General features: G+C 32.7%; 2 protein-coding genes and 1 long non-coding RNA gene across 4 annotated transcripts; all 3 read left to right on the forward strand.

The window, feature by feature from the left end:
- The first annotated feature begins 4,163 nt into the window (after positions 1-4,163).
- Positions 4,164-5,214, forward strand: LOC127728870 (putative nuclease HARBI1). Its single transcript, XM_052236460.1, has 2 exons — positions 4,164-4,184; positions 4,702-5,214. The coding sequence occupies exons 1-2, from the start codon at positions 4,164-4,166 to the stop codon at positions 5,212-5,214; spliced, it is 534 nt and encodes a 177-aa protein (XP_052092420.1).
- A 10,144-nt stretch (positions 5,215-15,358) lies between these two features.
- LOC127729204 (vacuolar protein sorting-associated protein 16 homolog) lies at positions 15,359-56,039 on the forward strand. 2 transcript variants are annotated; one of them, XM_052236908.1, is made up of 22 exons: positions 15,359-15,472; positions 22,690-22,781; positions 24,079-24,179; positions 25,601-25,729; positions 27,919-28,063; positions 28,837-28,955; positions 30,286-30,405; positions 31,754-31,809; positions 34,859-34,933; positions 35,881-35,975; positions 38,648-38,724; positions 41,797-41,922; positions 43,574-43,701; positions 44,138-44,282; positions 45,389-45,523; positions 46,255-46,363; positions 46,837-46,934; positions 47,936-48,040; positions 48,523-48,770; positions 50,535-50,631; positions 51,422-51,525; positions 55,756-56,039. In XM_052236908.1, the coding sequence occupies exons 1-22, from the start codon at positions 15,429-15,431 to the stop codon at positions 55,898-55,900; spliced, it is 2,493 nt and encodes an 830-aa protein (XP_052092868.1). In that variant the 5' UTR covers positions 15,359-15,428; the 3' UTR covers positions 55,901-56,039. The 2 variants fall into 2 exon arrangements, with proteins under 2 accessions (XP_052092868.1, XP_052092869.1); XM_052236909.1 differs by having other exon boundaries at positions 55,770-56,039.
- Positions 25,756-26,920, forward strand: LOC127729216 (uncharacterized). The gene is made up of 2 exons (XR_007994549.1): positions 25,756-26,526; positions 26,840-26,920. It is a non-coding gene; the product is annotated as an uncharacterized LOC127729216 (long non-coding RNA).
- Positions 56,040-72,089: the final 16,050 nt, after the last annotated feature.

Genomic DNA, 72,089 nt, shown 5'->3' on the forward strand with positions numbered 1-72,089 from the left:
CCACAGTTATCCAGCATATCTTCATATAGCGAATAATAGCCTATACAATTAGTAGTATGAAGACACTATTATAGTTGTCTTCAGCAGGCCTGGCAGCAGCTTTAGCGTTCATACAGGCATCAGCAGCATTGACATTATCTCATTATTCACAGCTTAAAATTTATAATGTATGTCTGATAGCATTTACTTTCATTAGAAATACACGACAGGCGAGTGTGTCCACTCTTGTTGCCAAATATCTTGAAAACTAAAATAAATAGATAGAAACTTTTAAATGGAAAAAAATGATAAGCAAGACAAGATCTACAAATAAATCAACATGGACGAAATCGACAGACAACTCCTTATTGCAGTTATTGCTGTTTAATGACGATTGTTTTACCATTGTTTTGCGTTTTTGTCTTTATATCTTAAAAGCTGAAATAGGTAGACACTTTAAACAGAAAAAATGATCATCGAGAAAGTATCTTTAAATGAGTCAGCATGGCCGAAATCGTCAGTCGACTCCTTAATGGGGTTAATGTTCTTTGATAACGATTTTAATTAGGAATGTCAACGAGTACTCGAGTATTCGAGTATCGCTTGGTAGTACCGAAGATCGAATACCAAAACGATACTCGACTAATCGGTTTCCTGTTAGAGTATTGCTGTCTTCTTTATATAAAATTGATCTTCTTGAGAACCTCTTTCGGAAAATTAAATAAGCATCACTGATTAATCATACTAGTAGATAAAATACATTTTAATTTGAATGCTTGTGCTAAACTGTCATTTAAAATGCCGGCGAAAATACGTGGGTTATACCTAGGCTAACACTTTAAACTAAACATGTCACATTGGTATCGTCAGAACAAATACTTTCGTCTCCAAGACTGTAATTTACAAAGTTTGCAAAACCGATTCTACCCAATAAAAGTTGACTAGAAAATTATTCTAAATAAAATAAATTCGTTGCATCCTATGTGACTCTCAATGAATAGTTAAACTTCTAATTCTTAAGCCTTTGTAAACATTAAATGTGTTTTCTTAACGATTTCCAAATGCAATTGTTTGATATGGTTTTTCTTTGTTATAATTTTCAAATAGGTGTTCATCAAATTATATTGATTAGATTGTTGTTTTTTACTTAATTAGTACTTGTGAGCTACTAATTATGGTGTGTAATTCTTTGTCCCAGATACTTATGTAGATGGTTTTTCGTCCGTTGAACAACAAACTACAGAATGTAAAATACGTATTTCTGTGTTTCTGTGTTGTAGATATATTCCCAAGCGCGAGTACTCGAGTATCGCTCGATAAAACCAACGAGTACTTGATTAGTAATTGTTGCCATTCCTAATTTCAATCAATGTTTGATCTCTATGATGAGTTTAAATTGAGTTTTGCTTTTTGTATACAAGCTGTAAACATTGCGATACTTTAAAAAAAAATCCTTATTTTTATGAGAAAAAACATCTATCTGTGTTCTCGGAATTATATATATCATTTTGGCTGCACATCAGTCCTTGCTCGTTCTGTCGAAATAGAAGCGTGTTTATTTAGCACATTGTTAATCTTTGAATACCATATCTCTAGGGCTAAATTTGGATCTAGAATTTGTAAGATCTCGTCAAAAATTTTCTTTCAGTTGTCTGAAAAGTATTAAAGTTCCAGTACCTTGATTTTTATCTTCTTAACCATCGGTTTACTACTGTTGTCAATAATTAGTAACCATTTGGCGTCTTTCGCCTCTCTGAACTAACTATTTAGGGAGTTTACAAAATCCCAAGCAACATTTTCAGTAAATATGTAAAATTAGTAAATAAAAAAATGTCCAAATATTTCATATTTTTTTATAAATTTACTGTAACCTATATAATACTTGTATGTTCAAAAGTACATATTTAGTATAAAGTATTTTTAAAACATCTACACATAAGCTAAGTTAACCTTCAATCTAATTAAAATGTAGATCTATGCTTCGACGAATACGCGAGTTCCGATAGATGTGAATTTTAATAAGATTAGCTAACCTTTTGATTTCAGCTTAAGTTCTGATTCCTTCGGACTAAAAATATCTAGAAATATTTCTTTGCAAAATGAAACACTTCATAATCTTTGGTGAAAATTTCAAAAATCTGATTTTGCAGTTCTGTATTGTTATAGTACTGTAACAGTGCTTTGTTTGCCTTAGTAGCATGACGTTTTGTTAAATTTCCTAGATTCCTGGAGCGTAACCACATTTTAACGTTTTCATTCCATGCACCAATTTTCTTTAACAATTTTTCCGAAAATTCTGTTATGTTTGACATTTTTCCGATCATCATATAACGATAAAACTGTTCGGGAATCTGTACTTGAGATTCCCAGTGTACATTTTTGCATGTTTTGATTAGCTGTAAAAAATCTGAAAAAGATGAGACATTATGGCTACAAGGTTTGAATGATGAAGATTTCACGTGCAGGTATGCGGACAATATCCGTTCTCTCGGTTCTCTTACGAATACAGCTTTGGTCCATAATTTATCCAAAATCATTTTAACTACGTCAGGATTTGTAAAATGTGTTAAAGTCTTCAGTCTATTTGACTTTGTTCTGTGAGCAGCTGGTCCTGTTGTATTAAATCCTTGAATAAACTGGAACACATTTTTCCAATATGTACCTCCTGACTTAGAATTCCAGAAGAAGATAAGTTTGTATTTTGGTACAACTATCGGTGACAATTTTACACTACTCTTGATTAATGTTAAGTCTTGGTAGAACGACAAGGGAGCTTGTTTCGCATTATATTTGTCAATGTTTCGACAACAGAAAAACGATGAATAAATGACAATTAACAGTATACAGAAAACAGTTATGTTAAAATAGTAATCCTTTACAAAGCTCATGTCTGTTCCCTTCAATACCCTGAGCCCTTAAAGGAATGAAATTATCTTGAAGTGTCTGACGAACTAGTTTATTTCCTCAACATATGTACATTTGTAATATTGTATAATGTCTATGTTCTTCCGTGTACCTTTGTATTTACAGCGGTTTATCAGAATAAAGTATATATATATATAAACCGTCTACCTTAATCATACAAGTATCACGAAGGAAAAAATCGGTATGAAGGTTTCGAAAATCAAAGTTTTAAAGGAAAAAAAATCAATGTTTAAAAAAAAATGTTTGATGTAGAATAAAAATTTTAGTTGCAAATAACCGCAAAATTAATTTTGTATAGCAGATATTATTTAATAAACAGTAACTAGGGTATAACTGCGATGCCGATGATATTAATTTACTTGTAATATCAAGGGTGTCTTTCAATTTAACGAGGACTCAATCCATTGATTTTGCCATGATTCATTTTAACCTTTAGTTGCAAAGTTGTTGCAATTTGTACAATTTATTAAATATTAATATATTTAATGAATGTAAAAGGTCTTTCCACCTCAACATACGCAGCTATATAGAAGTCACAATTATAAGGGTCGATAGGTTCTTACATTTAAATATTTAATTATGTGCATTTTATCTCTACACTAATTCAAATTGTTATAAAAATTTTGTCAAATAAAATTACAAAAAAAAAAATTTAAATTGTCCAAAATCATTTGCATTGAGTTTAGGCTTAATCTTTTTTGATCAAATATCAAATTTTCCAAACAGAAAATTAAAAACAAGGAACGATGTACTCTACAATTGATATATAAATCATAAAAATGAATATGTTAAAACATTAAGCTGAAAATATAAATATTTTATTTTTTTTATTATTATGGTTCTGGTATTTTATTCAGTGTTGTGACAGAACATATATTTTATCATATTTGGAAGAATTAAATTATTTCCCGGAAGCAAAATATGTCGTATATTACTTTAAAACTCTGGAAATAACTTGGTACTCGGGATGATTAGAACAAGTATTGGAAATTTAGTTCGGCATACGTTTCTTGTGTAATACCTGAATAATTGTATAATGCAGCTGGGGCAGTGTCAACGAAGCGGTCTTAGGACTAGGACGTGTCTTAGGATGGTCTTAGGACACGTCTTAGTCCTAAGTCAGGTTAACGAAAGTCTCCTAAGTTAAGATATGTCCTAAATTTGGTCCTAAAGTTAGGATATATGAATAGGTGTCTTAGGATGGTCTTAGGATAGTCCTAAGAGTTATGATGTCCTAAGTTGAAATAAAAACAACAAATATGGCCGCTGTGTATGTTCATGTAAGACGGCGAGCGAATAATATTCGCCGAAACAGAGTGTTTAGGGACAGAGACAATCCATTAGACTATTTGGACGATGCTGATATTGTACGTAAATATAGACTTTCAAGACCAATGATTCTAGAACTTTGTGGAATGTTCCAAAATGAGCTCGCAAGGCCGACTAAAAGGTCCCATGCATTTCCTGTCTCATTACAAATAATGGTAGCCCTAAGATTTTATGCGACTGGGAGCTTTCAACTGGTTAATGCTGATGTCCATCGTATTTCTAGAGCTAGTGTTTCTACTATTACACGTGACGTCACACAATGTTTGAAAAATGTATGCAATCAATACATTTCGATGCCCACAGATCAAGCATCTCTTCAAGCTTTAAAGCAAGGTTTTTATGACATTTCAAATTTTCCAAATGTTATTGGTGCTGTTGATGGTACTCATGTGCGTATCAAAAGCCCAGCTGTTGATGAACACTTGTACGTAAACAGAAAAAATTACCACTCGCTTAATGTAATGGGAGTTTGTGACTCAAACTTGGAAGTTTTTAAACATTGTGGCAAAGTGGCCTGGTAGTACACATGACTCATTTGCATTGCGCAATTCAAGGCTTTGTGAAATGTTTGAAGACGGAGACATAAGCGATGGATGGCTTCTTGGGGACAGTGGATATCCACTTCGACCTTGGCTCCTAACACCAGTCATAAACCCAACAACAAGACAAGACCAACGTTACAACAGTTGCCATATGAGAACAAGATGTGCTGTTGAGAGGAGTTTTGGAGTGTTGAAATCTCGTTTCCGATGTATCGATACCACTGCAGGAACATTGTTGTACAGCCCAGTTAGATGTTGTGACATTATAGTAGCTGTTGTTGTTCTACACAACATGTGTATTGACAATAGAATTCCATTGCCTCCAGGAAACGATAATCCAAGAGATCATGGAAACATTGGTGGACAGCAATATGTTGGTATCCAAAATGATGGTGCAGTTATTCGTACTAGATTGATTAATAACAGATTCAACAATTGATAAAAAAAAATATTCTTATCCTTCTTTTTTAATCACTAATGGGTTGTTCATTGCATGTATTCTTGTATTCTGATACCTGGATGACTATCTCACAGACATATTACCAATAAAATTTCATTTGGTGGTACAAAGGAATTTAACAATTTTTAGGTTTAAAAGAAAGGAAAAGGATTCTTAAGGGACACTCAAACTCACAAGTCGAATATAAAACTGACAAAGACATGGCAAAAAAGAAAAAGAAAATGTCCAAGACAAATAAGAGTATACAAAACAAACCAGTATAGCGATTATCATTGTAAACTTATAGTTTTCAACGGAAATTATCATTGTATACTTATAGCTTATAGTTGTCAAAGGAAATAAGGTAAATTATTTACTAAAATGATAACTATATGATTATTCAAAATTAAACTATGACAAAAAGTATATTTAATCAATATGATAGAAATAGCAATGTATCACTCGTGATCACTTGCTCGATCTGAGTTTTCTGGAATATGCAAACTGATACCAAGTTGGGCCAAACGCAACTGTTCTTTGGCCTGTTCCAGCTGAAGGCGTTGGCGGTCAACAGATAGCTTATCTTTTTCTACGCGAAGTCTTTCCTTTTCAACGGTAAGTCTCTCCTTCAGCAGCCTCATCTTTTCTTCTTTCAATTTCAGTGTATCCTTTTCTACATGCAGTCTTTCCTTTTCAATATTCAACCTTCCTCTCTCAATTTGAATCAGCTGCTGAGAATCACTATCGTCCATGGTCGAGGCAGTGGTGGTAATATTTCTGGATGGCGTAGTTCTATTACTAGCACCGCTGATTGATGGTTCTGAAATAGAATGTTAAACATTAAGCTAATTCATAAAGACAATTTTTTGAATCGACAAAATGCATGAAAAGAATAACGTTGATTGACATATTTTGGCGATTACTCTCTCTCTCTCTCTCTCTCTCTCTCTCTCTCTCTGTGTGTGTGTGTGTGTGTGTGTGTGTGTGTGTGTGTGTGTGTGTGTGTGTGTGTGTGTGGGTGTGGGTGTGGGTGTGGGTGTGTGTGTGTGTGGGTGTGTGGGTGTGTGGGTGGGTGTGTGTGTGGGTGTGTGTGTGTGTGTGTGTGGGTGGGTGTGTGGGGGTGGGTGGGTGGGTGGGTGGGTGGGTGTGTGTGTGGGTGTGTGTGTGTGTGTGTGTGTGTGTGTGTGACGTTGTGGTCTATATACACCCACATCTCTTAATTTTCAGTGTATTATCAAATAGTTGAATCAAAAACAGATGGTTATTAAATATATTTCAAATCTTAAAAAGGACAATCATTCAAAACGGGAAGAATAAATGTATTTCAAGCCAAAATTCGATTAATTGATGATCACATCCAGTGGCAAACATTACAAGCCCATCACGACCGGAGAAAATTCAAAGACAGGCATGTCGAACCAATCATGTCGTCACCTCCTCCCCCTTTTGTCGCTCTGTTTTACACAAGAACTATAAGAAAATAAACAAATTACCTGATTCATCTGCTGAAGAGTAGGAGCTCCTTCTTGAAGATGAACATGACGGCATCGACAAATCCGTCGACGTTTCTTTAAAAGAGGCTGTATCTATTCCTCCGTCTATTCCATCTATAGGCGTGTCTCCAATAATTCCTACTACCTGATCTTCCATGGAGGAAATGTCTTCTGGGGGAGGACCTCCGCCTGTCTTTCTTGCCTCTCGTCTATTGTGTGCCACTTTCTTTTTGGCGTTGCTCATATATGTTGTCCATTTCTTTCGAATTTCTTCAACTGTTCTTTGGTGGTGGGTATTTGAAGAATTCATCTTTGTACAAATACCATCCCATGTCTTCTTCTTAATGTTATTTGTCGCAACATTTGACAGCTTGCTGAATAGTATTCCTTTATGTTTTTCAACTTCGGCCAGCATAATTTGAATTTCGATTTCGGAAAAATTTGGAGATCTTTTCTTGCTCATGTTGATTCAGTATACGAATTGAAATCGAGTGGACCTAAGTACAAAACTAGTTTATATAGTTAAATTGCAGCACGACAATAGCCTCTAAAAAGTTTTGAGACAATTAATTTTAATCGTTTAAAGAATTTTATTCTTTCATTTTAACAGTTTATATTATGTTTCTATTATTATATGTTAAAACCTTTATTTTGTGTTTTTTTTTTTTCATTACAGATGAGACCCCTCCCCCCCTAAAAAAACACCAACAAAAAACCTTTGAATATATACAGAAATGCATAAAAATATTTCATTTCATTCACTTCATATTTTATTAATTAAATAGATATGTTAGGATGGTCTTAGGACCATCGTAGTTAGGACTGTCCTAAGATAGCTTTGTTTTACATCCTAAGACATGTCTCAGACACGTCCTAAGACCATCCTAAACAATGTCCTAAGACATATCTTAGGACATGTCTTAGGATACTTTCATTGACACGGCCCCAGACTTGTATCTATACCTGTATGTAACTTGACGCTTACCCAGTGTTTTAATCTTCTCCGAGGCATACATATATACATTTTTATGTTTAGCATGCACACGTATAAAAATTGCGGTATTTATCCAACGCAATCATAGGTTTGAACGTTGTTTTCAATTTAGACTTATTTACATTTATATATATATATATATATTATATATATATATGTCTGTGCCTTTTTGTATTTTACTGATGCAGATGTTATAATATGTATGGACTGTAACAAAATTATTTTTTTACCTCGAAAAAAGCTACTACAAAAATAATCATGGTCAAAACATGCATTGCCAACCTTAAAAAATTTGCGAAAAAAAAAAATAATGAGATCAGCAAATTTATGGTTACAATAAACCATTTGATTTTATGGGCGCAGCCATTTTATGAAGATTACATGTTATTTGGAATTAAGAGTATGGCTAATCCTGATCGGTCGATATGTGCACCCGTTATTTTTTATTATTAGAGACTTCGTGCACTCTGCATTATACCAAAGGCAAATAATATATTTTCCGCAGCCCTAACGGAACTGAGATGTCTTTTCAACGCTAGGATGAAACACGTGTTTTTATAATAAGTGCACTGAAAATGGATAGGCAAGGGATATAAGTACAAATTAAGGTAAGAAAAGCCACGGGAACCTATATTTTTTGGACCAAAAAATACTGTCCGAATAATTTTTCTTTAATTCTAGCAAGGTTTCGTTAAAAAAATCTACTTTCTAAAGTCTGTATCTCGAAAAAGGCTATCATTGTCGCCTATAGGGAAATTAATTGTTTATTGCAATCTTAAGTATGAACACGATAATGACACATCCGCCATTTTTTAAAAATCCCGACATCTTTCGAAACAATCATGGTTTTAAATCGATAATTTGCCAACAAATTAAACTATTAAAAAAAGCGCTAAATGTATGTTTTAAATATTACAATATAGCAGCAAAGTAATACTTTTGTTTAACATGTTTAAGGAATTTGTGACATTGATGTATAAGAAAACGAAGGTTTGTTAGTTTTACAATACAGTCAACGGGCAGAGGAGGAGAAAAAGAGCAATATTTACAATTATCAGGGACGTAATTTCAACTAGATTCAAACCGTCAGGGTCAACATTTTAAGAAAGATTTATGTTCGAAGACCAAGGAAAGAGCAGCAAAAGTTAGAAAAACGGGTAAAATTAACGGGAAATTAAAAGTTTATCAAAGTTTATGCAATTTCTATGATTTCTTTATTTACTAAAGATGGCGGATTGTTACGTCATAAAAGTCACGTGATGTCTTAATTAGCTGGATATGCTTCGGAATAAAGGATTAGATTTTTAAAAAAAGTGTTAGAAGATGTCACTTCTGGTTCATATGATTTGTCAATTCAAACTATTCTAAAAATATAAGGTTTCTAGGTACTGTTTCATAATGTAAGTGTGAAAATGGCTACTTCCGGTTAGAATAATGTCACTTCCGGATGACCTTTTTAAAGGTCACATGTCTACCAACCTAATAATTTTATAATGAACCAGTATGAATTTTTAGCAATGGTCAAAATCTAGAACGATAAATTGACCTTTCACCTTGACCTCAATTCCAAGGTCATGGATAGGTCATTGATCTCCAATCGAAAGATCCTAGGCCATTCACTTGTATGGTTGAAGAGTTATACTGATTTCAAATATCCCAGGCGGCAGACAAAAAAATATTCAGAACAAAAGCAAAAGGTCTTTCCCTTAAAAGTCTGGTATTTGTAATGTTCTCTTTACGACCTTTCATTTGATATGCATACCTTCTTAAACTTTTCACTTTTCGCCTCTTTATGACCTTATCCACCTAAATTGTCGATATCGGAAGTATGATATTTGTAATGAAGACTGGATGACCTTTCATTCGATATGCGACAACTCCATCTTCTAGGAAGTTTAATTTTTTGTACTGAATAACCCCATCCAACTCTTTTTTTGAGGGACATGCATTTGATATTTAAAGTGTATACATTACGACCTTTCATTTTATATGAAACAAACTAACCTTCTAAAACAATTAAGTTTTTGCACACAATGACACAACTACACCCATTTCTTGAAACAGACATTTATATTTGAAATGTACGCTTTATTGTCTTTCATTTGATATGCGACATCCTTGCCATCTTAGAAGTTTGAATGTTTGCACTTAATGTCCCCATCCTTCTATTTAGGACGAAAAGGGGGTTTAAAATGTTCATTTTTGAATAGGGCTCATTTAGACGTTCAATGTGATATGTCACATGGCCCCATTTGGCAAGGTCCAAAAAATGATGCAATATCATATTTATAAATAGAACTTATGAAACTTTAAAAGCCAATGTAAAACATGAAAATTTCAAACTGATTATTTTTCTTTGTTTTCATTAAATGTTTTTAGTATAAAGTCAAACATATAACCATATTTAACTCTTCAATTTCTTAAATTTTCACATGGCTAGATGTTGCACATTCAGAAAGTTTGTCCCCCTCTCAAATGTCAAACTGCAATATCTCTAAAACAACAACAGATATCTCGATTTCGCTTTCTCGATTTCTCGATTTCCCGATTTCCCGATTTCTCGATTTCCCGATTTTTCGATTTCGCTTTCTCGATTTCCCGATTTCCCAATTTCTCGATTTCTCGATTTCGCATTTGCAAAGTGAAAACAGAAAACGCGAAAAGCCGGGCGAAATGGCCGCATCCGGCCACCATACAAATCTGCTAAGTGTAAGATGATCTGCAGATGAAGTACAACACTATGGGGGCAAGTCCATAGCTCATTAAGGGCACAATGATTAATCAAATATATTATGCAATACCGAACTTGAGAGCCGGAAGTCGTAGAGACATGGTACTACCACCATTCGACTCAGTACCACTTGACCTTTCAAAAGGTCATAGGGTCAAGATAATAGTACCCTCTGAAGGTAAAAGTGCAATTTCCTCATGACCTTGACATTGACCTCAAATTGAAGGTCTTAAAATACTGATCATTTTTGCAGTTTATAGAAGGTTGGTATATGTTAACATTTCAAAGACATACACGAAAAAACTATACTTTAAAGAATTTTTCGTCGTAACTTTTGAACGAATGGTCAGACATTTTTGGGTCTATGTATAAAATGTAGAGCCCTTCGAGAGGCATATTTTTATACGCTGTGTGCAAGTATCTCTTATCGTTTTCTTAATATCTAAAGCTTGAAATTTAAGCGCAAAAACTTTTTGCACTCTATGACCTTTGAACCTTGGTGCAAATGAAAGGTCGCACGAACTGAAGATTATTGGTAAAGGGCCCATGTCTCTACGACTTCCGGTTCTCGAAATGTAATTTTCAAAAATTGTGTATAATATTTCAAATAACTCTTATAAGGGTTGATAACAAATTTATTGATTATCCTAACTAACATTGCCATCTGTTCCTGTACATATTGCCATTTTCAGACCGGTTCTATCTGTAACAATTTTAAAGATATTTAAGGAATGACTGTAATACTTTTTCTGTCTATGAAGAAATAACATAAAAAATGTGGTGCACACTGAATAACCCGCGTAGTGTGTTATCTAAAAGTGTGCACCACATTTTTTATGTTATTTCGAATAGACAGAAAAAAGATTAAAGTCATTTCTTATAATTTAATTCTAAAAAGGAGTAAATCGTGATAAAAACGTTGATGACGTCGCGGTCACATGACAAAATTATGTATATGAGCTGATAGACAAAACACTTTCAGCCAATCAGAAGATGTGTTACATCCAAAATTAAATTATATGCAAATAAAAGAAATTGGTTCAAGGGGATATAACTCTAAAGGGGGATGATGAAATCATTAGCATGGTCATCTGGTAATACTTGATGATGAAATCTACCTATTGTTCAAATAAGGTCATGATATCTTCAAAAACAACGAGGGGGTGGCATGTAAAAAAAATAAAAGGGAGACTTCTTCTAAAGGGGATGATGAAATCCTACACAGGGTCATCTGGTAATATTTCATGATGAGGGTCCAAATTTGGTCATGATAACTTCAAAAGAAACGAGGGGAGGCCATGTCAAAAAAATGTTGGCAAGAAAAAAAAAGAAAAAAACATAGGGGAAAGACCTAATAATGAGAACAAAAGCAAAAGGTCTTTCAAAGAAAAGTGGAAAGACCTAATATAAAAGTAAAATGGTTTTTTTTTATGTCACTTTTATAATACAAAATTTTAGAAACTCATTGAGAAAAAGGGAAACAGATGAAAGCATAATACTCGAGATGTAAGTAATATTAAAGAGAGGCGGAAGATACCAAAGGCATATTCAAACTCATAAATAAAAGACAAACTGACAAAAAACGTAAAACGACGAAAAGACAAACAACATTCTACATAACCCAACATAGAAAACAATAATGAGCAACACGAACCCAGCTAAAAACGGGGGGTGATCTCGTGTGCTTTAAAAGGGAAAGCAGATCGTGTTCCACATGTGGCACCCGTCGTTTTGTTCATGTAAGTTCAAATACGGTAAAAAGTCTCATTCGATGATGTTATTTTCGAGTATAAGAGGGGGAATTGTGGCTACGACAATTGGGGCATATCCGTCGTCATCTGTGAAACATATATTCTATAAAGGTATACCAACTCGCAATAGCGTCCGTAAAATATTCGAAAGAATAACTTCAACTTTACCACTTTTAATCCTTGGTCCTCCTTGTAAGCAGCAACCCTCTATCAAGGAAGTCATTAAAGGAAACGTTAGGTCTGGAATATCGTATCAACTCGAAGATATATACTCCATATGAACGCGCTGCTGGAATGTTGCTACACAGAAATGGAAAGTTCACAATTGGGAAGCTGAAATCATATCCTTTGTAGAAATTTTTTGTTCTCAGCCGACCCGTTGTCAATTTCTAGATGAAAGTCAAGATATGAGACAACCTTAACTGTATCAGTGTTAACCTTTCTTTCATGTTCGATGGGATAGATGTATTAAACTTAATCACCACTTTGAATTATCAAGTGAGAGCATAATAGTGGAATGGGAAGCTTAACAATAAGGCAAGCTTCTTTTTATTTTACTTAAGAAGGTTCTTTATGGAATCTGCCTTATATGACTAAAGGTATAAGCCGACAAGAAGAAAAGCACAGTTAATTCCATAGGACTGTCGATTGTTTTTTGCAAAACACCTCCTCAAAACGTAACAAGTGTGTTGTTAATCAAGAAATCAAACATCTTGATAATGTCAGTTTCAGAGAATATATTGTTAGAATCAGAGTGGTTTATTTGTCAAAGTATGGTTTATCCCTTCCTCAAAAAATAATTGCTGTCCAATCTCTTTTACAAAACAAAATTGGCACAATTCTTTCAAACTGTCTTAAGTTGGAATGTGTTACACTTGTGTAAAGGGTAGAAAATTCAAATGTTGTATACTATTGCAAGAGAACAGAACTTAGATTGTATGTACTCTAACAGATCTTTGGAACTTTTTAATATCACCTCTGATTCCTAAAGCCCCAAGAGTAGGTAATTTCAAACTAACTCTGAAGTCCGGCTTTAATTGCTGATAAAATTGAGGTTAATAGTTTGGAAAAAAGGTCATTCATAACTTGTTGTTTTCCTTTTTTGTGAGGACACTTATGTAATTCAGGTATCCAGTACAGCGAAGCAAGATCGAGTTCTTCATCTTTGGTTGAAATTCCAAAGGAACTTATAGCAGTCTTATTTTTTATTCCGGAGTTCCTCTTTGGTGAGTGTCGATGGGATAGCTGATGAGTTTCCAAGTGAATTGTCAATACATAAATCCTTTACCAAGCAGTTTATGTAATATCTTTACACACAAAAAGGATGTTATTTGGGCTTTATCTGCAGGGTCAACAATATATTTTTCACGAACGAAGGACAAGTGTTCTTTAAAGATTGGTGTATTATGAGTATTCATATACCAATTCAGTTTTTTAATTCTAAATTGTATCAACGACCTCACAGCCTTAACTCATTCGGAAAGAGTATCAACGTATTCTTTCTCGCGTTTAGTCCATTTCCTTGAATAATCCTCTACTGAATCAATCATTTATCAAGTATTTTATAGTTGTAATCTACACAATGTGGGTTGCAGTAAAAATGGCAATTCATACCCTGAGACAACAACACAATCTTGGTGCTCGAATTTACCTTGCGATGAGGATAATTAAGCATGAAGTTTGGAAATAGTGACCTGTACTTTTGGTAAGTTAGTGTCGTACTCTCCCAGATGCACTTACAAATCCATTATCTGAGAACTAAATACACAGACACAACCCTTCCACAAACAGACCGCCGGTCAACAAAACATGACCCGTAGAATCAGTTTAATGATAGAATTTGTGTCATAATCTGAATCAATGAAATAGCTCAATCATACGGATGAAACAACTATGTACACATGGTACAGCTTTCATGTTTTTCTTCAACATGGAATATCAGCCTTCTTAAATTATTTGTTGGTATTTAAGACCACTGTCCTTGGTTCGTCTGTCCTGTATATTGTATCAATTAATGTTGGATACCTTTTAAGAATAGTCGGTCAATTCGACGGTATCAATGGTGCTTGCCATGACTTAAGACTGCATGACCAGACAGCTTCGGTTATAGAATTAGGCGGATGTCTTACCACTACACATGGCTATTGCGCTCTATTTATGTTCATTTAGAAAGAATACGAGAAATATCTCTTTGTGTGAGAAATAGATAACAGACCACAACCACAAGAGAAATGTATTTTACATAAGATCAAGGATTTGTATAGTCTTACTATACAAATTCTTGATAAGATCAAATCTGTAAAAAAGACTGTTTCCAAGTTCCTTATCCAAGTATACGTAGCAAGCTGTGAACGCAATTTCTCAATTCAGTTATATTAAAGATTTTGGAAGCTCTGTATTTAAACTTTTTTGTTAAGAGTATATCATTTGTAAAGGTGTTTAAATTTAAATCTGAAATCAAATGATCTTCCACCATCTGTGGTTTTTTTTTAAATATTTAAATAGAAAGTTTTTTTTTATTTAAAAGTTGAAAAAAATCGTTTGTCCCGAGAAAAAAATCTCTCCCCCACAAAAGATGAATGATTGCTCCTCACTATAGTGATGTGTGAGGACTAGTAGCCGGCCAGGATCTAAAATTTGGCAACTATTAAATACCCATATCCAAGATCATCCAAGTTACTTGTATAGGGCCCACAGAGGGCACTTCAATGATAACAAATCACAAAAAACATAATTAATAATGAAAAACTAATAACTTAACAAATAATTACTTAAAAAGATTAAATGTAACTAAAAATTTGGTAAAAATCAGCAGATGATTTTAAAGGCCGTGTAGAAAAAAAAACCTTAGTCTATACCTGTAGCCAGAGACATATAATACATACGTATTATATGTCTCTGCTGTAGCCCAGTCTCAGAGAAGTTATTCAGTGTATATACTAAGTATAATAGTCCCAGGTCAGTGTCCTCTTTCATTTTTTTAATTTTCAATATTATTGTTGTTGTAAAAAAAATGTGTGACAAAAACAAAGTTGTCCTCTCTTACCCCCATCCCTCCCTCGGCTCATATGCCCCTGTAATGATAAAACAATAAGTATAACCATATTAACAGTTTCCAGATTGTGCGTCTCGCCCGGAATGGTTTTTTATATTATAATACTTATTTGCATTGATGCAAGGGGCGGTTGGAGAAAGCAGAAGAAACAGTTTTTAACAAGTGTAAAAGTGTGGAATACTAGCTTTTAATGGCAACTGCCGACTGGAATCCTCTTGGGGAAGTTTACTTAAGGTTATTCTTATATTGTCTAATTTAAATTCAAACTGTTATAAAGAATGAAGTAAAATTCGAGGAAATAATTTCCGGAGTCGGACAGTAGAGGCCTCAGCATATTTTCAATAGAGATTAGCTACATCTTTTCTAATTGTGTTAGCGAAATTCTTATAAATATCAAGAATGTATATAGTTACTATTTAAATCATTGTAAATACATTAGAATTAAGACAGATTTTTACCTCTCATCCATAGACTGGATGTGCCCAGGTGTAGGACCTTTTTACCGTCCACAGTCGTTTCGGCCATACTGCCAGTTCGGCCATGGTTTTTATTGTTATAAAGGGAGGAAAATATAATTGGATCTCCTTTAGTTGGTGATCGCAATACTGGTATACCAGTATTGTCCACAATACTGGTATAAAAATTTTGTACCAGTATTGTAACTTTAAAAAAAAAACCAGCAATACTGGTACGTTACTGATATACCAGTATTGTAGTTGTATTGTTCACTATACTTTAAGGTGTATAATGAAAAATGAATTTTAAGCAAAATTAGATATTGAAGATCAAAGGGAGATTAAATGAACTCAAAAAGATTATAGAGGATAATTGTGAAATCAATTAACAACCAGTTAGAAATAATTACTATACTTGTACAAATAAACAAAAGATTATTGTAATTAACTCATCTTATTCAAACAATTGTTAATTATATAAATAATTGGTAATAATTTTATCATATTTCTATATTTTATTTAATTCAATTTAGATAAAATAAAATAAAAGCTTTATTATCTGAGTTATTATTTCATAAATTCAAGCAAATTATTACACTATAACACTGTAAATTCAGCATTTACATGTATGCCATCGTATATTTTTTACAGATATTTTAATACTAAGATCATATGCATTTGTTTGTCTTTATTTTCTTATTAATTTTTCACAATAAACATGATAAAAGATATCAATATCCATTAAACATGAAAAGTTGCTTAATAGGGGAACCTGATTATAATCAAATTAACTAGTTTGTCTACATGAATGTTAAGGGTAGTTAAAGCAGTTGATTCAGAACCATGGGCAATACAATTTGTAGCAGATATATCTACTGGTACAAATACTCAAATACTAACACTAGACAAGCACTCCTACAGTAAGAGAGCCGTACAGGTGCTATCTAAACAAGCTTGTAATCTAGTAAGCGTAAGAGAAAGTCCACTGACTTAATACCTAAATATCAATATAGGAAGTGGGGGTTGCAGAAATGCCATCTGAAGAAGAAATAAACAATACCAATGCTGATGATACAGAAGCTATAACAGCATTAATGTCAATATAAAATTCACTAAAATATACTATTGAGTCTTGGAAAGAGAGAGCTGGAAGAAAACATAGAAGAAAGTAAAGAGTTTGTTAAAATGCTGAGACAGTACAGTTCCCATAAGAAAAAAACATCAGAAGATTTAAAACTTTCTTTGATTACAATCACAGTGTACCATCAATGGCATCATCAGTTAATCATACAATCATTCCATATAAAATTGTCATGTCATATGTTAATATCATTATGCATATATATGTGACACCTTTAATAAAAGATTAATTACCTATATGTATTGTTTATTTAAAAAAAAACACAATACTGGTACAATACTGGAAACAATACTGGTACAAATTTTTTATACCAGTATTGTTCACAATACTAGTATACCAGTATTGCGATCACCAACTACAGGAGATCCATATAATTGTTTTAGATTAAATAATTAACACATTTTAATCATTATTGACATTAATTTATATGCATTGATAAAAATGTGTTTTGATTTAAGAATGTTATAAAAATATTTTTATAATGTAATTTATTAACAAAAATAATATTTTTATAAAAAAATATGATTGTTAATGATAAGTAATCTACAATATAACAAGATAGGATAATTATTAAAAAGTAAACATGGTAAAGAAGATTGTTGTTAATGTTGTTCTTATCATACATGTAATAATAACAATAATCCATCTGATCATTTGTTAACTGTTGATTATCATTTGTTTGCCATGATATATCTGAAGTATTCATTATGCTTTTGTCAAGTAATTGTTGTGAAAATACCAAACAAGATAATATAAAATGGCAAGACCCAAGCTGAGATCAAGCTGATACAATCTTACAGTTGGTGAATATATTATAACAATACAAGCTGCTTGAGTAGACCTTTGAAGGACCGACAATTGCCGCATAAATGGAACCCAGAATGTCTGATTCAATAATTTTGATAATTTGCGTTCACATTTTAATTTTTTTATCAATCCCTCAAATTACTTTTTATTTAGTAAAATTCCTTTTCAAAATAAACTTCTATTAAACCAAAAAATGCATAAGAACAATATGAAAAAGTATGGCCAAATCGACTGTGTCAAAATTTGACTGGTACATGTAGTGTGGACAAACTGATAGCAGTGTTCTCCCCAGGCCCTTAAAGGACCGCGGGCCCGCAATGTATAATTTTTCACCGTGGTGGTATCGTTCTTACTGCGATGTATAATTTTTCTCCGTGGTGCTAAAATTTTCTGTTAAAAAATCGTAAATCGGTAAAGTTTTAAACGACTTGTTAAATCTTTTCCGTGCGGTATAAAATTCCAGGTGAAATTTGACCAATTCAAACCAGTTCAACACGGATTGTTTACACCACGTGATTGATTTACCTTTATGAGGTTAACCTTTGTTGATTGGATTTAATCGATGTAATTAACACTTTCTACATGAACTTCTTTTGTGTTTTAATTTAGAGATCATAACTTTATGATCAAAGATAACTATTTTAAGGCTTCACTCACTCACCACCTGACAAGTCGGCAAATACTTTGAACACAAACCGTGTTGACCTGATAGTTGTACACACGACAGTACATATTTTGTACATTATAAAGTAAGCTCAATACTTATATTATAGTTTTATATGTCTCTGATTAAACCATGGTCAAAATTATCTTTAATTATGACATAGTTATTGCATGATATTCCGGTTTCAAACTGTCAACAAGTAATTCAAAGGGGGAGGATCAAATGACCCAGTTAGTTCACGTAGAATATTCAAGATTATTTACAATTAACTGCAATCTATTCTATTTTATAAATAAAATGCATGACTGTACCTTCAAACTGGATATATATATCCATATGATCATTAATGAATAGCAGAAGTGATCTTGCAATTTTAATCCATAAGCACATGTTAAATCTATTTATATCTACTTCCTGTCATTTAGGCGGGAAAATAGGGAGACTTTGTTGTTGACATTGAATATGTTACTTATAGATCTATAGACCTAAGATAAATTTATAGATTTGGGAATTCTTTTTAAATGGATCATGACAAATCAAGATTTAGATTTCAGTGCAGTATATTTTTAAGTCTGTATCTATGTTTGATTATCACCAAAGACAAGAAAGGTTAATATTTACATGTTCATGAAATCTATAGCAAAATGTTTTAAAATTTATGAAAATATTCTTTTTATTAAAATTTAAGATAGAAACTGGTTCAAATTATTACACAATTTTGTACCTTTTGTTCTTGTTAATTTTATATCTCCCTTATGACAGGAATCCTTTCACATACAACTAATTCCTTTCTAGAAACTAGAAAGGTTTTTAAATTGAACATTTTTGTTCTCTTTTGAATCTGGGAACAGTATATCTATCAATATATATGTTCCTGTTTGAATGATATTTTATTTTTATTGATCATGGATTTTATAAAAGATTTAATTACTTTAAATTTAGATGAATATTATGTAATGAATCCTGTTTAATTTATTTTTAAAAAATATTAAAAGTATACAAACTGTTTATTGATCTTTTTAACCAATAATATTCTGACATAACACAGTACCACAGTATCAAAACTAAACAAGAGACATAAAAACTGCAGTAAGTAGAAATATAGCGACACCACGCGACACAACTGATTGTATGAATCATTTTACCAAGCTGTTCACACGCGTTACCCTGGTGCTATCCAAAAATCCTGGGGAGAACACTGTGGTAGTGTAGCTGAAATGTCTCAAAGCGATGTGCCCATTTATTAACCTGTACAGACCAGTGCTTAATTGGCAAGGAATAGATCTTGATAAATGGACCTTCAACTATTTATTTTCTTAAATAAAAGCTTTTAAACCAACATTTGTTTAATCATTGGTTTTTGCCTTGTTACTTTATCTGCATATCCTTTGATGTTCATCAGAAGTCCTTGGAAGCTCCACAGCAGATCATGCCAGATGATGTGTTGTCAGGGAAAAATGAGCCCCAAAGCAAACCTACAAGAATTTTGCCAGATAATTTTTAAATTGTTATCCTTGTATGCTGATAAATTGGTTTTAAGGATGAAAAATATCCATGTATTAACACAATGATTAATTATCTATCAAAATAATTGATTTGATGAAGTTTGATTTTTCCTCAAATATTGGATGCTTTTAATGAGTAATGTTGCAATAGCAATGCATAAAATTTGGATGCATCATTATATGCCCTTGCTACAAAAATATACTGTATGCCCATAAGAGGAGTAGGTTTTCAATTACAAACGAAATATTTCCTCCTAATTTTGGACAATGACACAAGTCCCCTCTCAACGTAAGCCATTTATGCTGCAAAAGATAATGGTTTCGATCTACTGTTCTTTTGGTCAACTTGCACAGATTACAACAACTGGGTGTCATTTATTTTTACTGTCTCTCTATTTGGTCTACTTTGGTGTCAAAACTCTACTGAGGAGGTTATTCCCTAAAATACTTACTGTATGCAAATGTTGAATTGTTACCTGTATCATCTTTTCTCCCTTCTTTTTCGGCCACTGGGATTTTACAAGTAATACACCTGCTGTAACTGAGCTTGAGTATAATAGAACTCAATTAGATTCTAAGTCATTATCTAACAAAATCACTGCTTACTGACAGGTTTAGAGTACTTAATTGTGCTGTGGCATATTTTTGAGGATGGTCTAATTGAAAATTAAAGGTTTCAACATTTATACATGTTAGGTTGCCTGTCCCAATTCAGGAACCTTGGCAGTGGTTGTCTTTGTATTATGCTTTCATTTGTATATCTTAATGCTTTTTGTTATATACATTTTACCACTTTGTTCTATCTTAGTGTATGTTTAGTTGATAGGCTGGAATATTTTCACTGACTTAAATTAGACACAAAAAGGATCATTCATTTCAAAATGAAAAAAAGAGATATTGAGTATAAGTCAATGAGACAGCTCTGAAACACATGTAAAAATCAAATCAAATCAAAAGACGTCTACACATTGTTACCTTTTTTTGGTGTTAAGTCTCAATGTATATTTAATGCAACATTGCTGTGCAGCTTTTCCAGCCGTACATTAAAACTATCTACACTCCATATATATACTATGGAATACATGTGATTGATTTGATCCTACTCTGTACTTCTTTCTTTTGTTTACTTGGTAAAAAATTGGTTGAGACAGTTGCCTCACTACCTCAATTGAAGCTATATGTACGTCACTATATACATTTGCATATTATCAACTTTGCCATTTGTCAAAACTGTCAAGAATCTTTAACAAAAAACGACTTTATAATTTCAGAAACACAGTAATCTGTAATAAGTCATTTCTGACAATACAGGATTTCTCTTACATTTAAGAATTTTTTCACTTTAAACAAATAAAAATTGATTGATTTTGTTATAATAACATTGCATATAAAAATAAGAAGATGACATAGAAGTTTACAACTTTAGGTCACCATACGGCCTTCAATAATGAGCAAAACCCATACCCCGTAGTCCGCTTTAAAAGGCCCTGAATGACAAATGTAAAATAATTCAAACGAGAGAACTAACGGCCTGAATTATGTACAAAACAATGAAAGAAATACAAATATATGATTCATAAGAATCAGTAGTTTTTGATTGGCTGACAACAATTGTGAGCCATTCCAAAACTATATCTTATTTCTTAATAAAATGCTACATACATGACTGCACATGCTTACAATGCGAATGTCACAACAATGCGTAGGAAAACATTAGAAAAGCTTGACATAAATCTTTATTGTTTTAGAATATAAATATAATTATTAGAATTGAATGGTAATTATTAGAATTGAATGCTTCATTTTGTAATTTCATATATAGGGTTGTAAAAGCCTTGATTATGCACACATTTTTAGCTCTAACAACTTTTGTCAATGCTTTTTCACCGTAATAAAATTACAAAAAGAAGCATTCAATTCTTAGGTATTTCCTTTTTGTTTTGGCGGATTTCCTTTCGTTTTTATTTTGTTTCGCACATTTGTTTTCAAGTACCCTACTTATATAACATATTATATAATTTGCAGAAGAAAGAAACAATTGAATTGTAAATGTAGAGTAGAAACCTGAATTTCCAGATAGGTAGATACTTCAATCAGGCAGTGCTATATGGTTTCTTTAATTCCTTTCTATGAGCTGGTGTAAAGATAGATTCTACCACTGCATCAAGTGTGATATGATATTTGTCCACCAAGACAGTTAAATGTCAAGAGAGGATAAATATCCTATTGCACGAGATTTGGTGGTGGAATCTATTTCTCTTATGATTTTTATACGATATACAGACAATTGTAATCTTTCGTTTCGAATGATCTGCAAAAAGATGTGTTCTTTCTATGTGACGTCATCAGGTATGGTCACCTTTTTTCATGACGTCAAAATAGGAAATTCAGAAGAAAGCAAGAAAATTTGACGTCATAATCAAATTTTGACCAAAGAAGAACTGAGATCAAACAAACCACAAGTTGATTATATAAAAATAATCAACAGGTCAGGAAAAGGATAAATCGGGTAAGAATTAGAGAAAATATTTATTCCTACAAAATGTCACCTTCTGACTCCTTCAAATAAGTTTTGTTATTGTTCTTCTATACACATAGGGTGAGGTACTCTTTGAACACGCAACTTTAATCTCGCAATCAAAATCAGATTGAATGTGACTGCATGTTTATGCATGTAGAACAAAAATGTACTTCTCACATGTTGTACCAATCCAAATATGACCCTCCCCCTAATCAATGTTCCAACTGGTAGTTATATACTTTTAATGGCTTCCTGCATAATAAAGACTCTACATGAGACCAGTCGGTGAACATGCCAAAACTATAAAGCAAATTTTTTTTACAACAAATAGTTAAATTATATGAATATTTAATTTCAGAAAGACTGAGCTGTATTCTATGGGATGGGCTGACATAGTAGATCTCAATAAGTTTGTAGCTGTGGCATCATGTCAGTATGGTGGACCAATAGGTCAGTAAATAAATAAATCCTGTAAGAACCATATCCCATTCCTACAGTTCAAAGTCTTTTGACCCGATCATTTTTAATGGTAAAGTTGAAGTCATTTCTTTAAAAGTTTTACACATTCCATTATGATTTGGTTGACCAATATACATAATATGCACAGGGAAGTTTCACTCACATCAATTTCAGGTGAATTTAAATTCAGGTGAATCACATGAAATTCACATGAATTTCACCTCAAACTAGCTTATACATGAAACTCATGTGAAATCAGTTCATGTTAGTTTCATGTGAATCTCATGTGAAAGTCACATGAATTTTTTACATGTGAAATTCAAGTGAATTTTTTAAATAACATAATGCAAATACCATCTAGATTTTCAAATTTTAATTAAAATCATGAAAAATACCATTATTTTTTGTGTAAATTTCAAGTGAAATCCATGTAAAAAAATTACATGTGAGATTGCTGAATTTTTCGTTTCTGTTCTCTAACTTTAGTTTGCCTCAACCAAATGTTATGAAACTTATACACAATGCTTATTACCACAAAACACAGATCAAGTTTGAAATTGGGTGCCGTCACGATAACGGTTCTTGAGTAATACCCCTTTATAAACATAAAAATTGCTGAGTTTTTTGTTTCCGTTCTCTAACTTTAGTTTGCCTCAATCAAACGTTATGAAACTTATACACAATGCTTATTACCACAGAATACAGATCAAGTTTGAAATTGGGTGGCGTCACTTTTACTGTTCTTGAGTTATGCCCCTTTATAAACATAAAAATTGCTGAATTTTTCATTTCCCTTTAACTTATAAACAATGCTTATTACCACAAAACTCAGATCAAGTACAAATTTGGATAGCATCACTTTTACCGTTCTTCAGTTATGTCCCTTTATATCTTTATATGATATGCAAGCGGGGGCATCATCTGTGTCCCATGGACACATTCCACATTTATTTTTGATGGAGTTTGTTTGGTCAATCTTTGGATTTGTATGTAGTTTTGTATTGGAATTACATGTATATCACTGCACTCGCTTTATGCTAACAACCATTTGCAAGCAATGGACTAAAATTTTTGAGCCAGTTGATCAGTTTGAAGAATTGATTTGAAATTGAAACTTTCATCGAAACACATTTCTTCTTGAAAAAGTGCAGTTATTAAATTTATTGGTATAACTTTTTGAAGCGGCAGAATATATATGTAGTGATGGTTGGGGTTGTCTGTCCATTTTCCATCATTTTGGTATCTGTAGTTTTATCTGAAGTTCTAATACTGTTGCTTTTGTTTATAGCATTATTACGAGATGATGCACAAACAGCAAGGGTACAGGTCAGCACTAAGCCAGTTATCACCACCTATACAGCAGCCGGTTATCAGATAGGACAAATGAGGGTGAGTGTCAATTACAAGTAGAAAGTTATGACCAATTTATTTTTTTAAAAGAAACTTGGACCAGATTGTGAAATGAAACGGGTTTTTTCACAAAAAATCATAAGATACTTTCATTTACTAGACTTGGTTTGAAAATGAAAGCGATAGTTACGAGAGTGGAACATGTTTCAGTTTCTTTTCATAGGTGAAAAAGCTCATGGGTAATATTTACAAACATTAAACAGAGTAACCAGTGCATAAACAGGATTCTTACTCAGATTAGTCCATGAGTCATAGCCTGGACTTATGAAAATCTGTCTGGACTCATCAACTTCTGAAATGGTTACTCTAAAAATGCATCAAGATTGTACAATGTTGTATTAGCTGATCTCAGTAATAATCATTTCAAAGAAAAAATTAAAATTTTTATCTAAAATTTAGATTTTATTTTAATAATCTGCTGTTTTTGTTGTGGAGAATAAGATAATAAGTTGCAGATTTTGTTTTTGTTCCCATTGTCTTACTCACCAGGGTAAAAAATGGTGATTCCATGAACCTGCTGTCACAAATTCTTAGTGATAACCACCTTGACTCGGTTGTTCATCTCTTTGTTAAATTTCAACAAAGGCTTGTTCATCCTGTGGTTACATTTAACCCTTTGTTAAATCCTTGGTTAAATAATTTAGATTTAACCTTTGCTTTGGATCTCTGTTAAAATTATAACCAAGGAATAGTTTTGTCTAAAAGTTCGATTCCCTGTTTATTACTGGATTGGAAAGGTCACTGAAGGTTTGATACAACATATTCTTCGTTTTCTACGACCCTTAGTAATCAAAACTGATTATTATGTTTTACACTTTACAGTCCTTCCCCCTTTTTTGCATCAAGGTTTACGTCTCTCAGACATTTTCAAATCAACACTTTTTTCGCCTTATCATCTATGTTAAAAAAAACTAAATTGAATATCTTTTAATAAGATAATGTATTTATCTATAATCAAATAATTAACTGTCAACGCTTCTTTTCAAGCAAAAGGTGCTCTCTGTCACGTCTGCGTTGTTGTTGTTCTATTAATGAACTTAAACGATGAAAAGTGATTTGTTTTATTAAGAAATCATATTTATTGACCAAACAGTTTTTTAGGACAGTACTGAGTAGAAAAGTGTTCATAATTCTTATTTAGATAAAAATTTAAATTCACTGAAAATTTAACCAAGGGTTACGTAACAGAGAGTTAAAAAGAAGTTGAACAACAGAATTTTAACCCTTGGTTACGTAACCCTCAGTTAAAAAATTTAACACTGAGTCATATTTAACCAAGGGTTATATTCAACAGAGAGATGAACAACCGAGTCCTGTATTGATAGTTATCTCATTGGCAAGCATACCACACCTCCTTATATTTATATCTGTATCCTATAAGTATGTCCTTGTTATTACAGTGGAACAGTGGACAGATAGTGAAGATGGGATGGACAGTTACAGAGGATCTGCTCTGTGTACAGGATGATGGTGTTGTCTTAGTCTATGACTTCTTCCTTAATTTCAAAAGAACATTTGGAATGGGACAGGTACATAATATTGCAATACTTTTTTATATGACCGAAAAAAATTTTGTGGTCGTATATTGGTATGACGTTGGCGTCGTCGTCGTCATCGTCGTCCGAAGACACATTGGTTTTTGCACTCTAACTTTAGTTTAAGTGTATGGATCTCTATGAAATTTTACCATAAGGTTCAATACCACAAAAGGAAGGTTGGGATTGATTTTGGGGGTTATGGTACCAACAGTTAAGGAATAAGGGGCCAAAAAGAAGCATTTTTGTAACTTCCAGACATTACTTGTGTGTTAGTGTATGGATCTCTTTGACATTGAACCACAAGGTTCCATATCACAAAGGGAATGCTGGGATTGATTTTGGGGGTAATTGCCTCCAAATTTTAGGAATTAAGGGCCAAAAAAGGGGCAAAAAACAAGTGTTTTTCTAGTTTCATGACAATAACTTGTGTGTAAGTGTATGGATCTTTATGAAATTTTACCATAAGGTTCAATACCACAAAAGGAAGGTTGGGATTGATTTTGGGGGTTATGGTACCAACAGTTAAGGAATTAGGGGTCAAAAAGGGGCCAAAAATAAGCATTTTTGTAACTTCCAGACATTACTTGTGTGTTAGTGTATGGATCTCTTTGACATTGAACCACAAGGTTCCATATCACAAAGGGAATGCTGGGATTGATTTTGGGGGTAATTGCCTCCAAATTTTAGGAATTAGGGGCCAAAAAAAGGGCAAAAAACAAGCGTTTTTCTAGTTTCATGACAATAACTTGTGTGTAAGTGTATGGATCTTTCTGAAATTGTACTACAAGGTTACATATCACAAAGGGAAAGCTGGAATTGAGTTTGGGGGTAATTGCCCAAAACATTTAGGAATAAGGGGCCAAAAATAAGCATTTTTCTAGTTTCCAGACAATAACTTGTATTCAAGTGTATGGATCTCTCTGAAATTGTACTGCAAGGTACCATACCACAAAGGGAATGCTGGGATTGATTTTGGGGGTAATTGCCTCAAAATTTTAGGAATTAGGGGCCATAAAGTGGGCAAAAAAACAAGCATTTTTTTAGTTTCAGGACAATAACTTGTGTGTAAGTGTATGGATCTTTATGAAATTGTACTACAAGGTTTCATATTACAAAGGGAAAGCTGGGTTTGAGTTTGGGGGTAATTGACCTAAACGTTTAGGAATTTGGGGCCAAAAAGGGGCCAAAAAACAAGCATTTTTCTAGTTTCCAGACAATAACTTGTGTTCAAGTGTACTGATCTCTCTGAAATTGTACTGCAAGGTACCATACCACAAAGGGAAGGCTGGGATTGAGTTTGGGGGTGATGAATCATAAGGGGGTTCAAAAAAATTTGAGGGGGGATTTTTTTTCCTTTTTTTCTTTAAAATTTTCCATTTTAAATTGATTATTTCTGATTTATATATAAAAGCAAAGAATAATGATATGGTTTATATAGGTAAATTAAAATTTTTTTTTAAGTTCTTAGACCACATTCATTCTGTGTCAGAAACCTATGCTGTGTCAAATATTTAATCACAATCCAAATTCAGTGCTGTATCAAGCTTGAATGTTGTGTCCATACTTGCCCCAACTCTTCAGGGTTCGACCTCTGCGGTCATATCAAGCTGCACCCAGCGGAGCATTTTATTATATCTGTTTGTTAATCTAAAAATCTTTGAAAACAGCAAAATTTCACTAAATTTGCACAGATTTTTCTATGTGACATGAGTTTGTGCACCTGGATTTTTTAATTTTTAATCTTAGTGATTTTGGGGGGTTTGCATACCATCTCATAGGTTAAAATATTTCTCCTTATGTTATTTGGAGATTTTTCAAAAAGATTGCATCGTAATTTTTTAACAAGATTGCTTCTTATGTTTTTATAAAGCATTACTTCCTAAATGTAAAAGTTTGTTAATTTGTTGTTCATTTTCATCAAGATTGCATTATCAAAGCAGGGGTATAAAATATATCAATCCTTGTACTATTGATATTTCTCCTTTCCTAATGTAGCAGTTTAGATTTATCATCAGCAATGTTTGTGCTCCTCTTTTTTTCCACAAAAATTCATTTTTTTGTCTCATTCAAATTGAATCTACCAGTAAATTTATTGTATTTATAAAAGTAAACATGCATTTGATATATGCAAATGAATCGATATTCTATTTGGTTTTCTACATGTTTGCCATTCATTTAAGGAAGCCAAAGATGTGAAGGTGATAGACTGTCAAATTTTTAATAGTTTCCAAGGAACTGGGATAGCCATTTTAACGAGTACATTTAGAATATTTATAATCAACAGTGTTGACGATCCTAGGATACGACGATTGGCTGAAGTTCCAGGTAAATACTGTCCATTCATTATTATTTGTTGTGTTTTGGCTGAAGTTGCAGGTAAATACTGTCCATTCATTATTATTTGTGGTGTTTTGGCTGAAGTTCCAGGTAAATACTGTCCATTCATTATTATTTGTGGTGTTTTGGCTGAAGTTCCAGGTAAATACTGTCCATTCATTATTATTTGTGGTGTTTTGGCTGAAGTTCCAGGTAAATGCTGTCCATTCATTATTATTTGTGGTGTTTTGGCTGAAGTTCCAGGTAAATGCTGTCCATTTATTATTATATGTGGTGTTTTGGGTAAAGGAGAACCAAAACTTTGAATGTTCAACGAAGTGTAAATTTTGGAAAGGTTTGTATGCCGACTTTGGCAAAACCACTAAAAAAATCAAACATCCACAAAAATACACACAATTTTTTTCCTCTATCAACAAATATTTATTTCTAAAAAATAAACGTGAAATGTTTGTAGCTGCTTATAGTTAATTGTTATTTATAAAATAATGTATATCTGCACAATGTAGAAGTTCCAATAAGGTCTCTTTATTTTTAGGCTCTAATCTCATTTTACACAAACTAGTAACTTGATTGTTTAAAAGTTAGGCATGGTTTATATCAACAAATATGGTCTGTTAAGTTTGTTCTCCATGAATTGATGGTAGCATGTTCCTCAATGATTGGTAGGGTATGAAATTTTTTAACCCAACACATACTGATGTGAGAATTTGTGAATTTGTCAATAAATTATATATAATATATTCCCACTGTGAATATTTTAGGATTGCAGACAGCACCTAGTAGCTGGACCATAATAAACTTAGATCGTCAGTCCCGAGCACTTGTAGCTAAAGGGAAAGAACTTTATTTGATTGATCATGGTGGACAGTTCCAGTATCAGGTAGATGACATATACCATTATTTCTTCTTCTCTTTATTCCCCCCTTTTTTTAACTGAAATTATGGTAAAACATATTGGAAGCATAAAACGGTATGTTTCCTAAGATCAGTGATTACCAATACATTATAAGTGAATAAAGCTTTTACTTTTATTTTTTGATGAAATAAATTAAGTTTAATCTACAAAAGAGATTTAAAAGTAAGGGATACAGCCATTTTTGTAAGAATCGTTAGCCCAGAACAAATAATCCTTGAACTAACACAAATCTAAGACCATGTATGTTTTAAAACTTAACACATTGTACTTTTTACTAGTCCCCTTTAAGGAGACTATATGTTCACTCAATCAATCAGTCTGGTTAGTTTTGTTCAGATTGAGCAATTTTTACAGAAATAGTTTTACTTGGACATAGAAATATTTGCTTGAAAATATCTGTTTATTGCACTTATTTTTGTAATGCCTGAATTAATAAATATTCAGCTTATAGTCATATCATATGAAGTGGAAAAATTTTAAGTTTTATCAGTTGAGCTACTTTTTCAGAAGTTTAGGCCGTTTGGTATAGAAAACTGCTTGTAAATATCAGTTTTTTTTTTAAAGAAAAAACTTTTGGTTCCTCAGTGGTTGAGATATGCTGACAATCATGACAATTGTTGAAAGTATTAGCATTCTATAAATATTGTACTTATATGTAATATAAGTACTGTTTATACAAACAGCCATACCAGCTTACACTTAATAATTAATGTGTTAATAAAGATGCTGACTTTCTGGATACATTTAATTAACATACACAGACCACTTGTTATATCTTGAGGTTAATTTCCCTGGCATTTGACACTTTGAAGTTACAACTGGAATCTCACTAGGAGGCACACTAATCCTTTCTTAATCAGATACATGTCAAAATAATCTCTGTTGGTGAGGAAATGCAGATTATGATACCAGATCTTATAAAAAATTAATTACACAACAATTAGTATATTATCTAAAGGTCAGTGAGGTCAGACTCCTCCCACTGAATGATTGATGTACCCTATCTGTGTGTAAAGTCATATGCATGGTCTTTGTATAATCACTTTCTTGGTTCATAGCAGTCTTGACTAGTTGATATAGTTTTACAGTGCTATTATTTAATTTACCGCCCACCATCCACCTTCCTAACACCTTCAATAATGTTTATTCTATAAACCCTATATTAAATGAAAATGAACCAAACCTCCTCAATCAAATGTTATAAAAGTGTTAACATGTCCAATGTTCCTGCCAGTAGGTGACATTGTATTGCTTATACAGAACTTTCAGAATGCTTGTAACTTTCTATTTTCAGAGTCCACAGATTTCAGCAGAGGTTAATGAATATGTAATGATGTCAGTTTCTTACAGTAATAAATACCTGGCCATGTTTACAGATTCAGGTGTAATCTGGATTGGCTCCTCAGATTTACAGGTAAATACCAGTAAATATATACATCACAATTTTCACAGAAACAACTGAACAGAATGCCTTCATATTTGGTCAGCAGCTTAACAGTAATGAGTGGTAACATGATTTCTCTTTTTCAAATCTGTCAGACACCTACATTATGTTTCCTAAAAATTTGAATTATGCTTAGGGTATGATTAGCACAACAACGCTTGCAATTTTGTTATGCATGTTTTTTTTGTTAATGAAAGGTTTCCAACAGACATTGACAAATGTTTTTATATTAAGCTGTTGCCTGAAATAATGTTAATAAATTAAGTGCAGTATATATGTTCTGGACCATATGAGTATTTGGACCGTATGCGTATGGTCATGACCATATGCGTATACTCACATGGTCCGAGCATGTGTGTGTGGTCGCACCATATGAATTTATACTAGTTTGATTATTTACAGGACTGACCATACAAGTATTTAGACCATATAGGCATTTTTTCCAAAAATCCTAACAAGTTACTAACTGAAATCTGTTATCTTTGACATATCGTCTGATTCTTCGCTAGAGTCAATTTAAAGCTGAAATCACAGGCGTTTTCGGCATGGACCTTTTTTTTGTTTTTCCCCAGTGTTTAGATTAGTTTTTTCAGAAAACAATACTTCTAATTTAACTTGTTTTCAATTAATTGTTTTGTTCTTGCTCCTATTCACATGATCCTACAATAACAGTAGTTTTATGTGCTGACCCTCTGTTCTAATTTTCCACATAAGAAAAACGGGACAGCATGTGTAAACCACTGTTATTGTAAGATCATATGAATAAGAGAAAGAGCACATTAGATAACTAAAACTAATTTGAAATATTTAAGAAATTTTAATTATTAAAAACAAATTTAAAAACCAAAATAAAGGAAAACAATGAAAAAAGAGGGTTCAATGGGGCCAAATGGAGGTGATTAAACAGTTGACTTGTTGATAAACGGTCCATTTAGATATTTCTTCAGGTTATTTTCCAAAGTCGTCATATTGTATTTGGTAATGAAAAATCAATAATGACCATGTAAAAATTCTTTAACTATAATTTTTACTTGTTCGTATAATTCACTTTATTTCATTAAGCATGTAACAATGATTACCATATAATAATAAGTCAAAATTTTATTTTTAGAAACTCTAGATTTATGACACCTTGAAGAGTCAGCATACCTTGTGCAATTTACAGAAAATGTAACTCATATTTAATTATTAGCCGGACCATTAAGTATATATGCATATGCATATGGTCATGATCATATGCATATTGTCCAAATACTCAAATGGTCTTGAACATATACATTTTCAGATATAATTAGTTTGAATGTATTTCTTTTTACAGAAATGTTATTGTGAATTTAATACAAAGTCACCACAGTGCCCACAACAATTAGCATGGTAAATACTGTTAATATTATTGCAATGTTTGTTATCTCAAATACTAATGGTAAATACTGTTTATGTTAATGCAATGTTTGTTATCTCAAATATTAAAGATGATTTAAAGTATCTAGACATTGAGTACGATAGCAGTCAAATAATTAGAATTTTGGATAAAATTAATGTAATAATAATTTATGTACTTCATTTTTCACAGACTTTTGTCTAAATTCTCCAAAGAAATTCACTTGATAAAGTTTTCAGATGTCTTCCAAATCATAAAATTTGCTTTGCAATGAGCAATAAGTATGAGTAGTTGTAATACAAAACATCCTGCTGAAATTCCTCCTTTGAAGGACATTATATGTTACATTTGCATACAATCTAACAAAAAGATTTTCTTTTACTATTTTTTTAGCCTTCAATTTTTTATCATAGAAGCAAGACATGGTCATCCTATATTTCATCATCATTGTCATCCTATATTTCATCATCATTGTCATCCTATATTTCATCATCATTGTCATCATCATTGTCATCCTATATTTCATCATCCTTGTCATCCTATATTTCATCATCCTTGTCATCCTATATTTCATCATCATTGTCATCCTATATTTCATCATCATTGTCATCCTATATTTCATCATCATTGTCATCCTATATTTCACCATCATTGTCATCCTATATTTCATCATCATTGTCATCCTATATTTCACCATCATGGTCATCCTATATTTCATCATCATGGTCATCCTATATTTCATCATCATTGTCATCCTATATTTCATCATCATGGTCACATCCTATATTTCATCATCATTGTCATCCTATATTTCATCATCCTTGTCATCCTATATGTCATCATCATTGTCATCCTATATTTCATCATCATGGTCATCCTATATTTCATCATCATTGTCATCCTATATTTCACCATCATGGTCATCCTATATTTCATCATCATGGTCATCCTATATTTCATCATCATTGTCATCCTATATTTCATCATCATTGTCAACATTTAGGTTCATTCTTTGGTCAAAGTTTTTTAGACATCAATTACTTCGTCAAACCCTTATGGAATTTAATTAAATTTTTGCAGATTTTTTTTTATAGATCAAAATATGTGTACAGTATTGTAATTTTTTTATTTTTTTATGTTTCCGTATTTTTCAAATAGATAGGCTTTGCAACTTGTATATACATTTTTGGGTTCAAATTTTTAGACATCAATAACTTTGTTAAACCTTCATAAAATGTTATGAAGCTTGAACAGAAGCTTCTTCAAGACCAAGAAGTAGCATCTGAAGAAAAAAATATGATTCTTTAAAATATTTTTCTATATTTTATTTAAGAATTGAATGCTTCTTTTTGTAAATTTATTGGGGTGTAAAAGCGTTGACCGAAGTACATTTTGTATGAAGCGTGGAAGCACTTCATTCTAAAAATGTGCGCACGGTCAATGCTTTTACAACCCTATGAAATTACTAAAAGAAGCATTCAGTATTTATAATTACATTTTTTTGCTATGATCATGAAAACACGATTTCTATCAAGTTTTTCTTTTATTTACCTGTGCACTTTATTGTGGAAGCTCGTTTCATCATGAATGTTACGTTCATTTTAAAATGAAGGTTAATTTCAGAATGACGCGAGATTGTTGTTAGCCAATCAAAATAACGTATTATAATGAAACATACATGTAATGTAATTATTTATGAATAAATGGCCCTAGTTTTTGGCAGTCTACATTACCTTTTCACACTGACAGCAACAATCACAGGCGAAACACAGGGTTTTGAGGATCAGTTATAGTTTTTTTTTACTGGAAAGCCATAGTTTCAATATAGTAATAGCTGCTGAAGTTTCCTAGATTTGGGATGGAAGATAGAACAGCTATCTCCAAAGATGCTGATGAAAATGAAGCTTTTTTGTGCACAGCTTTTCTTAACTGCAATAAACTGTTTGTATCCGTTTTTGAACCCAGTCCCCTCCTTGATCAACATGAAAATCCTTTCTCATGCTCTAGACTTTCACCCCTTCACAGTACACAGAATTTTGTCAAAAAATAATACATTTCATCAGCTGATCACAGGAATTTTGGTCAATACAATTCTAGAAATGCACAACTGACATAGAAAGCACATTCAAAGGGAGATAAGTCATGCTTATTTTGTGACCAATTTTGCAGGAAACGTTCTATCAAGTTAAATGCTTGAAAGGAATTGTTGTTTTCTTTTATTTCAAATTGCATCTTTGAGAAATATAACATAGGTTACGCAAAAAAATTTGGATATGACCTTTAGAGAAAAAGAAAATAATACTGTAAATTCAGAAATTAATTTGAGGTTTTTATTAATGCGAATAATGCAACTACTTGAATATCGCAGTGATAAGAACTCGCATTCTTATATCAAATACATATATTTGTATGTAGCTTTTCATAAAATCGCAATAATTATACTCACATTTTTGTTCATCTTTAAAAATCGCAATAATAAATGCATGCAATAATTTCTGAATTTATAGTACTAAATAAATTTGGAAGCACATTTCTGAATTTATGTTCACCAGGAACGCTCAAACCCAAATTTGTTTGAGCCAAGGATGTATAAATACTTGAATAGGTGAAGAGCTATATGATACAAAGCATCCAAAAAAGCATAGCCAAATTCACCTTAGGTTAATTAACTTTGCCCGAGGGAGTTAGAACCTTAATTTCTTAATAATTTCATTTCTAAATTTATCAATTAATGAATTATTAATTAAAGAAAAACTTGTTAAAATGAAAAGTAAATGATCTTTAAATGGAATGATCTATTTTCCTGCTGATTTAATGCTTTTTAATAAATTCATGTGTTTCTTCTAAGGGTGTTTCATAAAAAAACATGCGTGATAAAAAGGGAAGGCACTTAAAAATCTAAACTATAAGTGGTGGTCCAATCCTTTTTGTACACTGAATGCATAAGTGAATTCCACAATTGCCTGTTTTAGTTGGTGACCCTATTTTTAAAGTGCCTTCTTGTTGTATATATATAAGTAATACTTGTTGTTTTACTTGAAGGTGTGGCAGTGGAGCTGTTGTTGCCATGTGGGATAAAATCATGTTGGTAGTGGGACCAGATAAAGATTGGATCAAGTAAGTAAGAAAACTTACAATAATAAACTCCTTTTGGGTGAAGGCCTCACTGTGACTTTGACATGAAGAACCGCAATAAAAGCACTGTTCCTTTGCTTTTTGTGTGTTTTTTGCTGTGCATGTACTGATTTTTTGCTATAGATGGATAACCCATATCCTGTGTTTATCTATTAGTTCATTAAACTGTTTGGGCTGCTTGCTATCTCATTGACCATTATAAACTAGTTCTTTAAACTTCTTGCTATCTCATTGATATTTTGTCCACATCCTATTTTATTCATATCTATCGAATAGTTTCAAGATAAGTCATTTCTAATACTGCGGCGGGGGCATTTAGTGTTACCTTGTCTGTATGTATGTCCCAAAATTTGTTTCCGTTCTATAACTTTAGTTTGCCTCAACCAAATGTTATGAAACTTCTACACAATGCTTATTACCACAAAACTCAGATCAAGTTCGAATTTGGGTGGCGTCACTTTTACAGTTCTCTCTTTATGTCCCTTTATTACATTATATACAAAAGGGGGCAGAATCTACATTCTCCATTGATTGGAAATCAAACATAATCTAGAAACATGTAACGATTTTAAGGAATCTACATTATATCTGACCATTTGATCATTGAAAGTACCAGGATGTTGGAACTTCCTTGAAAACATGAGCTGGATAAACTTTTGACAGAGATGAGTTGTAACAAGTTATCACTTTTCGATTCTGTCAGCTACCTACTTACTGTTTGCCGATACTTTAGTTATTTTAAATGTTGAACTTTAAAAATTTTGTTACACATTTCTCCAATACCTCTGAACAGTGATGAGTTGTAATGTATATGCACTTTTGGGATTTGTCAGGAAACTATTTCCTGTTTTCTGATACATTGAAATAGAGGTGGAGTTACGCTTAAAATGACATGCATGCCGCTTGTTTTTATTTAATTGGTTTCTTAGATTTCAGTTTGATTCCCCTGTACACCTGACACAAGAGGATGATGGACTTCGCATTATACAAAATTATCAGCATGAGTTTCTACATAAAGTTCCAGGTAAAATTTTATTTTCTTGTAAAAAAGTTTTTTTAAGATAATAAAATATATTGAACAATTTAGTTATTTATAGAACTATGTAGTTATTAATAACACTTTTATGACTCAAGAAAAAATTAATTTCAACATACAGTCTTCAATAATAATGTAAATTCAGTAATTTTTGTCGAGCCTGCGACTTTTGTCGCAGAAAGCTCGACATAGGTATAGTGATCCGGCGGCGGCATTAGCTAACTTCTTAATAGCTTTATATTTTAGAAGGTGGAAGACCTGGATGCTTCATACTTTGTATATAGATGCCTTATGTTATGAAGTTTCCATCTGTCACATGTCCATTGTCCTTGACCTCATTTTCATGGTTCAGTGATTACTTGAAAAAAAAGTTAAGATTTTTTGTAATGTTAATTTCTCTCTTATTATGAGTATTAGGATAACTATATTTGGTATGTGCGTACTTTGCAAGGTCCTTATGCCCGTCAGACAGTTTTCACTTGACCTCAACCTCCTTTCATGGATCAGTGAACAAGGTTAAGTTTTGGTGGTCAAGTCCATATCTCAGATACTAGAAGCAATAGGGCTAGCATATTCGGTGTATGGAAGGACTGTAAGGTGTACATGTCCAACTGGCAGGTGTCATCTGACCTTGACCTCATTTTCATGGTTCAGTGGTTATAGTTAAGTTTTTGTGTTTTGGTCTGTTTTTCTTATACTATGCAATAGGTCTACTTTATTTGGTGACTGATTGTAAGGTGTACATGTCTAGCTGGCATGTGTCTTCTGACCTTGACCTCATTTTCATGGTTCAGTGGTCAAAGTTAAGTTTATGAGTTTTGGTCTTTTTTTCTAATACTATATGCAATAGGTCATCTATATTTGGTGTATGGAAATATTTTATGATGTACATGTCAGTCTTGCAGGTTTAATTTGACCTTGACCTCATTTTCACGGTTCATTGCTCATTGTTAAGTTTTTGTGTTTTGGTCTGTTTTTCTAATACTATAAGCAATAGGTCAACTATATTTGTTGTATGGAAGGATTGCAAGCTGTACATGTCTGCCTGGCATGGTTCATCTGACCTTGACCTCATTTTCATGTTTCATTGGTCAATGTTTTGTTTTCTTGGTTAAGTCTGTATCTTAGAAACTATAAACAATAGGTCAACTATATTTAGTGTATTGAATGATTATAAGGTGTACATGTATTTCTTGTTTGGTTTATATGACCTTGACCTCGTTTTCTTGGATCATGTCAAGTGTATGCGATAGTTGTAGTAAAGCTTTATATTTAGGACTATCAACATAATATCAATGATTAGTAAAGAAGGCGAGACATTTCAGCGTGTGCACTCTTGTTGCTTTGATTTTATTATTGTTAAAATTACTAAGTGATAGGTTTCACATTTTAAATTTTAATAATATTACAGAATTTTAATAATATTACATATATTTGTATGCAGTATTTCCTGAAATTTGCAATAATTAATCTTGCATTTGAGTCTATTGTTCATGAAACAAAATAATAGATGCACTCAAAAAATTCTTTGTCTACAGTATACAGTTGTCTATATGATAGGTCAAGCTCTTAATCTTAGAATTTAATACTAATTTATAATTATTATTGGTTACATATTTTGGGAAATTCATGGGAATAGGTGAATTATTAAACACAAGAGGCTCTCAAGAGCCTGAATTGCTCACCTGTATTTCAGAGGAGAAGATTTTTAAATGTTAGCAAACTTGATGAACAAATTGTGTAAAATTGTCTTTTAAGGGCAATAACTCCTTAAGGGGTCAATTGACAATTATGGTCATATTAACTTTTTTGTAGATCTTACTTTGCTGAACATTATTGCTGCTTACAGTTTATATATATCTATAATAATATTCAAAATAATAACAAAAAACTGCAAAATTTTGTTAAAACTACCAATTCGGTGGCTGCAACCCAACAATGAGTTGTTCGATTCGTCTGAAAATTTCAGAGCTGATAGATCTTGACCAATTGAACAATTTTACCAAGTCAGATTTGCTCTTAAAGCTTTAGTATTTGAGATATAAGCCAAAAACTGCATTTGACCCCTATGTTCTATTTTTAGCCATGGCGGCCATGTTTGTCGATGGATCAAAACTTCGGATACAATTTACAAACTAGATACCCTAAGGAACATTTAGTTAAAGTTTGAAGGTATTTGGCCCAGTAGTTTCAGAGGAGAAGATTTTTTAAATAGTTTATGACGACGACGACGGACGACGACGGACGCCAAGTGATGGCATAAGCTCACATGGGCCCTTCGAGCCCCGGTGAGCTAACAAGAGAGACGAAGGATACCAAAGGGACATTCAAACTCATAAGTCGAAAATAAACTGACAACGCCATGGCTGAAAAAAAAAAAATAACAGACAAACAACAGTACACAAAACGACATAGAAAACCAAAGACTGAGCAACATGAACCCCACCAAAAACTGGGGGTGATCTCAGGTGCTCTGGAAGGGTAAGCAGATCCTGCTCCACAGTATCAATTTGATATTCAGTTGTGTTGAGAATTAGTGAAAACCACAAAATTAAGTATCCACGAAATATATTTTTTCCTGAAAGCATGAAAATTGATAACAATGAAAATAAACTAATTTACAATACATTGTGATGAGATAAAAACATGTTATATTTCAGATGTAACAGAGAAAATATTTAAGATAGGATCAATGGAACCAGGTGCCATGTTGTATGAAGCCAACAGAGAATTTATGGTATAAACAGATTGATATTTATTTAAAATTAAAGTAAACATGAGGAAAACATCAATGAGACATCAATCCTATAGCCATCTTGTCACTATCAAAGTTTTCCATCAAAAACTTGGTAAAAGAAAACTTTGAACAAGAAAACTTGGTCAAAGTCATCTGTTGTCACTATCAAAAATTAAAGTCTTTGTTAAAGAAAAGGCAGGAATTCAATGTTTACAAAGAGAAAAATGTGTCAAAGAAACTTCTCACAGAATGACTGCATTGCATTTTCACTGTGTATTCTGTGTATTTCCATTTTATGAAGGCGAATTAGAAATAATACAAGAGTGAGGAAAAGGTTTACAAGAAACTGGCTGCTAAGAAGACAGAGAATTAAGTACCTTTCACACTCTTGCAGTAAGGATCTGTCAAATTAAGGAATTATTTAAGAATTGAAGAAGCAATATTCAATCTGTTTCTTGGTAAAGTAGACAACTAAATAAATTAAATAAATTAATCTATAGTTTCAATCTCCACATCGATTTTTTTTTTCTCTTACTGGAACTCTACCTTTTTCTGTAAAATTTGCCATGTGCTTTTATTTTTTAAAAAGTCTGAATAATCTATTGTTACCAAACAGAAAAGAGGAGAAAATATATTTATATTCAGTGACGGCCAACTAGAAAATTCCTGAAATTAATCCTGAAAAAAATAATGACAGCATTTCTAAACAGAAATAAAAATTAGCCCTTTCCAGAATGTTTTTCACAGCTTTCATCATGGGTCAGTAAGTCATTTGTCTTAATTTAAACCACAATACTGAATGATATGCATGATAAAAAAATTAACTACTAATAAAACACTCTTTATCATTGATTTAAACCCCAACTGTGACTTGGCTATAGGGGTATATACTTCTCCTGTCTTGAAGTATAATATTTGCTTGAGAGGGATTTCCATTTAGCTGTTAGGGGTGTAAATATATGCAGCCACATCTTGCTGATATGTGGATGTCAAATTTGATGCCTTGTGTATGGTGAGTGCCACACACACTGCACAATTTTGAAACCTTGTACAAAACTGTAATTCGTCTGTTGAAAGACAAAATGTTTGCCCCTATCCAGCATGCCCTCATTTTTGATTGGCAGTCATATTTTCCTCCCCTTTACTACTGTCAACCTACCTTACAGAACCTACCTACTGTATTAATTGAAATTTTTAAGTCTCCCAAACGAAGTTTGGGAAGACTTATTGGTTTTGCTCAGTTCTTATTATTATTATTATTCTTCTTCTTCTTCCGCCGCTTTTAAATTTGAACTTGTCCGCACCCGTTCTCCAAAACCACTTGTCAGATTAACTTAGGGTTTTACAATATGTTAGACTAACATGTCTAGTGGTGCAATCAGGGTTTTGTTTGTGCAATGGGGTTTATAAAGGGGTACTTTGAGGGGCAAAAAGAAAAGAGGGTTTTACTATAGAACCCTATGGGATTATTTTTTTTAAATTTTCAAATGATTATAAATTGAAAACCACTTGTGATAGACACAATGTTTTTAATTTAAAATGTTCTAAATGATAAAGCCCATTAAATGAAATACAGGGTTAGTCCCCAGGGGTCATCCCCACCCCCTGCCGTTTAAGAAAGTTCTAATATCTTGTAAGTGGTCAAGATCCCAACCCCTAAACCATATATATTCTGGTTTGTCATGCTAAGATGGTTTGAATGATATACAGGGTTAGTCCCCAGGGGTCATCCCGACCCCCTGCCATTTGAGAAAGGTCCAATATCTTGTAAATGGTAGAGATCCCCACCCCTAAACCATATATATTCTGGTTTGTCATGATAAAGCACATCAAATGAAATACAGGGTTAGTCCCCAGGGGTCACCCCCACCCCCTGCCATTTAAGAAAGTTCTATTATCTTGTAAGTGGTCAAGATCCCTACCCCTAAACCATATATATTCTGGTTTGTCATGCAAAGATGGTTTGAATGATATACAGGGTTAGTACCCGGGGGTCATCCCGACCCCCTGCCATTTGAGAAAGTTCTAATATCTTGTAAATGCTTGAGATCCCCATCCCTAAACCATATATATTCTGGTTTGTCATGTTAAAGCACATCAAATGAAATACAGGGTTAGTCACCAGGGGTCACCCCCACCCCCTGCCATTTAAGAAAGTTATAATATCTTGTAAGTGGTCAAGATCCCCACCCCTAAACCATATATATTCTGGTTTTGTCATGCGAAGATGGTTTGAATGATATACAGGGCTAGTCCCCAGGGGTCATCCCGACCCCCCTGCCATTTGAGAAAGTTCTAATATCTTGTAAATGGTCGAGATCCCCACCCCTAAACCATATATATTCCTGTTCGTCATGTCACAAACATTTGAATGACGTATATGGTCAGTCCCCAGGGGTTCCCCCCACCCCTAATGTTCTAGTATCTTGTAAATGGTTGAGATCCCCACCCCTAAACCCTATATATTCCTGTTCGTCATGTCTCGAACATTTGAATGATGTATAGGGTCAGTCCCCAGGGGTTCCCCCCAACCCCCAATGTTCTAGTATCTTGTAAATGGTTGAGATCCCCACCCCTAAACTATATATATTCTGGTTTGTCATGCCAAGATGATTTGAATGATATACAGGGTTAGTCCCCAGGCATCATTAATGCATATAACTTTACCGGACCAAACCAATTTTCACTGGACTTTGCTCAATGTCAGGCGACCCTGGGAATTACGAATTATGGGAGCTTCGTTTGGGAGACTTCGTAACAGCATCCTGTTACAATCATTTCTTGTTTCTGTTGAATTTTAATGAAATATTTGCCACCTGACTTTAAGCAAATGACAACCATTCAGTTATTGATTAACTTTAAATTCAAAAATTTTTGCGTGCATTTATTATTGTGATTTTTGAAAATTGAACAAATGAGATTAATTATGCGATTTCAGTAAAATTTGCATATAGATATATGCATCAGATATAAGAATGGAAGTTCTTATTATTGCAAAACTCTCCCAGTCGCATTATTCACATTAATAAAAACCTCGCCATAATTTCTGAATTTACAGTAATTTGTTTTCAGAAAGGAAGTCAGAAAGCAGATGAGTATGTCAGAATGATAAAAGACAAACTAGATATAGCGGTAGATCAATGTATCCAGGCATCGGGTCATGAACTAGAACCAACAAAACAGAAACAGTTATTAAGGGTAACAATATATTCGAATGAAAAGTTGATTTTATGTTATTACCACTAAGTGGATGGGGCATTATAGTCATTGTATATATTCATATATTTTCAAAAAATGTAGTTGTCCAAAGTCTGATGTATGTAATTTTTGGTATGCAGTTAAATAAAGATAAGTCATAAGTTGTTTGCATCTTTTTTCCAGTTGATGCACTTTTGAATGCTTTTTATACAACCGCAAAAAAATTTTGCGGTCGTATATTGGTATCACGTCGTCGTCGTCAGCGTTCGTCTGAAGACAGTTGGTTTCCGGACAATAACTTTAGTATAATTAAATAGAAATCTATGAAATTTAAACACAAGGTTTATAACCACAAAAGAAAGGTTGTGATTGATTTTGGGGGTTATGGTCCTAACAGTTTAGGAATTAGGGGCCAAAAAGGGGCCCAAATAAGCATTTTTCTAGTTTCCAGACAATAACTTGTGGAACGGTGTATGGATCTCTCTGAAATTATTTAAGAATTTGCTTTGGGGGGTTATGGCTCTAACCGTTTAAGAATTAGGGGCAAAAAGGGGGAAAAAACAAGGGTTTCCTGGTTAATGGACAATTACATAAGACAATTTAAAAGCAGTGTAAGGGAGGTAATCCAAACACAACGTTTTGATACCTCCCTTACATTGCTTTTAAATTATGTATAAAGAAATGTTGTATTGTCTTGAGATGATTAGCTGTCAATTTATTTTTAGAAGTTACTATTAAGGAATATTAGTTTTAGCCATGATTATGTATGTCATTTTCTATTTTAAGACTTTTATGATGTATTTAAATGGGTAATTATGGTTGCAAACTCCATTGGAAATTTGAATTGAGATTATGACGATATCTTGAGGGAAAGAATTTTTTTTTGGGGTGAAAAAAAATTTAGGGGGGGGAGAAATCATGTGGGGTCAATTTTTTCTCATTTCAGATTTCAGAAATTAAAAAGAAAAATTCTTCAAATATTATTTTTTTGCCAAAAAAAAGGGGGGTCAATTCACAACAACAAAGTGTATTGCACAAAAGAAAAAAATTGAATATAAATTCAAATCATATAACCAATTCTAAGTTCTTTGACTACAGTTATTCTGTGTAAGAAACCTATTATGTGTCAAATATTTAATTACAATCCAAATTCAGACCTGTATCAAGCGCGATTATTGTGTCCATTTTTGCCCTAACTGTTCAGGGTTGGACCTCTGCGGTCGTATCAAGCTGCGCTCGGTGAAGCAATTTATTATATGTAGTTGTGCAATGATATATCAATTTATACAGTAGACTCCATCTAATTGGATGTTGGCCAAACAAATATATCCGCAATAGTAATATTATTACAAAACACCAAACCCTTTCCTAAAAGTGTAATTAGGAGAAACTTGTATTGTATTTTAAGCAAATATTTAAGATAATAAAAAAAAGTTTTACGTAGGCTAAGCTTAAAGTACAGTTGTATTTTTTATATGAATTATTATAAGGAAATCATGTGCATTAAATCTGTTTTATTCATATCAGAATCATGATCATTGGACTTAAAATTATTCAAATGTTGCACCAATTATGTATTCTCATTTGTCAAAACTACATTTTTTAAGGAAAACGAAAATATTTATGGCATTTTTTAATATTTGTATTTCAGGCTGCTTCCTTTGGAAAGTGTTTCTTAACAGATTATAATCCACAAGCCTTCGTTGACATGTGTCAGATGTTACGAGTACTTAACCAAGTCAGGAATCATGTGATAGGAATACCATTGACATATACACAGTATCCTTTTTAAAATTAATTATTTTGTCACTTACTATTGCAGAAATGAGAAAGATAAAAAGGTCATTCATTATCTGGCAAGTCTTTTAAACTGCTATACTTACCTAAACTTTAAAAAAAAACAAGGAGATGTGGTACGATTGACGTTGAGACAATGATCTGACTGAGTCTAAAATAATGTTGATGTAAGCAACTATAGGTCACTGTATATTTGTATATCTGCTAAGCAGAGGTATTTTGAGTCATGGTATTGTTTGAAATTATATATTTTTGGTCATTTGTTTTGCAAGAACTTTTAATTTTTTATCGAGCTGCAAAACATTAATTCATTTTCAAGGGTTTCCGGTAAATGTGCTTAACAAATAACTAAACTACTTTTTGATTTTACTCATAATATTATAAAGTAGATTGTGTATTTTCTTAACAAATTTTCCAGATTAGAAAAATTAACAACAACTGTTTTGATAGATAGATTAGTACTGAGGAAATTCTTTGCATATGCTATCAAGATAAGTCAATATTTGAAGATACCAGAAGCTGAAGGAAGTTCTAGAATACTGGCTCATTGGGCATGTTATAAGGTACTACATATTCAACATATTACACAATCATCTGTTATAGTAAAAATGTCTTAAAATCTGTATATTGGAAAATGTTAAGTAGACTTCAATTTTTAGGAATTAAGGTTTGCACAGATTGAGATGAAAAATACTACTACTAAAACGTCATTTCTATGGACTATACTGTCCATTTAATTATTTTAGAGGTTTCCAGTTTTCCTGGATTAAGGAAAAATTTGATACTTGTTTTGACAAATTCTGCAAAAAGCATTTAGGAGACTTTGTTGAACACTGTCATTCATTGTTCACCAATAACCATGAAAACCATGGATATTAATATTTTAATGATGTTTTTTGATTCTAGCGTTTTTTTGTCTTTTTTTTAAGTTAATTTTGATTCATTGGGACCAAACTCTTGGTCTTGACAGAAGTCAGATCAAGATCATTATAATGTCTGGAACACTAATTTACTGGGAACTGCATATTTTTGAAATTGAAAAATACATATATTTCTTATATTTGTTAATAAAATCAACAGTTTTTGGTAGAAAACTTTAATATGTCCATATTAAGGAGCCTGGATCTGTTTCTGGTCTTTGCTGTTGTTGAGATTTTGAAATTCATAAATGAACTTAAGTTATGCTTTATTTGATTACTGTAAATTCAGGAAAAAAATATTTTAAGTATTTTTTATTGCCATAAATTAATTATTGCGATTTATGTAAATTCTGCATATAAATAATCGAAATTTAAAATGTGATTTTTTTTTCGATGTCTATTCAGTTTCAATTTTGCAATAAAAAAAAGCATAGCTAACATTTCTTAACAATTTTTATGCAGATAAAGTGGCAAGAGTGTAAGATGTCTTTATCCAATGAACTTTGTTTCTGTATTAAATTAAAAACAGTTTGTTGGCAAATTCTGAAGTTTGTTTCTTGCATCTGTCAAAACATGAGTCTGCAATGAAGTTATGGGGTATAGTTACCCTTATTTGTACAGTCATAGACGCAAAACCATTTATGCCAAAGAAAAAACATTAAGATTTCATTTTGAGAAGTTTTAAATATGCTAAGAATTAAACAGAAGGGATCATGAGTATATATAATATGTTATGATTCATTGAATAGGTTAAGCAGAAAAATCAAGATGATGAAATCATTGCCAGAGCGATTGCCCAAAAACTTGGTGATACACCTGGTGTCTCCTACTCAGAAGTAGCTAATGAAGCTCTGGAATGTGGCAGAGAAGAATTAGCCATTAGAGTAGGTACTTTTATATACTCAAGTATGATCATTGAAATAATCTTTTGAGAATTCATACATTTATTGTGAATAGAACAGGTAAAAGGTTACATAAAAAGAAAATTTTTGAAACTCATTTTAATCATTGCTATTGAATATATCTCCTATCACGTATCAAGTAAGAGTTATATCTAGTAAAATGGATAATTTCCAAGGGCTTTATTTCACGATGAAGATAAACCACAAAAATCCCCTGCTTAAATTTGATCTATTAAGAAGATCAGCATTAAAGACCAGAAATCTCGAAAATGAAACCTAGCGAAGGTTTTGGCCTTTGAAGTATTGAAACATAATTTCCCCCAAAGGTAGACCTCTTCATAGTATGCCAGTATTTCCCCATTTAGGTAAACATGATTTATTCAAATAAAGTCGACGGAAACAATGTCCATGATGTCTACAATGTTTGTTGCATTGATCGCCCTAACAGTATATGGAGTCTATCAAGGTTCATTAGAATTCCTTTTGTAAGATTAGAGTTTGTCAGTCACTGACCCAAATATTTCTGATCTGCCTTGTTCCTCTTTTGATGAAACTGGCCTCTACGAAACTTGCACAACAATATGGAGAAAGTGACAATATAACTCAAACAAGAATTGTTTGTATTTACTAATAATGCAAAACAGTTGGTCAGTATTTGACAAAAAATTTTCTATGTTTTTTTTTTAACATTTCCTCACTTTTTGTGTTTTTAGTTACTAGATTATGAGCCAAGAGCTGCCCATCAAGTTCCACTTCTGATGAAGATGCATAAAGATCAAATAGCATTATCAAAAGCTATAGAAAGTGGAGATACAGATTTAGGTATATAAATTGCAATGTAATAGGATCATTATGATTGTTAATTGATAAACAATGCACCAATTTTGTTATAATCATATTTGCTTCAAACCCATGACTTTAGACTGAGTTTGTAGTTATGAGTGATGTGATTTATATGAAATTCTGATTGATTGATTCATTGTTTGCATGTGCCAAATATTTCATTCATATTCAGGGCCAACTTGAAGGCAACAAATAAAAAATAGATGTCATCAGATAAATTGTAAAAGTTGTACTAAAGTGTGACGCAGGAAATTTAGATCGGTTAATTCTTGTAAAATTGCATTTACCTACAGTAGAAATATGATTTAAAACTTGACAGATTTTATTGAAAATTGTCTATTGTTGAAGATTGTAAGTTTCCCTTTAGATGTCTTTTGTCATTAGGTAACTGAATCATTGATGATGATCCCAATCTCCTTTTATTCACTCGTATTTCTAAACTTACTTTTCAGTGTATACAGTACTTCTTAGATTGAAAGAATCCATGACACAAGGTGACTTTCTGATGTCAATTAGAAGTATGCCTATATCATATTCCTTGTTCCTACAGGTAAGTAGTGTGAAACATGAACCATAGATAAAATCTTATTTAAAAACTAGGAATATTAGAAACAGTATCAATACTTTCTAGATGCAATGATTTAAATGAAATTAAATGAGTGTTGTTCTGATGATCGGAATAAGATAAGTATGAAACAGTTGGTTGGGCTTGGCAATGTCTATAATCGATTGGGATTTTGTTCAATCGATTGTCGTTATTAGTTTCTGGACTTTTAGCATATCAACTTCTGGCCCGTTTCCAGTTTGCATTTTACATGTGCAGTCAAACAAATTGTAACGAAAAATATCAGATGACAATTACAATGTCAAACATCCTATAATCAAAGACATAAGCAATTTTTTCTTTATTAACGTCTTGGACGAGTTCGAAAATCAGTGCCAATCAATTATTTTTAAAAGAGTTATTCCCCTTGGAAACATTAATAATTTGGAAAATTGCACTGTTAGTGCTCTCATGTGTACAATTCTTGCCAGATTTTTATGAAATTTATATCATAGGTTTATATCAGCAATGTCTTTAACGAGTTCGAAAATCAGTGCGTAGCAATTATTTTTAAAAGAGTAATGCCCCTTGGAAACATTGATTATATGAAAAATTGCAGTGTAAGTGTTCTTGCATGTACAATTTTTGCCAGATTTTTATCAAATTCATATCAAAGGTTTATATCACCAATGTCTTTGACGAATTCAAAAATCAGTACCGATCAATTATTTTTATATAACAGCAATGTCTCAGATAATTTCAACAGTAAGTGCCGATCAAATATTTTTAATGAGTTTCCCTTGGAAATATTAAATATATTGGAAATTGCTCTCAAGTCCAACTCTTTAGTAAGATTTTTTCAAAAAGTTTCAAGAACAAAAAATTTTTTTTTTAGTTATTGTCCTTGGACAGAACAGATAAAAATGTGTGCGACGCGGGGGACATTGGAACTCTGTTCTTTTATTTGTATGAAAGTTACTATATTTAAAAGTTTTTCTTTTGTGCAGTACTGTAGACAACAGAACCCTAAGTTACTGGAGGATTTATACTACCAGGAAGATAATTTTATAGAGGAAGGTAACTGTAAAGTCATGAGGAGCTTTGATGATGAGGTAAGGATTCGGTAAATTAGTGTAATTTACCCACCTTTTTTTTTAATCCAGAAAACATTATAGAACTGAGACATGTATATATTAAGACAAAGATGGTCATTCAAAATTTTAGACAGTGCCTCAAACATAAACAGAAAATGAAAACTCCCCCGTGAAAAAAAGGTAAAATGATGTCACATACTATAAGAGTAAGTTTGTTAACCTTAACATTTATTGGAGACATCTGATTTTGAATAATTTATTTTTGAGACTTTAAAGAACTCTAATGGACAAAACTGTGTTGTTTTTGTTTAATAAGTTTATGATTTTAAATATTCTGACCTGTGTTCTTTAGTCCTGAAAAATCTGATTTATATCAACAAAAACATGAGCAACATAGGCTCTTTTCACAACAAATCTTCAATTAAAATTAGTTGTTAGTTACTCTGAAATATTCTTGACAAACAAATGTTTATATTCAGTATATTTGTGTTACTTTACAGAGATTGGATGATAGAACAGAAACTCTGAACCAAGCTATTAAATGCTATCAGAAAGGCAGACATGATTTTGTGATTAAACAAACTGAGGATCAAATCAAATTATTAAAATATCAAAGACGTTTAGAGGAGGAATTTAATCGACCATATATGGATTTGTCATTACATCAGACTATTTATAGATTAACAGTGGAAAATAACTACAAAGTTTCAGAACAACTTAGAAAAGAATTTAAAGTTCCAGATAGAAGGTATATTTTTTTTCAGATTGTTAGCTTACCTGCATCAGAGGACTAGTGTTTGGCTAGTGCCGTCACTTAATGTCCTTACTCTACAGCCAGTTTTTACTTTGAATTGTTTAAAATGTCCTTTTAACAACTGGGCCTCAGGTGCAGATCAAGGATATTTTAAAAGGGGGAGGGGGCCTGGAAAGCCAACCTTTGGAGTGATATTTGTAAAACATCTATGCATTTATCATATATGTAGCTCCATAAGGGGGTGGGCCCCCTGGCCCCCACTCTTAATCCGCCTCAAGGCCTAATCCACCCTGACTTACCAACCTCGATCTTTAGTTTATCAATCATATTCTTGAAGACTGAACAATAGTGCCATTAAGGATTTGTCTATGCAAAAATTGTTAACATTTACCTATTATTTGTGCTTGAAATAAGCATGAATACTTTTTTTGTTAGGTTTTAATTTTGATTTATCGCTCATCTCTGATATTAACAATGATCTTTGTATATGTCAATACGAACAATTCATTAGAAGTAGCTATTTTTTTTTCCCAATCCTCTGCCTATAGTGTATTCTTGTATGAGGACAATTTTTTAAGCCTAGACATTTCTACTAATGGATCTTTTTTAAGGGTACCATGTCTGAGCAGTTAAATTTTTCTGCAATTAAGCAAAACTTAAACAGTCCTTCAATAAAGTGACAAGCCAGCATTTTTGAAGAAGGAAATTCAGTTCTTTGCAAACATTTATTTGAGAATACAAAATTTTTTACATATTTATGTTATGTTTCCTGCATTTCAAAAAAGCACTTATGATTAATATAAACATATTAAGAAGATGTAGTATGATTGCCAAAGAGACAACTGTCCACTATTGACCAAATGACGTGAGTTTTAGCAATTATTGGTCACCATACGGCTTTTAACAATGAGCAAAACCTTTAACGAATATTCAGCTATAAATGGCCTCAAAATGACAAAATGTAAAGCAACTCAAACAAGAAACCCCACAGCCTGATTTAAGCACAAAACAATAAACAAAAGACAAATATGATATACAGGGACCAACAACAACCACTGAATTACAGGCTCCTTACTTCGGACAATCGCATACAGAATGTGGCGTCTGTATGTGACAGTGTTAATCATAAGTTCTGTCAATTCTAGAAATAGCAATATCCCAAATTATATTTGGGTTGTGATTTTTTGTTTTCAAATCATTATTATGGTATTTATTTAAGACAATCAGTTGTATGATCCATAATAAAATTGGGTCACCTTGACTTTCATTTTTTTTCATAAATGAGTAGTTATCTTTTTTGGTAAAGATTAAGATCAAAGTACCTACAAGTTAAAGAGGAATGATCAGTTTATTTTGCCGGCCAACACACCTGATGTATTAAAGCAGTTCCATACAAAAACTTAGTTGCCTTCACCTGCATTTTACACATGAATGAATAATTAAATGTGTCAAGTTTTAGATCTCAGCAATTACAAGATATAAAAGAAAGCTATATATTTTATAAGAGATTCGAGATGTTCATTAATATCAGTACAAAATTCAGTTCCCTTGACATGCATTTAAATCATAAAAACTTTTCATTAGGGCAAATAAAAGCTTCTGAATATACAAGATGTAAAAAAAAATATTTCTTCAGTCCTTCAGAATAATTTCTTAACCTGCTGCAGGAAGCCTTCACTTTAACAGATTTTTTTTAAAGGTCCCACTTATTTGGAGGTGAATTTTTCTTTTCCTTTATAAAAATATTACCATTTTCAGATACTGGTGGATAAGAATTCAAGGTTTAGCAGAGGCAGGGGAATGGGTAGAGCTAGATAAATTTTCCCGCAACAAAAAACCACCAGTTGGAATGGAAGTAAGTAATTATGCATTTACAAAACAGTTTGTAGTTTTTGATTTTGTTGTTGGAGTAGTAATGAAATTAAATCACTTAAGTTGGATTTCAAGAATAACATACAAACAGGACTATTTTTATGTAATTTAAGTGTCATTATTTTGTAAATCAATACATATTTTTTAGATGTTTTGTCTAATTAGCAGTGGTTAAAGTTTGTTATGAAATTTTATTTCTCACGTCAGGAATGTCCTACACCATTTTGAGCAAGTGTTTTGTGGTACTGTTCACTTAAATATTTAAATAAAACCTGCAGTTTCCAGAATATATCTCATAATAATTATGCTGTAATAAAAAGAGAATCTACATTCAGCTGGTTAACTTAACATAACAGTTTTCAGGAGTTCATGATGCCTCGAGGCATCAGGTCCTGCATCTGCTATGAGTTGATCAGTTACTAACTAAACATAAGTGTTTTATCCTAGACAATCTCATGTCATAAATCATAAGGATATACATAAAGTAATTTAGAGGGCTTGCTGGAGGAGTGGTCTACAGGTCAGTTGTTCATCTACATGTCACTAGGTTGGGAGTTAGAACTTCTCTAATGGCAAGGTGTTTTTGACTCTGCTTGTAATGGACAATATTGCCAGTTTGTTGCGAAAGGTCATGGTTTTGTCTGGGTAGTATGGCTTCTAAAAAAGAGGATGTCATGATATAGCCATGGTAGCATAAAACACCAATAAATACATAAACAGAAAGTAAATTATACCTTTAATAAAAAAAGAAACCCTATTTTTTTTCTTTGCAGGCTTTTGTAGAGGTTTGTGCAAAGCACCATAATGTAAATGAAGCTATGAAGTATATGTCCAGAGTCAGTCCAGAGCACAAAGTCAGATGCCTTGTTAAAGTAGGGTAAGCTATGAAGTATATGTCTAGAGTCAGTCCCGAGCACAAAGTCAGATGCCTTGTTAAAGTAGGGTAAGCTATGAAGTATATGTCTAGAGTCAGTCCAGAACACAAAGTCAGATGTCTTGTTAAAGTAGGGTTAGCTATGAAGTATATGTCTAGAGTCAGTCCAGAACAAAAAGTCAGATGTCTTGTTAAAGTAGGGTAAGTTTTATCAAATATTGGAGATTCAGAAATTTTTGTGTGCAGTTATTATTGTGATTGTTTAACAATGGACAAAAACAATTGATTGTTTTGATTTGAGGAAATGCTGCATACAAATAATGGTATAAATAATATCTATATCTTCCAAGGTTTATCACTACCTTTGGAAGTTCAAACAAAATAGTGCAGTGAAGTGATCAATCTTTATATCCTAACCAGTTAATGTCATGCAATTTATTAATGATATGTTATACTTAGATATTCAAGTTACAATATGATGTGTATTTGAATTGCCTTTTTATTAAAAATTGCATAAGTAATGCATGGCATATGAATCTGTTATAAAAATAGGTTAAACTGCAAATGTACAATCATGAACAAAGGAAAATAACTCCAACTCTATAATTTGTCTAGCTAAATAAAATTCATTTTTAGCTCACCTGACCCGAAGGGTCAAGTGAGCTTTTCTCATCACTTGGCGTCTGTCGTCCGTCGTCGTCGTCGTCGTCTGTCGTCGTTAGCTTTTTACAAAAATCTTCTCCTCTGAAACCACTGGGCCAAATTTAACCAAACTTGGCCACAATCATCATTAGGGTATCTAGTTTAAAAAATGTGTCCGATGACCCCGCCAACCAACCAAGATGGCCGCCATGGCTAAAAATAGAACATAGGGGTAAAATGTAGATTTTGGCTTATATCTCTGAAACCAAAGCATTTAGAGGAAATCTGACATAGGGTAAAACTGATTATCAGGTCAAGATCTATCTGCCCTGAAATTTTAAGACAAATCTGACAACCTGTTGTTGGGTTGCTGCCCCTGAATTGGTAATTTTAAGGAAATTTTGCAGTTTTTGGTTATTATCTTGAATATTATTATAGATAGAGATAAACTGTAACCAGCAATAATGTTTAGCAAAGTAAAATCTACAAATAAGTTGTCATGACCAAAATTGTCAGTCGACCCCTTTAGGAGTTATTGCCCTTAATAATAAATTTTTAACAATTTTTTGTAAATTTTTGTAATCTTTTACAAAAATCTTCTTCTCTGAAACTACTGATACAAATTTAACCATACTTGGCCATAATCATTATTAGGGTATCTAGTTTAAAAAATTTGTCGGATGACCCCGCCAACCAACCAAGATGGCCGCCATGGCTAAAAATAGAACATAGGGGTAAAATGCAGTTTTTGGTTTATATCTCTGAAACTAAAGCATTTAGAGCAAATCTGACAGGTGGCAAAAATGTTCATCAGATTTAGATTTATCTGCCCTGAAATTTTCAGACAAATCCGACGACCCATTGTTGGGTTGCTGACCCTGAGTTAGTAATTTTACAAAAATTTTGCAGTTTTTTGTTATTATCTTAGATATCATTATAATATCTAATATCTAATACTATTAATTATGATTTTAACCTTATTTTACATGATTTCCAAAGCATCAGTAAATACAGGTGAGCGACACAGGCTCTTGAGAGCCTCTAGTTATTGTCCCCCGCGCAATGCGTTGCAGGGACATAGAAATACCGGGCGTCCATCCGTTCTGTCTAGTTAGCGCACTCTCATGTACAATTCTTGCCAGATTTTTATGAAACTTATGTCATAGGTTTATATCAGCAATATCTTGGACAAGTTCGAAAATCAGTCCCGATCAATTATTTTTAAAATGAGTTATGCCCCTTGGAAACATTAAATATATGGAAAATTGCATCGTTAGCGCTCTCATATGTTCAATTCTTGCCAGATTTTATGAAACTTATATCATTGGTTCAGCAATGTCTTGGACAAGTTTGAAAATCAGTCCCGATCAGTTATTTTTAAAAGAGTTATGGCCCTTGGAAACATTAATTATATGGAAAATTGCATTGTTAGTGCTCTCATGTGTTCAATTCTTGCCAGAATTTTCTGAAACTTAAATCACAGGTTTATATCAGCAATGTCTTTGACAAGTTAGAAAATCAGTGTCAATCAAAATTTTTTAAAAGAGCCCCTTGGAAATATTAATTATATGGAAAATTACCTTATGAGCGCACTAATATGAACAATTTTTTGCCAGATTTTTATGAAATTTATATTATAGGTTTTGTATCATCAATGTCTTTGACGATTTCAAAAATCAGTGCCGATCAAGCATTTTTAAAAGAGTTATGCCCCTTGGAAATATTGATTATACGTAAAATAACATTGTTAGCACTCTCATAAGTTCAATTCTTGCCAGATTTTTATGAAACTGATATCATAGGTTTATATCAGCAATGTCTTTGACACTTTCGAAAATAAGTTTTGATCAAATATTTTTTAATGAGTTATGCCCCTTGGAAATATTAGTTATAATGGAAATCACATTGCATTTGCTCTGTAGCCTTCATTTCTCTAAGATATTAATAAAAAATCTTATAGAACAAACAAAAAAGTGCTTTTTATATGACTGCAAATATTAAAAGAAAATTTTATACGATTGCAAAAATAAAAAATTTAAGTTGTCGGCGGCAGCAGCGTCGTCGTCGTCAGCGTCGTCCTAAGACAGATGGTTTCCGGATAATAACTTTAGTATAAGTAAATAGAAATTAATAAAATTTTAATACAAGGTTTATAACCACTAAAGGAAAGTTGGGATTGATTTTGGGGGTTATGATCCAAATTGTTTAGGAATTAGGGGCCAAAAAAGGGGCCCAAATAAGCATTTTTATAGTTTCCAGACAACAACTTGTGTTAAAGTGTATGAATCTCTCTGAAATTATACCACAAGTTTCCATACTACAAAGGGATGGTTAGGATTGACTTTGGGGAGTTATGGCTCAAACCAATTAGGAATTAGGGGCAAAAAAGGGGAAAAACAAGGGTTTTTCTGGTTAAAGGACAATTGAGACAATTTAAAAGCAGTGTAAGGGAGGTAATCAAAATCAAAATCAAAATCAATTTAAATAACAATGTTTGATTACCTCCCTTACACTGCTTGTAAATTATGTATTAAGAAATGATGATTGTCTGAGATACTGACCATAACTTGATGGAAAGAATTATTTTTTTGAATAAGGGAAAGGGGGGAGGTGAAAAAAATTGGAGGGGGACAATTTTTCAAATTTCAGATTTCAGAAATTAAAAGAAAATTTCTTCAAATATTTTTTTTTGGGGGGTTAATATTCAACAGCATAGTGTATTGCACAAACGCAAAAAAACGGGGTAAAAATTTTTTTTTGGGGGGGGGGGGGGGGGGGGGTCAATTCGCATAGTGTATTGCACAAAAGCAAAAAATTGAATATAAATTCAAATCATATAACCAATTTGAGGTTCTTTGACTACAGTTATTCTGTGTCAGAAACCAATTATGTGTCAAAAATTTAATTACAATCCAAATTCAGACCCTGTATCAAGCGTGAATATTGTGTCCATTTTGGTCCCAACTTTTCAGGGTTGGACATCTGCGGTCGTATCCAGCTGAGCTCAGCGAAGCAATTTGTTTTAGTTATTGCCCTTGTTCCTTGGATAGATAAAATATTTGCAACATGGGGGGCATTGGAACTTTGTTCTTTTATTATAAATTCATTAATGCAAATGAAAGCAATCTTACCTTTCAGCACTCACAAGCACTTTTTTTTTTGTATGTACAGTTTTTTGTACACCCAAGTGCATTGTTGTATCATTGGTAGCTACTCCATTTTACTCCCTTATAATACTTTATTGTTACAACGAGTAAACATAACTTGGTCATTGTCTTCCTCCTTACATGCAATAAGCTAGGATCCCAGCTCAGTAGCTTTTTGTGTAGATACCTATGTTGAGAGTATAGTGGAAATTAAGAATGTCATGTTTCCCATATTTCAAGTCTTATGTTTGTGACGTTACTTTATACTTTTGTATGGCCGCCTTAGGATATAGATTTGTACATAAAGTAACACAACTCGAAATATAAGTGACTTATTCGTTTATTTTCAACACACCCTGCAGGATATGACATTATGCTAACTATAGTTATTTGTTTACTCGTTAATGTTATTACATTGAACAACTATTTTACATATTATCAACAGGAACAAGAAAGCAGCAGCAGATACAGCATTTGAGAACAGAAATGAAGAGGAATTAAATTTTGTTTTGTCGAAATGTGGACATTCTGATAGACAGTTGGTAGAGAGTATCAAATCAATGAAACAACAGTTAGGCTTAAAAAGATAATTGAAGACAATTGGATATATTTATTTATCATACCAGTGCAATAAACATTTTAATATTAAATAATATTTATACATAACAATTTAAAGAATCATTTGATAGATGCATAGAACTTTTACACAGAATATAGCATGACTATTAACTGTTAATTAATTTATTTTTGTGGGTTCAAATTATTGTGTGTTGAAGAAAAAACTTGTATTTTTTCATTGATACATTTTTGTGGTTTTGACAAGGTCTATTTTGGTGTTGGTGGTTTTGACAAGGTCTATTTTGGTGTAACTGTTTATTTGGCCATGTTAATTCACTGAAAAATAAACCTTTGCATGATGTCATTACCACCAAGTCTTATAAACTTCAGAAGAATGCCTTTTAGAAAATGTGAATATTAGCCCAGCCTCATATTCTTACAGGCAGATTTTGTAAAGATTAGCATTTTCATATTGGATTAGAATGCTGGTTTTTAGCTCACCTGGCCTGAAGGGCCAAGTGAGCTTTTCTCATCACTTGGCGTCCGTCGTCTGTCGTCATCGTCAGCGTCGTCGTCGTCCATCGTCGTTAGCTTTTTACAAAAATCTTCTCCTCTGAAACCACTGGGCCAAATTTGACCAAACTTGGCCACAATCATCATTAGGGTATCTAGTTTTAAAAATATGTTCGTTGACCCCGCCAACCAACCAAGATGGCCACCATGGCTAAAAATAGAACATAGGGGTAAAATGTAGATTTTGGCTTATATCTCTGAAACCAAAGCATTTAGAGTAAATCTGACATAGGGTAAAACTGATTATCAGGTCAAGATCTATCTGCCCTGAAATTTTCAGACAAATCTGACATTCTGTTGTTGGGTTGCTGCCCCTGAATTGGTAATATTAAGGAAATTTTGCAGTTTTTGGTTATTATCTTGAATATTATTATAGATAGAGATAAACTGTAAACAGCAATAATGTTTAGCAAAGTAAGATCTACAAATAAGTTGGCATGACCAAAATTGTCAGTCGACCCCTTTAGGAGTTATTGCCCTTAATAGTCAATTTTTAACAATTTTTTGTAAATTTTTGTAATCTTTTACAAAAATCTTCTTCTCTGAAACTACTGAGACAAATTTAACCATACTTGGCCATAATCATTATAAGGGTATCTAGTTTAAAACATTTGTCAGATGACCCCGCTTTCCAACCATCATGGCCGACTTGGTTAAAAATAGAACATAGGGGTTAAAATGCAGTTTTTGGTTTATATCTCTGAAACTAAAGCATTTAGAGCAAATCTGACAGGTGGCAAAAATGTTCATCAGATTTAGATTTATCTGCCCTGAAATTTTCAGACGAATCCGACAACCCGTTGTTGTGTTGCTGCCCCTGAGTTAGTAATTTTACAAAAATTTTGCAGTTTTTTGTTATTATCTTAGATATTATTATAATATCTAATATCTAATATTATTAATTATGATTTTAACCTTATTTTACATGATTTCCAAAGCATCAGTAAATACTTAATTATGATTTTAACCTTATTTTACATGATTTCCAATGCATCAGTAAATACAGGTGAGCGACACAGGCTCTTGAGAGCCTCTTGTTTTTTTAAAGAAGAAAAGGTTTTGGGGTGAATGTGTGTACTGCAAAAGTACTTTTATTTGTGGGTATCAATTTTCGTGGTTTGAGCACAAGTTATATGTTCGTGGGTTCTTCAATTCGTGGATTTTAGTTTTTTTGAAAGAAAAAAAAATCGAATAAAGAATTTGAAGCCATCTGAAACAAATATTCGTAAAAATTATCTTCTGTTGTTATTATAATTTGTGGGACACTGCAAAATAAGGTGTTCATTTTCACCTACTTGTTCGTCTTTCATTACTGACAACATTCGTCAAACTTTTAATAAAATAAATGCTTACGGAAATAAGCTGATTCATCTATGCTTGCAACAATGTTGTCGATTGAAGGAAATTGCAAAGTAAACATTTTGATTGTTGCACAAGTGTAATTAGAAGTGATGACACTAATTAACCCAAGATCGATTGATCAACAGATTAAAGATCACAGAAGGTGTTAATTGGGCCATAAACATGTCACTTGAAGAAAAACGGTTACATAGAAAAATGCTACAAATATACTTTGAATTGTAGAATTAATTCTTACGAAATGAAAAAAGCAAACCCAATATGAAATTATTTTTTTTTGTATGAGAATTATGAGGGGATGAAAAGAACACTAAAAAAATGACTTAATCATTGCATATCATCACTGGAAGTCTGACTTTTATCGATCAAAACTTATTTTTCATGAGAATTAAAAGGTCAAAAGTCATATAGTTTTGGTTTTTTAAAAATTAAATGGGTAAAATCATGTCTGAAGTTTTAAATATAGTTCATAGTGTGTTTGCTGATACTCGATGAGTTCTCTAGATCATATGCCCATATCCATGTAGTCAAACATATGGTAATGTGGATCTTTCGATGTCTTGATTTGGACAACAATTCTTATATATTGTTGGACACTTAAATTTGTTGATAAAGCCAGTGGGAAATCTAGTGACAAAATATTACCTCCCCTGTAAACACTAAAAACTAGATCTTCTCAATGTTTGTCCCATTTTAGCAAGGACGCTATCAATAATGGATTCACGGAAAAAAGTTCTGGTAAATTGAAAAAATAGAAATAAATTGCAAAAGATAGAAATAAATTGAAATAAAAGCAAAATTTCCACTCAATGTTTTCCTCCTTAAGTGGCAAACGACGAGTGCAGCAGGCTAAAGATGTTTGGAGTAAAATTGGTTTAAAATGTTCCTATGCAAATAAATTCCTGGAGTACCAACTTCAATTTATTTTTTTACTGTCTGTATACCTTTCTGGAACATGCTTATTATTCGTATATATATACAGCTATTCAGAGAAAGTCGGGGAAAAAATTTCTGAGGAATCGATTGATATACAGCAAAGATTGGCACTTTTGAAATAAAGTTACTAAGCAAAATCAAATAGACCTTATCTCGATGTAAATATCAAATGTGAATAGATCGAGAAGACCGTAAATACTTGTACAAAACTGGAGATGACCTTTTCTTACAATTGTATACAAAATAGTAGAAAGATACCTACTTTATAAAAATAGTTGTCTTTAATTTTTTGGAAAATGACACAGTCAATTTTCCTTTACCGCTGACCAGAAGTCATTTACCGGTTCCAAGCCGCTTTCCGAACTCGGTTACGTATTTTACATACTTATGTACTATACAGAATTTCATTCTTAACGGTTAATTGTCTTTAAATGGTATTTTGAGCTATCCCTTTGGTATGTTTTTCATATGTATAGTTATAAGATAAGATATAAGATAAGATAAGAAAATTTTTTTTGATTAGGCAACACAAGCTCTAAGGAGCTTTTGACCGAATATAAAAACATATACCTAACATAAAAACAGTCTAATTAAACATATAAAACAACCTGAAATACAGTTGAATCTTGCATACATAGCATGCAATAAAGATTTAGCAACAAATTTAGATTGAAGTAAAACATTTTTTACCTACATTAAAGTTTAAAATTTAGATTAAAAATATGGTAACTATTTAAATAAACAGATTACTTTTAAAATTCAAATAAAAAGTTTAGAACTATAGTACATGCTTTGAGATCTAGAAATTTCAAAGAACAGAACATTTTCAACATGAATTGTTTATCCAATTTCTGGGGACATGTGTCAGAAATTAAAATTTAAATATATAAAAATTCGTGAAGAAATACATCAATACTAGTCCAAAGCAACAAAAAGCAACATAAATAATAAACAGCTCAAGAGTTATCTGCAAGCAGAACAGCGACATTCCAAACCGTTCCAGGACTGAACAAGACTTTTAAAATGTGAAAAACTATTTTCAGTCCTGAAATGGTTTGGAAGGCTGTTCCATAAAGTTGCGGCAGCAAATTAGAAAGATTTTTTTACTGTAACGGGTTGACTTTACCTGTGGAACATCCAGAATATTTACATACCTGAAAGAATACTTAGATTTTTTGACACTCACCAAATTTTGTAAGCACACAGGAGCTATATTGTTTATAATCTTGAAAGTTTCTAGAGCCATTGTTCTTATCCATCTGATCTGCAAGGAGGGCTCCTTAGCTTTAAGTAAGAGGTCCTCGTAGGAGCTGTTAAAATCTTCGTATACAAAACGGAGTGCTCTTTCCTGCACCTTTTCTAGTTTTTTGGAATTTTTCTCAGTACAAAAATGCCATGCCAAAGGGCAAAAATTAAAATTACTAAGAATAAAAGTATGAAAAATAGTAAGTTTACTAAGTCTATCCAAAACTGAGCCCAAACGTTTTAAAACATTTAGTTGCTGTGAGGCCCTCCTACAGATTGAGCTGATATGATCATCAAAATTTTTTTTCAAAGGTCTTTTTGCCAACAGCTAAAACTTGAAACTTGTTGGGATTTGCTTGCATTTTATTCACCCGGAACCATTCAATAAGTATTTTTGACTCAGATTCCAAAGTTGAAATTAATAAATCAAAATCTGGAGTACAGAAAGACAAAGTATTGTCATTTGCATAGTTATATTAACTACCATTTTTAACAGAAAGAAAAATATCATTTATAAATATGTTAAACAACAACGGCCCTAGTATAGAACCCTGTGGTACGCCTTTATGGATGTCAGCCCAACCACTCAGAACATTGTTGACTTTTATGTGTTGTTTACGATTAGATAAATAGGACTTTAAAAGAGCAACTGAATGAGGGATACACCATATGCTGATAATTTATCTAGCAAGATATTGTAGGCAGGCAGTCAAAAGCCTTAGAAAGATCCATTAATACCGCTGTTGATGACCAAATTAATGTACCAAGAAAGATAACTCTAGTTACTCTGTAAAGAACTCTTTTGTTTTAAAGATGCTGATTGTCTCTTTGATAAATAAAATGGTGTAATTAACATGTGTTTAACAATGGTAGCAGAGCGTATATGAATTTAAGAGTTAGTGTATCCAGTGTAGTTGTCAAGAGTGTAAAAGAACAATAACATTAGGTGTAAAAAGTGTATCTGTCATAAAAATCTGATCTCCTGAGGGTTTTATATGCATAGAAGTTCTAGAAAAAAATAGAAAAAAAGGGGGAAAAGTAAAAAGTATAATGGCAACAGGAATTAATCGACCATCTTTCAGCAAATCAAAATCATATGAACTCTACAAACAGGAATTAATAGCATGGAGTGAAATTACAGATTTAGAAAAGAGGCATAGCAGCTGCACTCACTTTGCCAGAGGATGATGAAAGTAAAATCAGAGAAAAAGTATTTGATCACATTGATCTTGAAGATCTGAAAAAAGACACTGGTTTAACTACATTGGTAGAATTTCTGGATAAGCATCTTGCTAAGGATGACCTTGCTGACAGCTTGGAAAAGTTTGAAGATTTCACAAGACCTGAAGGTCAGTCAATTCATGAGTATGTTGCTAATTTTGACAGCAAATATAGAAAAATTGAAAAGAAAAATATGAAATTACCATCAGAAATCTTGGGTTTTAAATTGTTACGTAAAGCGAATATCACAAAAGAGGAAAAGATGCTAGTCTTGACTGGAATGAACTATGAAAATAAATTGACACTTTATGAAGAAGCAAAACGGTCATTGAAAAAATTTAAGGGAGAAGAGAGGTCAAATGAAAGATGTAGGTCAGAGTATAAAAAATTAAACAACCTTTTTAGCTGAAAACGGGGAAGCTTTGTGGGCGGCAGGTTATGTAAAACGGGGGTAACAGTTACAGTTATAAGCGTGGAGGGCGATATAGTAGAGGTGTTGGACGTGGACAAGGATTTCAGTCATCACAAAGAGGGGCAAAGAATCTAAACCCAACAGGACCAGATGGAAAACCTTTAACATGTAGATCTTGTGGCTCTTACAGGCATCTTGTTGCAAAATGTCCGGATAGCTGGGAAAATTTGTCAAAAGTAAATATTACAGAAGAGGAAGAATCACGCTGTTCTATTCACTGGTTACCAAAAACAAGACATTAAACAGCTAGGAAATGATGCTCGTAATTGTGCAGTATTGGACAGTGCATGTAGTAGTACAGTATGTGGAAAAACATGGCTCAATAGTTACATTTCTTCACTGAAAAGGTTGTCAATCGCAGCGGACATAAAGTATTTAAGTTTGGAGGAGGGACAAGACTAAAATCAGAGAGTATGATTTACCAATTTGTATGGTTGGTGAGCAAGTGAAGCTGAAAACTGATGTGGTTGACTCAGATATTCTTCTCTTGCTTTCGAGGTCAGCTATGAAAAAGGCAGGAGTCAAAATGGATTTAGAGAATGAAACAGCAATAATAATGGGAAAGGAAGTATCATTGAACCTAACATCATCAGGGCATTATTGCATACCCATAGATAAAACAGAAACATTGAAAGTAGAAGAAGTAAACATTGTCAGGTTAGATGAATTGAATGTTGAGAAAAGGATATCAGCTTTATTGAAACTTCATCGTCAGTTTGCACATCCACCAAAGAAACGTCTTGTAGCATTGCTGAAAGATGCTGGACTTTTGAAAGAAGAATATGACCTTTCAGAAATTCAATCAAAATGTGAACTCTGCAAAATGTATGCTGTGACACCACCAAGGCCGGTAGTCAATTTAACGAAAAAGTTACTATAGATTTGAAACAGTATAAGGACCGTTGGATTCTACATATGATAGACATGTGGTCAAGGTATACAGTGTCCGTCTTTATAAATAGAAAGAAACCTACTAATGTAATAGAGGCAGTAATGAAGAACTGGGTAGGAATCTTCGGAGTAATGGGAGCACTCCTGTCTGACAATGGAGGAGAATTTAGTTCTGATGAGATGAGGGAGGTAGCATCTATTTTAAATGTTAAAGTATGTACAACAGCTGGAATGAGCCCATATCAGAATGGACTTTGTGAACGTGTAGATGCTATTACTGATATTATGCTGATTAAACTTGAGGCTGAAAACAAAAATGTAGAATTAGGAACACTTTTATCATGGGCAAATATTGCACGGAATTCACTGCAAATGCGGAATGGTTTCAGCAGTCACCAGTTAGTGTTTGGTAAAAATCCTAATTTGCCAAATTTGATGCAAGCACAACTACCAGCGTTAGAGGGAACAACTAGTAGTGAGGCATTTGCCAAACATTTAAATACTTTACATGAGACACGGAAAGCATACATTCAGACTGAGGCAGATGAAAGAATCCGCAGAGCTTTGCGGCCAAAAGTAAGGGCAGCCGAACAAGTATATGAGAATGGTGACATGGTGTTTTATAAAAGAGAAGGGGAAAGAGCGTTGGCTAGGACCGGGGAAAGTGGTTTTCCAAGATGGAAAAGTTGTTTTTGTCAGACATGGCGGAGTATTTGTTAGAGTATCCCCAAACAGATTGTGCAAAATAAATACTAATTTTGGAGAAAATACTGAACAAGATAACATAGCGTTGAAGAATAGTGACACTATTATTGGCAAGAAACTTAAAGAACCAACTATTGCACAAAAGAAATCCCTTGACATTATTGCAGAAACTATAACTATAAGTGCACAAGAGGATCTATCTCATGAAGCAACAGCCGTCAGTCATAACTTGAATCTTATAAAGAAAGATGATAACATTCGATATAAACTACTAGTCTCAGATGAATGGATAAGTGCAAGTGTGCTTGGAAGAGCTGGAAAGGCAACAGGAGGTAACAAAAAATGGTACAATGTGAAAGATCATGTAAGCAAAGAACAAAAAAGTGTAGACTTGGGCAGTCATGAATGGAATATTTTAGAAGACCATGTGGAATGACATTGAAGTTCATACAACTGATGAAGTGGATCAGACAGACAGTGACATTGCAAAGCAGCTAGAATAAGAAAAGCTGAAACAATTTAACACTTATGAGGAAGTAGAAGATGGTGGCCAAAAGACAATTTCTACTAGATGGGTGATTACAAATAAAAATAGAAACACTAGAGCTAGGCTAGTAGCTCAAGGGTTTGAAGAACAATCTTTCATTCCTAAAGATAGTCCTACAATAGGAAAAGGATCTATTAGAATATTCCTTACATTTGCTGCAAGCAAGAAATGGACAATAAAAACTACCGACATCAAATCAGCATTTTTACAAGGAAACAAATTAGAACGTGATGTCCATATTAAACCTCCAGTTGAAAGTGATACACCAAAAGGATTCATTTGGAAACTTAAACATGGATTGTACGGACTAAAGGATGGAGCTAGGCAGTTCTATATAAGTGTTAAAGATTAACTCTTAAATTTAGGATGTAGACAATCAAAACTTGATCCTGCTTTGTTTATCCTGACAGTTAAGGGATCTATCCTAGGTATTTTCTGTTGTCATGTAGATGACCTATTCAGTTTTTTCCCATCATTAAAAGGAAATGTAACAGAAGACTGGGAAATTTTTGTTTTTAGTGATGCAGCTTTAGGAAATATTAATGATGGTAAAGGAAGTACAGGAGCTCACATTGTTTGGATAAAAGATCGAATTGGAAAGTGTTGTCCCATTTCATGGCAAGCCAACGAGATTAAAAGGGTAGTTCGGTCTACTAAAGCAACGGAAGCTTTAAGTTTGTAAGATGGATTGGAAACAGCTTTATATTTTCGAAAAATCATTGAAGATATTTGTGGAGTTGGGGAACGAATTATACCTATTACAGCTTTTATTGACAACAAAAGTGTTACTGAGGCACTAAAATCAACCAAATTGGTAGAGGATAAAAGGTTGAGAATAGATATTGCAGCTATATGTGAAATGATACAAAACAATTATGTTGAGGTAAAATGGTGTCCAGGAAAAGTTCAGCTTGCAAATTCTATGACCAAAAGAGGAGCTTCTGGAATTGAACTTTTAAATGTGCTGCAGAAAGGACAAATGCCAGAAGAATTTGTGTGAAAACAATAATACAATTTTACTTTTGCATTATTAATTCTTTGTTTGGAAAAGGGGCAGAATAATCCCCGTGATCTGAGGACAGTCTAATCCAATGACGATCACTTCAATAATTCATTTTTACTTCTTTGTTTTCGGAAATGGGACAGAATAATCCCCGTGACCTGAGGATAGTCTAATCCAATGACGGTCACCTCAAAAAGTATTTTGTTATTTTATCATGTTCATTCAGCTAGAGAAAATATCATAAAGACTGATTCATGTTACAAAAGAAGACATTTTGATTAATGTTGATGACCAAATTAATGTACCAAGAAAGATAACTCTAGTTACTCTGTAATGAACTTTTTTGTTTAAAAGATGCTGATTGTCTCTTTGATAAATAAAATGGTATAATTAACATGTGTTTAACTTACCTTAGCCGTATTTGGCACAACTTTTTGGAATTTTGGGTCCTCAATGCTCTTCAACTTTGTACTTGTTTGGCTTTATAACTATTTTGATCTGAGCGTCACTGATGAGTCTTATGTAGACGAAACGCGCGTCTGGCGTATTAAATTATAATCCTGGTACCTTTGATAACTATTTAACAACCGCTGCAATGTACTGGTTTTTATCAAGAGCTTTACGCCAATCTTCTAACACTCTGAGAAGTGTGGTCTGACATCAATGTCCACGTCTAAATGCACACAAAAAAAGGATAAAATATTTTATCAAAGTATTCAGTTAGTTGAATTTCATATATTTTTTCAAAGATTATAGAAAATATAGGTAAGACACTTACTGGTCTATAGTTTGTTTTGAATAATGGGTCACTCTTTTTATGAAGGGGGGTCACTTGGGCTTCTTTAAGTTTATCAAGGAAACAGTTATTTTCAATTGACAAATTTACAAGAGTTGTCAGCTGTGGTGCAATATAAGATTTACAACTTTTTACTATTTTTGCTGGAATACCATCAGCTCCTGTAGCCGTCTTGATGTTATTTTATTCAAGATTCTATCGACATTTTCGTTAGATACTTTCTTAAATTCAAAATCAGAAACATGCTTTCTGTTACTCAAAATTTCTTTTATACTTGGATGATTTGAGGGGTCATATACCACATCTGCTCTAATTTTGTCTGCTACTGTGGAGAAAAAATTATTAAAAACATTTGAAACTTCATTTGGACTATTTACAATTTTGTAATTTTAACACAAAAAGATTTTTTGTTCTCCACAGTTCCCCTTTTTTGAGCAAAATGTTTTGACTGTTTTCCAAAACTCGCATGATTTTGACCCACCAGAGCAACGTTCTAAAAAGTATACTTTTATTGATTTTCTCTTTATCTTAGTTACCAAATTTCTTTGTTTTCTAAATTTCTCCCAATTTTTGTCACTCCAGTTTTTAGTATATTGTGAATAAAGCATTTGTTTTCGATATATGGCCCCTCTCAGTTCTTTATTCATACATGGAAGTGGTTTTCTTCTTTGACATCTAGATTTTACAGGTGCATGTTTATTTAATATATTTTTGAAATCTTTTTTATAATCATCATATATACTATTTAGATCTTTCTTAGTACAATTTTCTGAAATCTTTATTTTCTGTAAATCATTTGTAAATTGATCAATATCAAAAGTTTTGTAACTTCTATATGTTACGTCCCTGCGTTTTTGTGCAGGTAAATTCCCTTTCACAACTGTAGAAATAATATTTTGACAGTCACTAACACCATTTGACTATTTGTTGTTTTAAAACACATATTCTTTTTACTTGTAATAATAACATCCACAAGGGATGGGTTACAAACCTTTTTAAAACATGGTGGACCTTTAACCAGTTGTGACAAGTTGAAAATATCACATATATCATGTAGAGTCTGAGATTTTTCAGCAGACAACATATCAAAATTTAGGTCACCAAAAATAATAATATTTTCATATGACACAAAACATTTATCTAGTGATTTGGTAAAATTTTCTATAAAGTCATAATTTTTCATGCTTCCATAATAAGCCATTTGGCATCATTTAAATAAATTTCATAGCAAATATTTTCAAGTTTGTCAGATTCAAGACATTGTTTTCTACTGGAGGTAAAGTCTGATTTAATCAGGGTAAGTAAACCACCACCGCGCTGATCTCTGTCACGCCTTTGTAATCTATAACCATCGACTTGAAATAAGTTGTCTTGGAAGGTAATGTCAAATTTCGACTCGGCGATCATCAATAAGTCAACTATATTATCTGTGAGTAGTTCTTTTACCTCATCAAATTTGTAACTGAGACTGTTTATGTTTACATATGCCGCAATAAAGTTCTTTGGGTGCAGACGTCTGGTCTCTCTTAAATCTTGGAACAAAAGTTTGTTTACACCGGAAGTAGAGCTTGACGATAGACTGTCATTAGGTGCGTTTGATTCCTCGTTTATATCAATAAAATACGAATAACTAAAATATGGTAAATAACATATTTTGCAAAACCAGCTGTCAGTTGAATTTCCAAGTAGTTCATATTCGTTTAGAGGTAGGTCTATACATTTTAGTTGAAACCACAAGTTACAATCATCACACTGGATTGCCTGTTGGTTTTTTTTGACTCCCTTTTCGCAAGTTCCACATGGAAATTTTACTGGTCCAGGATTTAATGACACATCTCCTGATAGAAAGACTAATCTAATACAAATAGTCGTTGTATATTTACAGTTTGTAATCTGTTCTTTATTTTGGTAACACGTATGACGGGTCTGTTTGATTTGTACTCTTGGGTGCAGCAGTTATACGAGCTTTCGCTTTTAGGTGCGTGTCTACAATCCGTTAAAAAATCATAATATCCGTTATGTTATGGTTTTGGACTTTTTACATACCAATGATCACCAATCGCTAGACAAAATAGTTCTTGAAAGAATGTCAACCTTTCTTGTCAGTTGAACTTTAAAATCATTAAAAAAATAATAATCGGAATCATCTTGATATCAATACGAAAGATAATGCCCTTTATCAAGATTTACGAAGTTTTTAAGAATCGAAAATTAGTTATACGGTTATACCCTTGCGGAGCATATGTATTTTGTTTACACAGTTATAGCCGGCAAACGCCTGATAAAGGTCAATCTGTCGACACAAAAAGTACCCGTATGTAAAATGTTCACGCCCATAAACAGCGCCACCTATATTTTTTTCTTCGTCGTCTTTGATAACGATGTTCTGTTCTGTTGGAAATTAAAACATTAAATTAACTTACACATAGAATAGTAAGTGCAGAAAACAAATTAAAAGATATGTTTTTACATGACAGATTATGCATGATATGCTGGCAATGTGCACAATGTCCTTTAATCCAAGATTGAAAATAAGTTTGTTTCTACGTAAAAATGGCGGATTCCAATGTTTACATTTTTCCATCAAAACAAAAGCTGACACAATTTGCGTGTCCGCCCATGAATATGCAAATTAATTATTTATTGTTTCGGGTAGCTTATCCAATTACATTTACTGTTATATAAGTGACTATACGTAACCATCCATCGTTACAAAAGTAGGATGTGTTTGGTGTGTTCATCTCTGTAATGTTGTGTATTCAATTTTTTACGGTAAAAATCAATGTTATTTTCATTATATTTCCATGCATACACAAGTCATAACAACAAATAATTGTTTATAAAACTTATAATGTAAACAGACATATATAACCGTCTGTCTTAGCAAAAATTCGTGTAAATAAAGCTGATGGGTTGTTTTATAATTCAAGCACAGCAGGAAAACACGTGGTCGTTCATTGATGTTTGTTTACTTAAAATACACGTTGTTGTTACTGCATACTTAGAAATAATCACTATTTTGTTATTATTGTTTAACATCAGATATAATTAGTATTTACCAAGGGATTGTGTTGCTTTCAGAGTTATATAATACACCTTGCCTAAGAAATAGGTCTAGCTAGGTCCTTATAAAAAAATGAGGCTATAATGATGTAAATTACCATATTTACATTACAGCTGCATTTTTTGCATTTAATATATATCATATATGTACATAGAGAACAGATACAATTCACATGGGTTTAATTACCACCCTAGGCATTAATTTTAATAGGTGGCAGCAAATAGGGCAGATTGGTCTATATATGTGGTGTCCCCACATCTACTCTGTTGTTCCTAAGTCTCAAAATTCTGCTCGCCCTGGCTAAGTCCTCAACATCTTTCTTTTCTAAGTATACATTAGCAGCTCCTCTGAGGATTAGTAATGGAGCACTTTATATATAGTCCAGTGGCTTAGTCCTGTCTTTTTGGTCTCTCTTATTTTCTTATTTATATTATTATTATTATATTTCTTATATTTTCTTGTAAGCCACCAAGCCACAACTCCTCTTTTTCCTATGGTGCCTGAAAACAATGAACAGGTTTTGTTCATTGTTTAGGTCTGTAAAGTGACTTATAACTGCCAACAGCCACATTATTTGGACTCTGGTGGATAGTTATCAGACTGTTATCTCGTTTGCAATCATACCACATCTCCTTATTTGAGCATGGGTTAATTATTTGAAATAAATGACTAACAAACACTAAATCATTTGAAAAAAAAAATTTCTGCAATAATTTATGTTGTCATTTTAAGATTTCAGTTTATATATATATCAACAATAAAATTTGGTTGTATAAATGGTGTCACTATGTTTGTAATTGTCAAACTAGTATAACAATACTATTGTTTAAATATACAGAAATGGATCATGCTTCAAGTAACAGAAATAACAATGTCACTAGGTCACTTGTAGCTTATCTCTTAAATAAGGACTATGCGGGGTATAAGAGCTTGCTTACTACAGGCTCTTCATAACCACTTTGTTAAATAATTCTACAAAGTAGGGAATAGTCTGTTAATGTATCCTTGACTAAGAATAATGAAATTGCAAGAAACAAATTCACATATTACTTTGAATATTGTAGATCGTTCAGGTAGTCTTGATCTATTTCTTTGTACAAAAGAACAACCAGTAGTAATCTTCACTTCACACACATATATATATTTATATCTTGACAAGCAAATAAAAAAGCCATAGACATTGAAATCAATTCATATCTATTCTATTGTGAGTCAGCCTACCTACCATGAACTGAAAAGTCTACTTAGATTCAGTAGGTAAATTATGTGAAAATCAAGACTTGCATCAAAAATATCCAAATAATTATATGAGACAATGGCGTCATTTTTTCTCAGAGCTTTCAGCTCTTTGATAACCTGCACAGACAGACTTTTAAATGTTTATATTCGCGAAAAGACAATAGTTCTCTATTGAATGTACATGTGACAAGAGCAGACCGGTGTGCTCTATAACTTAGGTGTAAAAAAAATAAGCATACTTTGGGAAATTGTAACATGCTAAGGACTTTTTGGAACACTCAGAAAATTGGTGACCCGAAAGATCTTCCGATTTTGTATGTTCTTGATTTTTTCCAATTTTTTTTATCAATATGCAGCAAAGATTGGCAGTTTTTAAATTTCAGTTTCACAAGCTTCTAAAGCAATTATCTCGATAAATACTGAACATAAAACATCGTGTATTTGCATGTATATTTCTAAAATTTGGCACACATGCTCATCACACCTCTTTTTGCTAACCTTCTTTAAATGGAATTAACAGGAACCAAATATGACCATTAAAGAGAAAATCTTTGCAATGTTGTAGGCACATACAATTTTGTTTGAAAAGTTCTAGCCAAAATATGAAATTTGACATCATTGACAAATCAAATTGGGATTAGATAAACAGAACAGCTCATGGATATACAAAAATCAAGCAATGATCAAGCAAACAAATGTCATCAAACTGTGTTCTTTGTGTCGAGTAGTGTCACCCAAGCAGTGTAGTTTAACAGACATACAAAGCTTGATCAACAGTAATCAGTTCCCTAGATAAATGTATCAATGATATGGCTGACCTATAACCAGCTCAAGTACTTGGCTTGCATTTCTTAACTGAATGTAAAAACATTAGAAATTCGGCTATTTCTGGCACAGTTGACGTACCGGGATTGATACTCCTTTCATGACACCAGCTGTCAAAAATCTTGAGCCTTGCATTATAAACTGTCTGTGTAGATTGTTTTTGTGCATTTGAAATAATTGAAGCAATTTGTGGTGAAAATCCTTTTGTAGTATACGTCTTTTTGACACTTTCCAAGCTACAAGATCTAGAACACTCGGATTTGGATGGTAAATTCCGTTCTGACTTAGAAGATTCTGTTGTATAGGCAATTTTATCGGAAAGTCTATCAATAGGCCCAGAAGTTGACTCTACCATGACTGTCTTGGCCACATTGGGGCAATCAGCAATATTACACAGTCCTCTTTCTGAATTTTTTGTAACACTCTGTTTAGAATTATAGGTGGATGGAAGGCATAGCAAACATTCCTGTCCAGTTCATTGACAGTGCATCTACTGAAACTGCTGTCTTTTCCGGACAAGGAGAGCAAAGCACTGGCAGCTTTTTGTTCTTTAAAGTTGCAAACAGATCTATCACTGGTGTTCTCAAATGATGAAAGAACTGAATTGTTATATCTAACGCCCATTCTGTCAACCGAATTGAATCCTTCCCCCTGGACAAAGCATCTGCTATGACATTCTTTTTTCCCGGAATATGAACAGCGTGTAACCTGATCTTGTGAATCATGCACAATTTCAACAATTCCCATGTCAGGTAACAAGGCTCTGGGGATCGAGTCCCTTCCTGTTTGTTCGGATAACTTACAACAGTAGCATTGTCTGTTCTCACTAGAACATTCTTGCATTTTACTTGCGATAAAAATGTTTCAAGTGCTAAATGCACAGCTTTCAGATCTAGCCAATTGATGTGTTTCATTTTGTATTGAACTTGCCACACTCCTTTTATTTGATGACTGTTTATATGGGCTCCCAACCTGACTGTGACGCATCTGTCACTAGAGTCACTTGAGCATATTCCTGTTCCAACGGTTCTTCATTGAAGAAATTGTTCTGGTTTAACCACCATAGCAGATATTCCTGAATAGGCTGGTACAATGGTATCATGTAATTTAAACCATCATGAGCTGGTTGCTACCAAGCTAGGAGGTAGAGCTGAAGTGGCCTCATGTGTAACCGTGCCATTGGAATCAGATCTATGCATGAAGCCATATTAGACCAAGTAGTATCAACATTGCACGTGCCTCTACTGTCGGCAAACGTATAATAATGTAAATCATGACATATTTTTGAACCTCTCCTCTGACAATAAAAACAAGGCCTTCTTTCAAATGAACCACTGCTCCTAAG

Source organism: Mytilus californianus, unplaced genomic scaffold (assembly GCF_021869535.1).
Source record: "Mytilus californianus isolate M0D057914Y unplaced genomic scaffold, xbMytCali1.0.p SCAF_2, whole genome shotgun sequence".
Taxonomy (NCBI): domain Eukaryota; kingdom Metazoa; phylum Mollusca; class Bivalvia; order Mytilida; family Mytilidae; genus Mytilus; species Mytilus californianus.

Bases quoted from the DNA above. Each gene is read 5' to 3' on its own strand.
- LOC127728870 (XM_052236460.1), top strand. From the start codon at position 4,164: ATGGCCGCTGTGTATGTTCAT. The intron at 4,185-4,701 runs GTAAGACGGCGA...ATGTAATGGGAG, and splicing joins TGGCCGCTGTGTATGTTCAT to TTTGTGACTCAAACTTGGAA.
- LOC127729204 (XM_052236908.1), top strand. From the start codon at position 15,429: ATGGCAACTGCCGACTGGAATCCTCTTGGGGAAGTTTACTTAAG. The intron at 46,935-47,935 runs GTAAGTAGTGTG...TCTTTTGTGCAG, and splicing joins CATATTCCTTGTTCCTACAG to TACTGTAGACAACAGAACCC. The intron at 50,632-51,421 runs GTAAGTAATTAT...TTTTCTTTGCAG, and splicing joins AACCACCAGTTGGAATGGAA to GCTTTTGTAGAGGTTTGTGC.